Raw genomic sequence first — 60,948 nt, forward strand, 5'->3', positions numbered from 1 at the left:
CTTCTTTTGACGAATGGGGATATTCTTTTGAACGATTTGGCGAAGAACGTGACGATGCTTGCCTAAGCATTTTTTCTGGTGCTTGGACAAAGGATCGTGCCTTTCAAAACGTTCAACAACATTAACACACGGTATCGATGACCTCTTTGGAGGCCGTTTGAATGAGTTTTTTTCGCATGGGTGGAGAAGCTTTGGACAGGACAGATAACATGTCCCCATGTTTGACTAAACGAGGAGGCAGTCCTTTCCTTTTCTTTCCTTGGGGTTTAGAAGAGGGATGTTTTCTGGAGGGTGACATGTTTGCTTGTTGGTTCCGTGACATTCACCAAAAATACACTAACGTCGATGTCTAAGCACACGATCTTTTATCTGTTTTTGGGACTATCGCTTTGTCATAAAGGTAACAATGTGTTTTCCAAAATGGCCAAGGAATCCTCCCCTTTGGTGGCTCCTCTTTTTCTTTGAACGACTGTGTCTTTTCTTAGGGTAACGTCGATGCTTGGCTAAGCGCTTTGTCAGATGACAAGCCTGTCTTTGTCTCTTTCTTTTTTGACGATAGTGACGGTGTGCACTTCTTTGAGGTGACATCTTTTGGGAGTTCACTGATACCCTTACTTTTATCGCAGCCTTTTTTATACTGGAACGCGTCGCCACTGATTGTCTTTGCGTCGTATCAACTTGAGGACAGGAATGACACGTCGTGCAGGGGGTATGTAACGGACTAAATCGAGCCAGTTCTTGCTTGGACAAATCCAGTAAACTCTATAACATGCCCGATCACTCTTGGACTTTGATTTTGGGAGAAGGTACTTTGTGAGCAGCTGCCACTGCCACTAAAGAGGAGGGTCCTGCCACTGCAGAAGTTCTTGGTGTCATCAACGGAGAAGTTCGTGGTGTCATCAACGTCTCCAAGTATTTCTCAGTCCTTGGTGTCATCAACGGAGAAGTGGATGAACCTGAGGCTACCGGAGACGCGGTCACCGCCGTTGCAGGTCGTGGTTTGCGAGTGTAAGGTTGCGTCCTGGCCGAAGTGCCTCTCTTGCGACTAGCTTTATGTGGGCTTTTCTTTTTCGGAGAACATTTCTGTTTCTTTTTCTGGGGGTTTTTCCTTTTTTGGGGTGGTGACCTGGTCTTGCCACCGTTGCTCTTTTTCTTCTTGGAACTTCGTTTGACTTTTTTCTTGGGGAGAACTTTGGGAGCATTAGGATCCCATCTTAAGAGAGAGCGAATGATTACACCACCTAGAGTACCGCTTCCTCCAGGTTTCAAAATGATTTGTTTTTGGTTTGAGTGTCTATGCGGGGATTGGCCAGTTGGGTCAAAGCGACTTTGTTTCGATCAAAAAAGCGTTTGATTTGATGAGGAATCTGAATGATTCCTTGCAGTAATTGACGTGCCGTCACCGTGAACCATCGTAAGACTTCTTTGAGACTGGCTTCTAAGACATTAGCACGTATTTGTGGATTTTTTTCTCGACTGATGCCATACAAGGCACGAATCAATTTGACGGGAAGATGCGACTGAAGGGACGTCATGCTGAGACTGTGTGAGACAGACGAAAAGTGTCTAAGGTTTTAATGGATTTTTTAGAGTTATGTCGAGGACGGAGACGTGTACAGGGCAGGCCCTCCGTCTTGGCACCAGTGGTGAAACAATTGGGTACGAAATCGCTAATAATCGGGGGTAGTGGGTTTCAACACGACTAGTAAATACGCGTGTGGAGTTTGAGTGGCATCGTCGTACGCCTGAGTGAGCCAAGGCGTTCCTAACTGTTTGGCTAAGACTTGCACTTGCGATTTATCTCGAGGGCTTTTAAACAAGACCACGTAATGAGCATTGAGACTAATGGTACGATGGGCTTTACTTTGTTGAAACAAATTTTGAGTGATGTAAATGACACTGGCATTACGATGATGCCCCCTTTGCGCGTAAACCAAAGTTTAATTTCTTCTTCGTCTACTCCTAACATGTCGTCGAAAATGACCAAATGGGTTTGACGAGAGTCAGACACGATTCCGTCGTCTTCGTTAGGAATGCCTTCCACAAACATGATGGAATCGCCTTGACTTTCTCGCAAGAGGCTGTACGCCGATTGCCACTCTTTGTAACACCACACGATGCGTTGAGGTGGACGATCGATCAAATGATGTTTATGTTCGATCAAACGTTTGACAAATTCGGTTTTGCCTGAACCGCTAGGTCCAGCAATGAGCATGTTAAAGGGATGGCGAAGATACAAAGCCTCCCAACTGGCACGCTCTAAGTGTTCGTCGATGACTTTGAAAGTGGAGGAAGAGGGAGCAGAGACAGCAGAGGTAGCCATTGTGTCAGGAATGTCACTTGTGACACGAAAACAGACAAGAGTTTTTTTTTCAGGACACGTTTATTGATGTTTTCAAAATGAACACGAAAGACTAAAATACATAAAAGTCAAAGGCTTAAGTACAACGATAAAATGCACATGAAAACGATCAAAGTGGAATACAAACAAGTTTCTGTACAACATGTTTTGGGTAATGTTCTGACAAGTTCAACAGGGGGTAAGGTCACACAAGTGTCCTCCCGAAAGGGTCTTTCAGGAATGTCCATGACAGTCCTGTCCTGAGTGACGGGTTCATTCTTCTTCTTCTTCTGGTACTGTGACTAACACAGGTTGAAAAGTGACTTTTTTCTTTGGACGTTGAAAGGAAGGATCACAGCTCTCAAGCATACTTGGCCACTTATTGGGTCCAAGCCTCAAAACGCCATTTTTTCCAGGCACGTACATCTGTCCAGTGGGGGTGTAAGTCACAAGCTACACACACGTCGTCAGACACGTCTTCGGTAGCTAAAAGTTGACGAATCTTTCTTTTCCGGTAAAAGACGAGAAGTATCCAGATGAAAACGCAAGGCTTTGAGCAAAATGAGTCACTCATGAACATTTAAGGCCATTCGGGTGGTAAGTACTGTTCGTAAGGAGTCCACAAGGAATCGGCTGATAAATGAAATCCCAGAAAACAAGTCACTAAGACACACACCACTTGGCGACCCAAAATGAACGGAAACAGTTCCTGTACTAATTGCCGGTAATGATCCACGGTTTGAATATGGTCATTGAGTTCCTTCCACGGAATCTATTCAATCACATGTGATAAAAGCTTTGCCATGGCAGCCTGTTTTTATACTCTCTTTTTTCGGAAGCAATAAGTGTACTGCCTGGTCAGAGATGGTTTTACTCCAGTAGCAAATCTAAATGGTTTAGTCACTAACTTGCACTTTACAGTTCGTTCAGAAGTTTCCTCTTCCACTAAGGTGACATTCTGCTAAAGATGTTGGTATTCCTTTAACTCTTCTTCCTCTGAAATTTGTTGCAGTAAGTCTACCTGGTAGCAAATAGAATCATCAATAATAAACCAATTCTTTGAACCAAAAGGTAGTTGATGAAGGTCTGACCAATGAAACACTTTCAAATGAATCAGTCCGCTTATAGCATTCAGGTAACAGTGCCTCAAACACCGGTGACGTAACGGGTGCAATTGTTCTTTACGTTTGATTTGTATTTTGACCAGTTCTCGGTAAATGCGTTCTCTCAACTCCACAGGCAAACCAGGAATGTTCTTTTGTAAAGTATCCATGAATAGGTCATACTAAATCCTCTTTTGTCTGACACAAGAAATGTACTGTTTGCACAGACATGGTTTTACTTCAGTGTCGAATCTAAATCGTTTAGTCACTAATTTGCACATCACAGTTCGTTCAGAAGTTTCCTCTTTCACTAAGTTGACATTGTGTAAAAGATGTCGGTAATTCGTTAACTCTTCCTCTGGAATTCGATGCAGTAAGTTTACATTGTAAGAAATAGAATCATCAATTACAAACCAATCCTTTTTAAAACCATGTGGGTAGTTGATGAAGGTCTGACCAATGAAACACTTTCGCATGAATCAGTCCTTTTATAGCATTCAGTTATCAGTGGTTTAAACACCGGTGACCTAACGAATGCAATTATTCTTTACGTTTCACTTGTATTTTGACCAGTTCTCGGTAAATGCGTTCTCTCAATTCCACAGGAAAACCACGAATGTTTTCTTGTAAAGTATCCATTCAGGGATTACTGATATTGTCCTACTAAAGGTAAATAGTGACAACTGGGAGACCATCGAGCATGTTCTAGGTAGGCCGAATCGTGTGGTTCCCAGTGGTGAAGTGACACACCGCAACTGAAGCACTTGACTTTATCCCCTTCGCCCAAGTAGAAAAATCCGGCTCTGGCTAATTCTTCGGTTGGTTGGTACTCACAGATACCTAGGCCATTTTCCTTTGAACGATTGAAACCGATTTTCAAAGTTGAAGTATTCAGACAAACGCACAGGGAACGAATATTCGTCTTTCACAGGTTCGTTTCGATGAGGGCAGGGTGACATCGACAGGAGTTTGCTCAGGGCTGGATGACATACATTGGGTGGTAGACGTAAGGGTTGACATCCACATTTAAAATGAAACCCAGTAAAGTGTCCAAGAAGACGAGTGGCATCGCTTTCGCATCCATCAGGTTTGACACGTACAGTATCACTTTCCATGATAGGAGTAGTGAGAACAAAGTTCCCATAATGCTTTACGGCATCGCTAAGGTCACAACGTACAGCATCGCTCACATAACAAGGAATAACAATCACATTCTACTTCAGAAGCCCCAAACTTGAACTGTGCCTGTCTGAACTTGTTTTGTGTTTCTCTGAAAGTATTCATCTTGTTCGCTTGGTCTTGGTGGTCACAATGAACTATCGATCTTGCCTATGGTTCCTTTTTATACTAGTCGCAATGAAGTCTCAAGCTTGTACATCGTTCCTTTTTTATGTCTAGTTTTGGAAGCTTTCCTTTTTTTCTTCTTGGACAACGGTACTACCTTCTCTAAGGTACAGTCATAATTGTACCGTAGTGTAATGGGTGGAAAGGCCATAATAAGGTAAGGACAATGCGAAGACCATCAAGTATGTTCCAGAATAGCTGAATCTTTATAGATACATAGATCCATTCGTAACATCAGACCACAACTGAAACACTGTACTTCGTATCCCAATCCAGTCTCAGGTCCCAAGTAAACAAATCCTGTTCTAGCTAAAACATTCGAAGTAGGTAATCCTTCCCTATCCGTGGGCCATTTTTGAAACGTTTCCAATCGACGGGCACAATCACAATAGTCAGGCAAGAAGACCGGAAAATGGTGGGGTTTGAACTTGGAGTTCTTATTGGGTTTCTCACTCGATTCTTGCTGTGGCGAAGTCATCCTTCTGGTGAGTGGCTATCCTCTTACAACCAATGTTTTATACCAACATGTCCATACGGCAAAGTAAAGTGATTGGGAAGTCGCACTCGCTTCCTTTACACGATTTGATAGACTTTTTCCAAGGGTCGACTGACGATTTGGTGAGTGGGTAAACGTACAATCTTGTTTGGCTGATAGGAGATTACTTTAAAGTTTTCATCTTCTCCAGACTGCAAGGCTTCTTTCAATACACCAAAGTTCACCACTCCACTGGTACGATAATTCAGAGTCAGTCCTTTCACTTTACACTCCGTGTGCACTTTTTGTTTGTCCCGGTATTCGTAGCCGTAATTTTTAGGACCACCACTCGCAAAACTTAAAATTTTCTCGTCGGGGTGCTCGTCTGTCCAGATTCCTAAACGGTCTCCTTCGATGTCAGGGTGATGTTGACCCGTGCGCTCGATGTAGATGCAACTATCTGTGTCAAAGTACAGGACACGTTCCCCTAAAAGTTCTAAAGCTTCGTACAATTTTAAGCGAGCATGAGCTGTCACGTAAGCCTCAATGATGACATTTCCAAATTCGTCGGCTTCTACAAAGTCCAGATCTTCTTCGTAATTAACTAAGATCAAATCCTCGCGAACAACGTCCACGTGTTTCATGAATTTGGTTTTGTCGTGAATCATCTGGAAGTAGCGGGAAGGTTCTGTCCTCTTGGCTCCACGTCCTGGCGATGGGGTCTAAGACCCATTGGCCAAAATCGGCCAGCGTGTTCGGTCCTCGAAAGATTTTTTCACGTCCTCCAGGAATCTTGCTGCAGTGAGGGCAATGACTAAAGATAGGTTCTTGAATGCACTTCTCACACGCTCGATGAGCCACGCAGAAATTAGGAATGTGAATGCCGGTCTCTTGCATGCATTCGAAATCGAAAAAGATGAAATTGCCTTTCTTCTTCTTGTGATCATCATCTTCCTCTTGTTGGGGTTGGTATTTTTGCATGTAGCATTGGTGTTCCAAGTCCACGATTTGGTGACAAATGTGACATTTTTTCTTTCCTCGACATACGTGTGCCTTGGCAGTATTGGTACATATGCCTTGTTCACATGTAGGGCACAATCTGAGGAGTTGACAAGTACAATTTCTGCTGTGAACCGTGTGTCTTCAGATGTTGTTGGTAACAGGTAGGGCTGACAAACGTGTGCAGACAAGCAGGACAATGTACTCGTTCTTGCACTTTGTCCAAACAGGGTTGAGAGGCCAAACATCCTGAGCATTTCGATCCGCAATGTTTGTGTTGCTGTCGATTGTTGTAACCATAGTCACATTTCTCACGGTAATAACCGTATCCCAGGAATGAAGTGATACTGGTAATGGTATCGAAATGGTCATCGTGATGATAGAGATGAATGTATTTTACGTCCTTAAAGTCTTGACCTCGAAACAACAGAGGTCCGCGCACTGCTTAAGGGTGCACTTTCAAGGTGTAACGTGGAGGTAGGACATCTTGCAATTTTTGCATCTCAGGAATTCCGCAGGGTGTGTCTTTGGACAGTCCGGCTTGTTGTAACAGGAGTTCTGCTTCATTTCGTTGTTTGGCTCGGTCCGATTTTCGAATGTTCTCCCAGGCTCTTTTCCATTCTGCCGTGTCGTTATTGTTGGCATAGGTTCGTCCCACCACGATAGCCCTGGCTAAATACATATGGTCTTGAGAATTGTGAATTTGGACGAGACTTGTTTTGGTGTTGCGAAGACCGTTCACCAATAAGGCCTTTTTGCGTCCGGTCCCTTGAGGAGGAGAGACATGGGTCATGGACAGTGTCGCTTTTCCATCGGTGATGTCAAACTGGTCATTCGATTGTTGCACGTGTTGAATCTTGTCCATGACTTTGGAAGGGGTCAATTCTGCACGGCTGCTAAACTCGATCCAAACAGGGGATTTCAAACCGTCGTGTTCTATGGAAAGTCGCAAGCGATCGTATTCTTTGGATTGACATTGTCGCTTGAGTGTGGTGAGTAAAGAATCACACATCGCGGTGATGAACCATTCTGCATTCTCCAATGGTACGTTGGCCTTGAAATCTTTAAACTTCACCCTGTAAGTGTAAGCCGTGGTTCTAAATTTTCTAGAGGATCGCTTTTCCGTCTCTTGAATGTGATAGTACTTTTCAGGGTTGACTAAGGGTGGTGAACTTTGACTAGGTGCAGACTATCTGGGTTTGGATTCTGGTTCACTCATGTCCTATTCAAAATCACTGGCATGAATTTGTGCCAAGACTTCAGCAATGGTACGAGGCGATAGATCACGTTTCTGCCTCTTACTTTCTTCTCCTTTCTTCACGAATGAATTGGATCGTTTCATCTTGACTGTAAAAAGTCAAATGACTAAAGTTTAAACACCATGGGTCACTTTATATCCATGACAGACCTGCGTATACAAAGGGTGTGTGTCTTGTCCTTCCACTATTCATTTCACTCTCAAACTGAGCAGAACAATGGACGAGACTACACAGATCGAACTTTTCATCAGAGCTTCGAGAGGGGTCATCAGAAAATTTTCTTCAGACAAACCGACGGACTACTCACCTTCCTTTCGAGATAAAAGTCAAGATACTTGCTATATCTGTAATAAAGGACATTGGTCTTCAGAGTGTCCAGACCGTCAAAAAAAAAAAAACAGTGGATAGAAGAGACAAAAGTCAAGATACCTGTTGTCATTGTCAAGAAAAAGGACATTGTTCTCCAGATTGCCCTAAGAAACAACAGGAGCAAGAAGAAGAAGAGGGGAGTTATGGAGAGGAAGAAGAGGAAGAAAGAAGACAGATGAAGAAACAGAAACAGGAGAAAAAAAGAAGGGAAGAAAGTGAGGATGAAGAGGAGGAAAAAGCTGTGAAAGTGAAGAGATTTTAAAAAGAGAGAGAGAGAGTGAAGACAGACAAAGAAAAGTCATTGAACTATTTAAAGTGATATGATGTGTTGTGAATTGGATTGTAAAATTTGTACCAGAATAGATAGTCTATAAAAAGTAAGTGTCTCTTGGTTCTGATTTTTAGAAAAAGAATCTACACTCACGCACTCAATCATTCACAGGTACTATATGGGTAAAAAAGTTTTTTTTTTAGTTTTAATTGATGTTGGCAATTGAAATACTATCTCTTTTCGAGAGAAATGGGTGGCCCTGAAAAGGGCCTTTGGGTATTTGTTGGTTTAAATTAACTTTAACTGCCTTAAGCCTTTGCCACGGCCAAGGCCTACTTCTGGACTGCGTACTGTCGATGATGATGATTTGGTAGAAATAATTAAGGGTGGTATGGTAGGTGTTGTCAGAGGGTTGGGTTGTTTAGCTCGGAAAGGTCTTTTTCTCTTCGGTCGTAATAAAGAAGTCTGATACATTTGTATCAGACTTCTTAACTCCGCCAAAATGTCTAACAGTATCGTAACCGTTTGACTTTCACCCTCTTGTTTCTTTGTTGCTTCTTCTTGTTGTTTCTTTCTTACCTCTTCTTCTTGCTGTTGTAGGAGAAAAGCTTGTTCCGCTTCCTTTTGCTGTTGTACAAATTTATCCAATTCTTCTTTCTGTCTCTGTTTAAAATTCTCCACGTGTGGTAAAGAAAGAGAAGGTGGCAAAGGTACTGGTTCCGGAACAAATTCTTGCGAAAGAAAATCCACAAAATCCCAATTCACCTCTTCTGGAAGTAAGTCCGGGTTCACTTGGGTAGTCTCGACGATCGGTGCACCCCTAATCATTGTATGCTGAGTTTGCGCCATGTGTATGCTAACTGTGTCGCATGGATTGACTGCGCACAAACGCTAGTGCCTCTATATAGGGAATGTGACGTCACTGACTGTCCTTTTCCGATTGGACGAATGGTGACTGACTTTTGTAACGCGTGTTTGGATTGGTCAATGAACTCAATCCGTTTCGATCCTCCCTTTCCCTATAAATAATCGCAGTTCGCTGCATTCCTTCACCTGTTCTCGTCACCAAGATGTGGACCGACGTGGAATCCCCTACTCTTGTCTCTTCAGTGATGTTTAAAACGGACTTACCCATGTACGTCCGATCCTCCTGGACTATTGTCAATATGACGGATATATGTGTGTGGAAAAGAAGAATCTACGTAGAAAGATAAGGTTGTTCAAAGAGGGTTTTGATTTACGGTCCAGAAGTGAGACAGAGTTTAAGGAAAAGAAGGAGACCTATTCGGTGCCCTTTATGCTAACAGTATGGTATGTTAACATAAAACCCAAAGGACCTTTTCAGGTTCAATCCTATGCCTCGAAAATAAATTAACTTTCATGCCTAATTTCTTTTTTTTAAAAATGTCTATTGTCTGTGTTCTATCCATCTCCCATGTTCAATTTCCATTGTCCCTCTATAGTCCCATCCATGTTAAAATTCCCCATGTTAAACTCCCATTGTCCCTAGGGTACAAACTCTGTGCTCCCATGTTAAATTTACATAGTCCCCAGTGTACAAACCACCTATTTAACATTGAAATTCCCATTGTCCCTAGGGTATCCCTATTCACTACTGATGGGGGTCCATCCAAGCCCCTTCGCTGGATGTTCCAGGCTGAGGTTCGGCGGCCGTTAGTGTTGACAAGGATGCCTTCTTTATGTGCCTCCTCACTGCCTCTTAGATTTTGGATCTTAATGGTCTGGCTCTCTTCACTGCCATTTGAGACGACGACGCAACTTTCCTTGTAAGGGGCATTCTGCCACAGAACGTTAATAATTACATAAATTTCAGTGGATTACTACGTAGCAAGTAGTACCCTTATCGTAATATTATGAACATCACTGTTCAATGTAGTGAGATGAGGCACGAGCTCAGTTGTAGTAAGAAGGAAAATGAAGAAAGGAAAAAAAAATTGATCATTATGAAAATTATGGGTCATTGTTTTGTGGTGCGTAATGCAACATAAAACCAGTACCAACAGAACAATTACAGATCAGTGGGCTTAAACGAACTGGGCAACACATAGCCCATTGACGTGGAGCGAAGTGATGGAAGCAGAAAGCATAAATTACTAATCAAGCGTCAAGTAGTGAGGTGCGGAACCCAAGTACGCTAAGAATAAAACTCGTAGCAAACGTAAAACGTAAGGAGCCATCTGGTAAACACACAGGCCGCTAGTACGGAATCAACTGGTAATCATGCAATCCAGTGGTAGGGAACCAACTGGTAAACACACAGGCCAGTGATACGGAATCAACTGCTAATCATAAATTCCAGTAGAACGGAACCAACTGGGAAACAGAAGGTTAACATAAAATCCAGTGGTACGGAACCAGCTGGTTAACACACAATCTAGTGTTACGGAACCAGCTGGAAAACACAAGCTAGTGGTGCGGAACCAATTGAAAGAAAACAAACATAGATCGTTTGCAAATCATGTTCGAAAGTATTTTAACAGTGTAACAAGGACAAGAGACGGACAAAGCACTCTTAAGCACATATGTTGATGAAATGAATTATGCAAGAGACGACGGGAAGTACAGATTGTTCAAATCTCACCTTTGTCTGTTTGGGTTCTAATCTCGGCTCAGGCAACTTGGGTAAGTGAAAAAGCTTATCAATAGCCATCCGTGGATTGATGATTCTTCCTTGGGTCTTCTCTGGTTATTCATCTACCAGATATACTAGCCGCCACGTATAGCCAATTACGTGCTGAGAAATGTCGTTAAAACCATAAAACTAAACTAATCAGTCCTTCAAAAAACTAAAATGTCCATGCTTTTCGATACTCCTATTTGTGTATTGTGCATTACTTTGTAGTTTGAAATCAGTTAATTTAATGGCATAATGCTTTTACCGGCTCCAACGTTTGAATCGATTCATCATGTCATTTCTATTTGAGGAGTATATACTTGTTTTCATTCCTTCTTTGTAAGTACATTTTCAACTTAGTATATACCATCTTGTTTCGTGTAAAGAAATACATCCCTCCCATAGTCTTTAAATTTTTAATCACAGCATTACCTAAGATTACTGTCCACATTTTAAATATTTATTCAGCAGGTATCTCCTTTCTAAAAATATGTTGCATGTTGAAATTCTGACTGTTTCTCTATTTTAAAGTCTGTATATTCCGATTGTATCAGTTGTCATGTAACTGAAAATAGCCATTCCTTCTTTAGATCCATTTTATTTCATGCTTGCTTAAACTGAAGTCATGTCTAATGGTCTGTGACGAGCATTACTATATTCCGCTATTAGATTTAGTTTCATGCTGAGTAGAATACTTTTTATGTTATAGTCGTAAATTTTGAGTTAAAACTTTCCACTGTAGTTGCATTTATGTCTGAAGTAAGCTAAAACGTGTTAAGTGTCATACTTTTCCAGCAAAATCTGTAATTTTCCTGTTGCAAAACTTTAATTCATCAAACTACATCTTTTCAGTCATTCTTTCTTTGAAGATTCGTCTACAAACATGTTGTACAATGTGTCTATTTTTTATTTTCAAAATGTATTTATATCCACTGTTGTCTTTTTCATTTTTTTGTGTGTGCTATCAACAATGTCTCCCTGACATTGATCATAGAAGTGACCGACATAAACATTTTTGTAAGGAAATATTTTTCTTGCTCACTTATCTAATGTATATGTAGGCTGTTCAGTTAATAGTTATTTCAAATCAGTGTAATTTATTTTCGTTTTTGTCGTTGAATTTGTTCCCTTAAATAACTGAAAAGTGTGTATGCAACTGACCTTTCAGGGTGGTAGTAAGCAACCGACCTTTCAGGGTCGTAGTAAGCAACTGAATTTTCACGGTCGTAGTAAGCAACTGACCTTTCAGGATCGTAGTAAACAACTGACCTTTCAGGGTCGTAATAAGCAAATGACCTTTCAGGGTCGTAGTAAGACGTGATAAATAATTTGTATTACCACTTATTTAAAACTAACCAAAAACTTCCAGGACGTGTTTTATGCTTTTCAATTGGCCTTTAGTTGTTTTCAACACGAGAACAATGTGACCGATTAAAAATAGGGTTTCTGATCAATGCTAAAAACAATTTGTAAGGATGAATGTTGTAATTCAAGTAATTAACTTAAGTATAATTTTCAATAAGAATGAATGTTGTAATTAAGTAATTAACATATAGTTTTCAATAAGGATGAATATTGTAATTAAGTAATTAACATATAGTTTTCAAAAAGAATGAATGTTGTAATTAAGTAATTAACATATAGTTTTCAATAAGAATGAATGTTGTAATTAAGTAATTAACATATAGTTTTCAATAAGAATGAATGTTGTAATTAAGTAATTAACATATAGTTTTCAATAAGGATGAATGTTGTAATTCAAGTAAGTCAACTAAATATTTAATAGTCTTACTCTTGTCTAACTTCAAACGCCTTTTCTGTCTATGTCGATGTACGTTTAACATCATGTCTAACTTTAAAAACTTGTCTTGTCTATGTTGATGTACGTTTTGCATCTTGTCTAACTTTAACACTTTTCTTGTATATGTTGATGTGCATGTTACAACTTGTATAACTTTAAACGCCTTTTCTGTCTATGTCGATGTACGTTTTATGTGTCTAACTTTAAACATTTTTCTTGTCTCTGCTGATGTACGTGTTACAGCTTATATAACTTTCACCGCATTTTCTATCTATGTTGATGTACGTTTTACATCTTGTCTATATTAGTGTACATGTTACATCTTGTTAAACGACTTTTCTCTGTTGATACACATGTTACAGCTTGTCTAACTTTAAACACTTTTTTTCTATCTATATTGATATACTTGTTACATCTTATCTAACTTTAAACACCTTTTCTGTTACAACTTGCATAATTTCAAATGCCGTTACTGTCTATGTTGATATACGTGGTGCATCTTGTCTAACTTCAACCGCCTTTTCTCTCTGTGTTGATGTTCGTGTTACATAGTGTCATAGTGTGCTGTGTTAGGATCATGTAGATATATTGTAAGGTCGAACGGTTATTATTAATACATTTGTCACATAGCTCATATTATCTGGGGCATTGGATCAGAGAGTGCATTTAATACTATCTGGGGCATTCTAGTAGACATTGTCTTTCATGATATCTAGGGGATCCTAGTAGTCATTGTATTTCGTGATATCTGAGACATTCGAGTAGACAGTGCATTTCATAATCTCTGGGGCATTCCAGTAGACAATTCATTTCATGATATCTGGGGCGTTCTAGTATACACTGCCTTTTATGATATCTGGGGGGGGGACCTATTAGTCATTGCCTTTTATCATATCTGGGGCGTTACAAAAGACAGTGTCTTTCGTAATATCTTAGACATCCTTCTAGACATTGCCTTTCATGACATCTGAGGAATTCTACTAGACGGTGCCTTTTATGATATCTGGGGCGTTACAAAAGACAGTGTCTTCCATAATATCTTAGACATTCTACTAGACACTGCCTTTCATGACATCTGAGGAATTCTACTAGACAGTGCATTTTATGATATCCTGGGCGTTACAAAAGACAGTGTCTTCCATAATATCTTAGACATCCTTCTAGACATTGCCTTTCATGACATCTGAGGAATTCTACTAGACGGTGCCTTTTATGATATCCGGGGCGTTACAAAAGACAGTGTCTTCCATAATATCTTAGACATCCTACTAGACATTGCCTTTCATGGTATCTGAGGAATTCTAGTAAACAGTGCCTTTTATGGTATCTGGAACATTTTAATAGACAGTTCCTTCCAGACTTTATTAGTGTAGACAAATGTTACAAATACCACGGAATCACGGAATTTCACGAATTTTGTTGGCCTTGTTGCTCTTAATGGCCAATGTAACAAATTACTGGCTATATCGTGGCTAGGAAATGGAAGCTAAGTGCATTTCCCAAGAGAACGTCGAGGCAGCCGAAAAGGGGTGGCCTGGGATCTAACCCACGACTCTTGAATTACGAGAACGACTCTTTACCAACTGAGCTATCGCGGCTCCCTAGGATGTAATTTTCTTTCTCGTTCAGTATTCAAACAGTAAGAACTCCATCGAAGTTTTGCTACAAATTATAACGTGCGTTTAGTTATATTAAAACCAGGATAAATGGCAATGTCAAAATTCTTATATATTGAGCAAATCAAATTGAGTTTGTTATCATCCTCTTTACTTAGGTTTCAACAATATCTGATAATTGTGTAGCGCGTTTCAATATACCTTTGAAAATATCAGGTGAAATTTCATCAAAGGAACTTAAATCAGCATATTTCCTTGAACATTAATGCGTCATAAGTCAATTTGCCATATTCTTTTTAAAATTTGTTATTAGAATGAAGCGCAGTTGTCTTTTGTGATATACATGCATATACGTATACACGCAGGGCTTAAATTAGGATACTTATTTTGCGAATCGACAGGATCATCATAATTTTACTGGCACTGCCTTAATTTCACTGACCGTGCCAAACTCAGGCAGAAGCCAGTTTGGTTCTAATTCGGCATTTATTTTTAACATCAGCACAAAACAGTAACAACTGTATTTACAAACTCAACTCACTGAAAGTTGAAAGTTCATATTCGTTTTCTGTATCTGATTCATCGTTAGTAATACAATGTACGACGTCGACACAGATGCAGATGGGAACGGTCGACTTCTAACTGTCTGAACTATCGGTGCTGTCTGGCATGTTCCGTCTGCAGTCGACAACAGAACCTGGGGCCAAATGTTCAAGACTATCTCACATAATTGGCAACACACATTGACACTGTTTCACAGATTAGAAACTAATTGCTTTAGTCGTACTATACCTAATATGGTGCCTGTTTTCGTACTGAATTATATCCAGGCACAATCAAAAATCACGTATTTGGGTTTTTGAAAATCTGTTTATTATTGCCATTTCAGTTGCTTGAAGAGCAATGGTAGCCGAGAAATGCCGAAGAAGATTAGCGAAATGAAAATGACCCATGACTTAACCAACTTTGACATTCCTCGCTGCCATAGCCATCAACCATTTTTGTGGCTGCTGTGCACCTCGCAAAACTTCCAGTCTTTCTAAATGTCATCGCACAATGCAATAATGAATGTCAGTCAACAACGATAGAAAAATTAAAACACGTTATTCGAGATTATTGGCGTATATGACTGCCCCTCCTCCTCCCCCCCCCCCCCCGTGCACTCTCCAAGATATAACTTTCGTATCTTTCTGATGGATTTTAAATTAAGAAATATGTGTACTTCACTTTAGGATTCAATCGCTATAAATGCTTGACATTTCTCGATTTTTACGATAATTAGTCTTTACGATTACACAAAGACCGTACGCCTTTGGAAGTTACATCATGGTTATTTCAACGGATTAAACATACCTACCTAGACTGCTCTTTGCAAGCTGTTTGTTACAAAAGCTACATCAATAGGAGGAAATGACTATCATTACTAAATATTCAACTGAAAGGGTGCTTAAATTTACGGCTGTACTTTAATCCCAACTGATCAAAAAGGTTTAACGTTGTTCCAAAGTTATCCAACAATTTACATTTGATATGAAACTTAGAGATTAAAGACATGTAGAGCTTTAAACGTCAGCTCCTTGCACGTAAATCAAATCTGCAGAATTTAGTTGTGACATACGTATCCTGATGGCCGAAGCTTTTCTGTGCATTAAGTCGGTATTTTTACGTTTTTCGGAAAAGTGGCAGTCGGTATACAGGGATCAAGTTATTCGCTTGAGCGTAGTTGATTTTATTCCTTGAAAACATTTGTTTCAAGTCTTTTCATCCCAAGAATGGGAACAACTCGAACACCGTTCCGTTGTGTTTGCTAGTATACATGCCATTTTGAAATAAGAAAATACAGAGGATATTTTTGTTTCAACGTTAATACCGGATATACTTCATGTGGTACAAAAATATGTGATATAACGTAGTGAAGACAAATAGTTAAAATGTAACTTTTTTTAAACAAAAGATGAAATATACCCGGGATTTACACAGGAAAAAGAAAATTTTCTTTTTATCATATTCCAAACTTGCTTCTGAATCAAAGCATTGAAGATGAAATTCACTCTTCAGTACGCTACTTCACCACCGTTTCTAAGTTCACATCAATTTCGATCGCATTTATTGGCTGTACATTAAAAAAAGTTAACACAATATCAGCGATTTGATAAAATGGTAGGTTTTTAGATGACCTAATCTGTTGCGATAAATGTAATGTTTAACATTTTGTAGACTATTGTACCCTATCCAAAGCATGCCTAAATGAGCGATGCAGCTCACAGTGTCGTTTATGCTAAGCTTGTTAAAGGGACATAACTCAGTCAAGCAGCACAAACGATGGGGGAGACAAATACCTTCGGCCAAAAATAGCTTCCATATCCTGAGAGTAATACAGTTTCTACTTATTTCTCAGGCCCCCAAAAACTCGTTTTTCTTACTTCAAGTATAACTTATGTAGGCACACACAATCAAGCATTAAATGGCATAATGAGAAACCTTATATTTTCACATGAAATTTTTCAAATATGAAAACAGCAATTAAAAAATGACAAATATTTCACCAGTAATTTTCCATTTTTCACATTTAAATATATAATAAATTTTGAAATGTATTTTAGTATAGATCGCTAGTCTTTCATAGCGAAAAAGCTTTCTCTGTTCTGACCTCGGAAGTAAGCACCACTGCTATCTGGCGATTTACTATTTTGGATATTATCCCTATGCCAACCAGCTCGGGAGAAACGTTTGGATGTTAAGATGGTAATAAAACAGTTCCAAACACTTAGCTGTTTACTTTGGGTTTTTTGGTGATAGCAAGATAATCTTTGTCTTGACTGCAATTTAAACTAAGTAAAATTCTTCGTCAAACTGTGCTGACTTGTGTTTTTGCACAACGTAAAATTGCCCATGCTCAATGGAACACTTCCGTTGTCAAATCTTCAGTTTCTGATGGTCGACGTGTTTGGATACTGCGGAGCTCTTCAAGTTTGGGGGTAAGTAAATCTTGCATGTTGTCCGCAATTCCATAATGCTTATCGGGGTGCTCCACAGATATTACGTGCTTCTGAGAGAGTGACAGGTGTATGGTAAAGTTGTTTGTATTTGCAAGATGCACAATGGCGAGAATGTTGGCATACATCTGTTACTACCATGTACTCTGGCTTAATTGCTTTGGATATTTTGCTAGTGGAAATTGTACACAATCTAAACATATAGCTAATCAAAATGTCTGCTCCCATGTGCTCGAAAAATAATCCTAAATTAGTCTAAAGTACACTATCCTTAGATGTTATTAAAATAGAAAAAACGAATCTTGCCAGGCTAGACAATACCAGCTTCTGAAAGCACAATGAATAAGTCACATAATATAAAAAAGTAATTTTAAAAAATGTTATCGGGTCGTTTTTGTTACAATTTTCCATTGAAGTCGAGAAAGTGAAAATGACCTAGGGGAGCTAGCAGTTTTTTTATTTTTTATTTGTATAGAAGTACATTTGAAATGAGGCCAAGCTGTATACTTTATAACCCAAATTACACCCATGAATCAGACACTAAACTAATGAGAATTAAACGTTCTTTTAACAATACCTAAGATATACGAGGTCTTTTCTAAATGGCCAGGATAAGCAGTGAGGAAAATCTGGGAAATTCTTTCTTCTAGAAAAATCTAACCTTATGCAAACTTCGAAAAGGCAGAGCGCCACCTTAATGGATGTGATCTGTGTGAAAAAATACCGAAACTTTTGAAGTTTGATCGGAAGGTAGGTGGTCAGTCGACCCAATCGCTCTATTTGGCCATTCGATGTTTTCGAGGAGTTGGGATATTTCATAGGGATAAATACGTGAAAATATTTTAAATTCCGCTGAAATCGATCTAAATATACCTGTAATCAAGCAAACCACTAATATCTTTGTTCTTTCCGCCACCGGAAAAAAAATTGAAAGTCATGCAGGTTCCACTCGGATTTATTTTTGGAGTACCAGTGAAAGTGGGCAAGGCAAAATGCAAAATTGTTTGTTCAATAACTCTTATGATGCTGAAAAAATTAACACACATTTACATGTAGTTTCACCTACGTGGGTTTACACTATGTTTTTATCACTACTGGTAAAACTATGCGCTGTCTGAAGCAGATAGCTGATCAAAAGACTGCTTCTGTATGCTTGGGAAGTGTATTTTGAAATAACACAAAGTACACTAATTGAGCCGGTGTGTTTAAAATCAAGAAATGAATTTGTACAGTTCAGTTATTATTATTTTTCGAAATTTAAATATAATAATGCTGTGAAACCGGAAGACCGATTACGGTTCATATCCCATAAACCCGTTGTATACCTCCCATATTCCCCATGACTTCTACTCCAGTTAGGATTTTGGTACACAGTGCTTCCTGGACTGTAACCCTCGTGCGTCCACAAGCAAACTTTACACGAGGCGCTATAAGCTGGTAGACTGATATATTTACACTGGAAAACATTTATTCAATTTTTAATGAATGAAATATCAGCTGCCTCTTTTTGGTCGCTAGCTTATCTGTTCCGTTTATTTGTTACGCCAAATCGTGTGTTATTTTCCATTTGGACTAGCAGCACTTCAAACTCACTTTTGATGCTATCAACGACCTGCATTGCAACTTATTTAGCGATCCAGGACTTCCAGAACCTTTGATGCGCCTTTGAACAATCCCCGGCCAACATCAACGACACTTGTCACGAAAATGGGTTTTCCCGAGCTGACAACTGGTACGGGAATTTCGTTAATGTATTTCCGCCAATCCTGAACCCTTTTCAGCGACCACTGGATGATGTTAACGTCATACTGTGGAGTTTCAATCAGGATGAGGAGAAGAATGTGGATCTCTTGTTCGCTTATATATATTGTAGAGTCCTTGCCTGACACCAACAAAATCCTCCGTCAGATCTCTATGTTGAATCAATGTCGTATACATCCGTGGAAAGTCCAATATCCTTCCGGTTACCATCTCGACTGCCCTCCGACGAAACGGCAAAACATTTTTATAAAATCTAGGCCTTCATAATGCCGTGATCTGATAATAGGCCACAAGTTCGCAGGATTCCCCTGCGTCAATTGATCTAGGGAAAACATGCATAGTCATGGTTTTGTTAACGAGATTGTGTTCATTGAATCAACGCTCGGGTTGGATACTTTGCATCGCAGAATTTATTTCGTGAAGAATGTGAAGCGTCTCAGACTTATCATGGTTGTTATATAGATGATGGATGTCTTCACCGAGTTCGTGCATGAACAAGCGAAACGGCGCTGAATCCATGACGTTGTTGGCTAGCAACCACCGAAATATCGATGTGGAATCTATGATGACTTCTGGTGCGGCGTGAACCGACCCTACGAGTATTTCTAACCAATACACAAGGGCATGGGGTCAAAATCTTACCAAAGCCTTCTACTATTGTGATGGTCGCTTCTGTTGAATTTGTTCCACAGAGAAATGTCCTGATGCGTCGAGGTTCAGGTTTTTGTTGGCAGCTCCCGAACCTGTGAAAACGTTTCCTCGCGTTCGCTTTACAAGGCCATATGTCTAACAGGTGTGGAAAAACGACATTTACGTTTGGGATATAATTAGGGTCCAGTTTCGTTCGATTGTCCTGATTCATGTTCGCATGATGATCTGATTCGTATTTGCCACCAGATGGCTGGTTACACGAGTGTGTTTAAACGTTTTGATCACAATTCCTTACCTTTTTCAAATGTTCCATTTGCATATTCCTTTATTACGTCTTTAAAGTTATCCCATGCGTCACCTTTGACAATGTTATCTCCAGTAAACTCCTTAATCACCATTTAGGGCATTCACGATTCATTTTGCATCATTGTTTTCGATGGTATTTTCAACATGAAATGTCTCCAGTTGGGGGATATATTAAGATCAGCAGGCATATGATTCTTAATGATTACCATGCCAGTTTCTTCTCCAACGAATTGATTGAGGATATGTTGCATCTCTGACTTGTAGTCGGGTGGTATTTATGGAATCTTTGCAAATGCCTCTTTGACGTTTTTGCCGAGCAGAAGGGTGCCGTTTGCGATTCCACAAACTTTTCCAAATGTCTTCAATACATTTTTTGAATTCCCGTTATCGTCAGTGACAAGTTTCTAATAGCCTGCTTTATTTTTAGTGGCCTTGGCAACTTTCTTTCTTCACATTCTCGGGAAAATATTCTTACGGGTTTTTTACGGTAAAGCATCACAAGATCGTATAATACAAGATTATTATAGTCATGAACTCAATTGTACACGACGACGCAATTCCGCGAAATCCCTCGGTACATATTAGGTATGTACAAACTATGCCACGTTTACCATCAGGTCGCGTCAGGAATTATCTTGGAAAATTTTCGTTAATCTCTATCCCAGACAAGGTCTACACATACTCGTTTTCCAAGACTCCATATGGTTTCCCAGAAAACAGAATTTTCATCAGCTTAACAAAATTGTTTTCAAATTTCTTCGTGGCTGCCGTTTGCAGATCTGTTTTCTCTTGAATGTTTGAGGCTATCGAAGCTCCTGACGATACAGTAACAACATACGAATTCGCGGCACACATAGTCCCAACAGCAGACACAACTGCTGATCTCGTACGTGGACTACATTGTTGAGTTTACATCGCAGATCTGGAACCAGCTTCTTACAATCAACGTAATTAAAACCAAATCGTCCACGTGTACACACTGGTGCTGTGAAATCATCTCACGGGTAACCCAGAACGCATTTGAGCTCTCGGATAATCGTTGTTTGAGTGGTAAATCTCTTTCGGTTATTCCAGATAGACCTAGAATAAGTGTCCGTTGTGCCTATTGCCGTTGTAATCATGTAGGTGTTAATGGACATCCACGTGTGTGCCATCAATTAATGTAAACTCGCTTACACGTATTTATTGCATAATGGCCTATTCATACACGTTTTTGGAGTTAACACACATGATGTAATTGTTTGGGAGGGCAGTATCGTATCCGTTCAAAAGCCGGTTGTTTGCGAGAGCAAAACGGTGTGTTTAGCCATGGAAATCCAGCCGCGAATACCGCTTTTAATAAACAAACGTTGATCAATGTTAGTAACGCGCCGGGTTGAGCTTGTATACACGCATGGTTGTATTTCTAAATACAACTACGAACACTAACAAATCCGAATGCAAAGATAGGTATAATAGTCAAAGAGATTTAGACAAGGAAACACTAACGATAAATTGTTCGCGTGTGCGTTGTCGTTGCCGGAAATGACTTCTCAAGACCATGGTGAATAAAAAGGCCTCAGTTTAAAAAAAAAAAAAAACATATCCCAATTGCGTGTACTCATGGGGATAAATTCCTTTGCGAGTTGCTAACCGAACATTATGAGTTCATCATCAGAACCACTGTATCGACAAAGAATTGTAAAGCAACCTTGGTCTTCGGCTGGAATGTTGTTAAGGAGTTTATCTAGGCTAGAATTGAGAAACAGCAGCTAGTCAATGAACGGCAGCTGTCTCATTCGAAATGTCATGTATTTTCCCATGTTGTTGGGAATGACTCTTATTGCAGTTTCTGATTCCTTGCGTGATTAAGTGAACATCTTAGATGCGCAGCGTTTGAAACACAACTGGAATTGTTGTTTTGTTTTGGTGAATTCGCTACAGTAGTTTGTATGCATTGTGTGCGGCCCCTCCCTACGCCTCAGTGATGTGTCAGTCTTTGCTAACTTTGGCATCATCTGAAAGTATACTGAAAGTTCATTCACTGATCCAACAATGAGTGGCCGTGGAAAACTCACGCATGTCAGAGTGGATGATAATCATGTATGCGGAGGAGGAGAGCTATTGTTGAATCCATCTCACTGTACCTCGTGTGATTTAACAATGACTTCAACTTAATCCTTCCCGCGGTACAATATTGGCGGCTCAATCACTCCGTCACATCTAAAAACAGTAGCAACACCCACATGAGACTTGTTCACCGTGGGGGGACATTTGAGTTGTTGGAATTCACTGAACTTCCAAGCATTCAAAGTCCGTGTTGATGACCTAAGAGGGACCTTTAATTTCAAAATATTCGTACCGAGTTCTGGCTTTTGGATGACTCTATCGCAGTAAAAGTCAAGCTTGCCCATTCCAAATATCGGTTGTTTATGTTGGACACGTTTATCATTCTGGCGTTAACATATAACTGGATTCGCGCAATGCCTGGTATAGTGAAGCAGCAACATGAACTTCTGCGCATGAAGAGTCCATCCCAAAATCTATCGGTGCAATAGTCAGGCTTGTCCGAGTGGGGAGACATATAATATAAACCCGCAACTGGGATTTCCTTGTCTCGGTCCAAACCCCAACGTAGATTATTTTTCCCACCCAATATTTTCCTTTAAAGTAAAAAGAATTCTGCACTAGTGTTCACGTCCAATGTTACATGCGGCGCATTAATATAAATATATTAATGAGGGCTGTGCTGTGACCGTTGCATCCAAAGTACACAGTTTATACGCGTGAGCAAAGAAAAATAACAACATAAAACGTCGTATAATAATGAGGTATTATCACATTTAATATACGACTGTTATATGAAATTGACAATAAATAATTAATATTTATGACAAGAAACTGTTTTATTTTCATCAGTTCCAATTTTGAAAAGTTATATTGTAAATAATAAAACGATATTGGCTACTCAGCTCTACTGTAGTTATACTTAGTACAAGCTGTAACGAAGAGTAACATCTTTCTATTGATTATTCATGGGTAATTAGAGATCTGTGTCACTATCGTATATAACTATTCTTTTCTTTGGAGGAGGTGAAACTGTGTGACATTCTTGTGTTGTCCTTAATATTGATTGTAAAATTACCCCCGTGTATAATAGACCCCCCATAAACGGACTCTAGCGGATAACTATATGCTAAACTTTCATGTTCGCGGATTCTTTGAACATTCATTTTTCTGTCCTGGAAATAATGGCAAGTGCTACAGTGAAATTTGCTTATGGATTAATGTGCTGACGGATAAATGATTCCTTCTGGGTGGTAAGTGTATTATTTGTCATTAAATATTGTAGGTATATTTTTTTCATTCAACCGGGATGCTTAACAAAATTTGAAAAAAGCATGTTTTATATAACACTTTTCTGGTTGTTACTAAGTTTTCCGTAGTTGTTAAGAGAGTAGGGAGGCTATGAAGTGTATAGGTCTATAGTATATATGCATGGATAAGTGTTTTCTGTTATATTGTTCATATCACACAGCATTGAGAATTATATCCTATCTGTAGCAGTTATTTTCAGGTCAGCGTCAGTAAATTTTGCTAACAGTATATAATTTGTTTCACACGAAGTATTTAAAACTAGTTAGGTAGCTTTAGCTACATTTAATGACACTGATTTAAAAATGTATTGAGCTAGGCCTGCATATAGGATAAAAATGACCATGCTGTGTCGAACGAACAAGCATAATACCAAAATGCTCGACATCATATGTGTTTGTCTTTGTCTCTCTCGAATTGTTTTTGAATGGTGTGTTCTCAAAGATGGATTTAACTTAAGTTACTATGTTTTTGTTACATATTTGTTGATGTTGTTGTTTTTGTTTGATTTTAGTACAGCTACGTCAGGCACAGCAGAAGACAACAAGGGGTTCTTTTTTTTTTTAAAGTAGCTCTGAGCGCGTGGACACCTTGACTGAGACGACTGGTCTGAGATGACTAGACTGAGACAAGAAAAGTAAAGTTAACAAAACAAGTAGATTTCTCTGTCGCATGGGTGAGAAAAGCACATCATTGGCCGGATAATTGTATTCACTCATTAGTTACGCTCATGAAACATTTCACTCAAAAAAATGCGTATCAATCGGTGAATCTTTCGACATTGTATACAGTGGCGTCACTAGGGTTGATATCACCCAGTGCGGTAACTCATGGTGTCACCCCCATGGACCCCCTTCCTGCACAAAAATTCAAATTTTGTTTTAGACAGTCATGTGCGGTTACTTGTGGTGTCACCCCCATATGGACCTCCTTCCTGCACAAAAATCCAAAATTTTACAGACAGTCATTTTGGTGTCACCCCCTCTGATGATGTCAACCGGTGCATTCCGCCCCCACCCCACCCCCCTCCGCCACCCCAGCATCCCCCTTAGTGACGCCACTGATTGTACATATCTGTATATCTGTAATTCTCTAATCTAAGCAACCGTCTCCGCTCTGGTTTTGCTTGGCGATCAGTTTTCTTTGAGTTTTATTCGCACTCTGCTGTCATAAGTAGTTGAATACTAAATTTGTAACAGTCAGCAGATTTCAATGTCAGTTTGCGGTGGTGCGCATTTACAACCTTGAATGAGCCCCTCGTGTGTCAAACGACTAGTATCAAAGAATTACGAGTTCCTATTATTCATAACTGACACCTACTGTACATGTCAGATATGACTTTCATTTCTGAGTGTAACCAACCTAACCTGGACGTTTCCGCAATTCTGAAACCAAACATCGGTTTTCGCGAGTGTGGTTGGAACCTGAAATGTCTCGATCAAGAGTATGGCGTGCTAATTGACTCGGCCATCGAAAACTGTTATTATCTAAACAAAACGAAATCTAATAAACACTATATCGCTGGCAAAAAACAATGTGATGCACCTTCCCCAATGAGACATTTATAGAATTATGTTACCATCGTCTATGATTCTCTATCGTATATACATATGTTAATAAACTCTGCTGATATGTTAACAGATGTAACGTAACTTGGAATTAGAAGGATTAAATGATCATGGTTATGTATTTATCGATGTGTAAATTTTACCTAATCATTCGCAAAGTTAACAGAGTCCATTGTGAGCGATTAGGTAAAATTAAAGTTAACATAAAGTCCTCCGGTCTGTATGTTATGTTACGTCACAAAAATATAAATTACGTCACAAAATATAAATTACGTCACAAAAATATAAATTACGTCACAAAATATAAAGTCTTACTAAAGTTGAACATCTTTGAGTTTTGGAAATACAGAATTATAATAATAATAAAATCATTCAATAACCTGACGCTGTTCTGAAATCACACTTTTTACATTTGTTGTAATACAGTGATTAAACTGTATTTGTGTTTCAAATTTTTTTTATCTTTCACTATCTTACTGGTCTACATATGCTTCAAAGACATCTAGACCTATTAACAGGCTTTTCCATTTAGAGTCATAAAACAATATTCGACTAAGCTTGATTGGATACTTGAAAAAATACATAGACCAAACTATTAAATATATAGAATATTTATATCTGGTTTTCTGTCTACAAATTTGCAGCAGGTCATATTTGTCTTGATATTTTAGTTCTATCATTTACGAAGTGCAGATTGTGTACAATTGACTGATAGAATTCTAGCGCACTGAAGTTTTTGTTTGAAAATATCGAGGTAAAAAATGAGTTCTAAAGGAAGAAATAGTTATGCAATGGTAGAGTTGCTAACATTTGCAAGTGGGCTAAAAATTTGTACAGTCCTTTTTACACACATATATGCTTCTGATTTCAATATAACATACGTACATGCAAAATTGATAGTAAAATTGTCAAAAAAGGTTGTATTAGGTAACCTGTCAAGCACCAGTCTTTTTTTTTTTCTTTCTGAGAGAGATTTCGCAACAATGTCATTTAATTTCGATAAATGCCCTAATTCATTATAAGAGCAAGTGTGCCGATATAGAGTGGGAATTTTTGTTTGTGTTTTTCTGGCACATATTCCCCACCAATGTTTTGGTGATTATGATAAACGCCGTTTACCATCGCCTATTATCGCCGTGCTCTAACTTATGATTGTTATCGTAATAGACTTCACAACATGCACCCAACAAGACCACTGGTAATGAATGCCAGAGCGATGATTGGAGCTGTGCTCAGCATCAGCACTGTACCTGACATGAAAGATAATTACAATTGCAATTACTTTCCTGTATTCATAATTTTAGGAATAATTGTCATAACACTCAAGCAGCGAAACAACGAATATGAGAACATAAGCATAACAGTATAGGCATTGATCTTAGCAATTGTCAGAGAAACTAACAAAAAGGCAATATAATAAAAATAGATGCCGTGTTTAGAGCTGTGATCCAGTACAGCAAAGTCTTCCTTTGTAATTATATTTGAGAATAAAACAAGGATATATGCATACAAAAAAATCGAACAAGATATTGTTAAATGGACAAAAATGAAATAATGGAATTCAGACTAATTTCAAAAATATTCTAGCCAAAGTGTTACAATAAGGTAAGTTTTTTAAAATCTCAACATTTAAGGAAATAAGTCGGAAAGTAAAATGATTTCATTATCAAATATAGTTGGCTTAAATTTGCATATTCCTTACCTGAGCTTGTAGCTTCGCACTCTGAAAGAAAGGCAAAATACCTGTTGTGAACTATCTGAAGCATTTTTGTTTGCTTTATGTGAAAGAACATTTGTCATAATAATAATAGATTTCTGTACGTTGAAAAACTCATTTATTTGTATTTTATCACATGAGTAGTATAATGCTGATGACCAAATATTACCATTTTTAGACTTTATAAATCTGCGGACTTCACACGCTCTTTAGATATAACTAATGCTAGAGTGCGGTATATCTCGGTATTTCTGAATATACCACGAATTTACCACGGTGTACAGCAACTGCATTAAGGACCAACAATTTGATGTACTGTGACAGGGGCTATATTATTTAAAAAAAGCGAGAAATTGTTTTTATTATCTTCAGATAAAATTAAATATCTCAGCCTAAACATAAACACACCACTCTCCAAATATTGACTGGCCAGTACCTATAATAGATGATTTTGCTGCTATTGTATAAATTGTAACCTGAAAACTTTCAGTGGGATGATTAAAGTCACATTAAAGGTGACACCCTGTGAAAGACATTGTGGTGACATTGGAGAGCTTGTTCATAAAAATAGGAAGTGTTGAAGCTGAAATCTATAATTTCTACAATTGATATGACAGTCAGAGGAAAACGATATTAATCTAATTAAATTCGCAACAAGATTACTCTGGAATTTCCGTACATTCCTTACATACAGAAACTAAAGAAGTATCGGTGCAGTAAGAAATTGTCATGACACATACCACCGTAAAAAAAACTACGTAAACCTGTATACCGGTAATACCGCGTGCCAAATATATGATCAATGATCATAAACATAATTATACTGGTAATATTCAAAATTAATATGAGATAAATAAAACTGATTTGTAGAAACAAATAATAATTGTTTTGAATTATTTTGTCATAAAGCATGAAATTGTACAGTTAATGTCATGAAATTTTCTCGGTAATTTCCGTATATTACTTACTGACAGAAACTACAGACCTACCAGCACAGTTAAAGAGTAACATTATCACGTACCACCGGAAAGTAAGTTTCGCGATAACCGGTTTACCAGTAATACCGTGCACCTCTAACAACATATGACAAAGATTGTCCAACAAATTCTTCGTATTCATTTAATAAAGCTGCAGCAAGGAACGTCATTTGGTGGGGTCATGGGATTTGCATGTGCTGTAAAGTGTAAAATTGATGTTGCCTATATACGAAAATTAACAAGCCCGTCAAGTTTTGCCCCCCCCCCACTTCAAGTTTGTCCCCCCCCCCCGAAAAAAATTGAAATGATGTCCCTGGCTGCAACTATTGGCTTTCAAAAGCATTCTGTTGATTGGTTAGCTGTACTAAATATCGCTATTCTTTTCAAATGATTGAATATCTTCGATTGTGTAATATACATGGATTTTAGAATCTTTAAATGGCTTACCACCTTCTGCCATTTTTGCACTATTTAAATTTTAAATATACAACTTGAAAAAGGATAAGAAAAGAAGTCGTTAATGATACAACACCAGCAGCGAGGCAAAGATGCATCAATAAATACAATCGTTATAGGTCACTGCATTTATACGGGAAAACATGAACGAGTTTTTTTCTAAGTAATACTGCACGACCTTGGAATTGCAGTATCAGTTGTAAAAAGTTCATATTTTCCCATACAAATCCATTAAATTTTTACTAAATACTAATTGAGTACCTAAGGCTTAAAAATAAAAAGAATACACTACAAGAAATAAAGCAATTACATTTTTGACGTATTCCAAAATAAATACACAACCGTAGATTCATAATGACATAGTAACAATATCAATGTACACATAGCACCGTCCAGCGACCTTTGAACTTTGTCGAGTGCTCGAAATTTGTTTTAAAAATCTTGTTCCGGTCTACTTAAATTTGAAATTTAAATTCATATTGTGAGTGAATGCGCATTGAAACATATTTTTCCTGTTATTCTGGAACGGACACATTTTGTTTTTCTGTTGATCCAACTCAATTTTACTATTCTGCTTGTGACGAACTGGACTTTTTATAACTGAGTCAATTCCGTACGACGTATTTGTAATTTGAGCAGTGGACTGACATTGAATCAACCGTATCTCTGTTTCTGTTCTGTCATTGATTGTTTGGAATCATAATGTGCGAAACATATTAATCCCTTTATTTGAAATTATCAAAAGGATGCTATGGAATATCATATTCATTTCCTTTTGAATGCAATTAAGATTGTGATTTGAGATGGAAATGCAGTCGATATTACAGGACGGTGAGTATCAAGTTTTGGAACGAATGGCGTGAGTCATAGCAATCGGATCTGTAAAACTAAGAAAGTACATATTGAGGAAATTCAAGGTACATAAATGTAAGATTATATTTTGCCATTCTTATCACCAGCTAAAGAAGACATGTGTTTGTGCCCTGTAACTTGCATGCTCGCTGTTGGAGGGTATCCCAGCTATGACCTTGTAAGGCTTCTATCGCTAGCCTAACATTGTATCAAAATAGTTAAACTGGGAAAATTACAAAGCAGCTGGTGTATGAAAGTCAATTTAACCAGCGGAAATACTACTTTTCGTCGTCTTGGCTTATTGGCCCTGATGCTCTAAGTTTCCTACCAAATAGTTCAGTTGTATTTTTCTGTCTCGAATTTAATGTTTTCATTGGCTTGTAAAATGGTACTCTCTGATAGATATGCAATAGCCATTGGCCTCAGTATATTTGTCTATGCTATTTTTAAACACCGTAGAGAGCACTGGTAATAATATGAGCGATTCTATTTGCAACAAGTTAAGAATATTTCTCCTAAATAACTGTTAATGATCAGAATGGTGCTTTCAATCACTGCGTCTCTTGCGTTTTTCTTGATATTGCGAATTACCTAATTTTAAAGTTTGTGATTCAGTGAACTCTCCCTCATCGTTATCTTTGTTTAGTTCACTCATAAACAAATATAATTAACCAAAAGCTAAAGCGTCTAATATATGAGTATGCTTAGTTACATACTTAGGTTGTTTACAAAGTAGTTTCTAATACACGATACTATTGTAGACACACCTTTTGTGAAATATAAAGCCGTGTATTATGGAGAAACACTGTACGATTCTGACAATGTAAAATTAACGGTGAGAAAATGGGTATATAATAATTTATTTTGTACTAATATTATTTTCAATTGGATAAGTATGATGAAATTTATTTTTTGTGAGCAAAAAATTTACTTTAATAGTCTTTCCACATTTGCACATAGTTTTCTTTCGCGTGTTGTATCTTGTTTTGATATTTCATCCACTATAAAAAAAACAGCTTATTGCCATCATGTTGGCACATCCTATGTATCGATGGTACTTTGTGTTTCGCTTCCATCGTATCAAAAGGTTTTTTTTCCACGCTATGCTTATCATATTTAATTGTACTCATTCATGTTGCCAGTATGCTTTTTATACAAATGAATTAAACGTTGGAATTACCGTTAAAAATGTTTGTACCTAGGTTTAGTTAAGCAGTCATATATTTATCTTATTATGTTGCGTTAGGATTAGTTAAAACCAAGCAACAAGTCAAATTATTATCTATTTGTTCTATAATAGTATGACATTTTTCTTTATCTGCTTGCAAATTTGTCTGTTACTGATGATGACATTTCATACTTAAATATGACTTAAATACCAACTCACATTTATAGATTTATTTCAGAAAATTGTTTCCTCGAACAAAATACTAAATTACTTATATTTGGTGATGATTGGTATTATTATTTCGCGCTCTTTATAAGTTTTAGTGACGAATTTTATGTCTTCTATTTATTTTATCAACACTATCTTCTCAGCTGACTCCTAGCATATCCCTTCCATTAGACAAGGATATACATTTACCGTTCGTCTTGTTAGTTTTCAAACTTTCTTCAATCCTGTGTGCTGCTTCCCTGTTCTATATAGAATAATGTTATCTTTATTTAGGTTGTCAATTTTTTTTTGTAGAACCTAGGTCTCCTTATATAATATATTACACTTTTAAAAATTCTGCAAAATTGGGTAAAGATGCAATTATAATTTAAATTGTGTATTTTTAATTTGTTACCAAATTAATGCTTCTGTTATTTCTAATTTAGATGGTGTCAAAATATGGTCTAATTTAGTTGTCTTAAATAAACATTGCAAGGGAATAAAAACACCAGTGTGCTCATTTTGGACATGTAAAAGTATATTCTTCAGTGTTTTAAAAAGATCCGAGAATTGTAGAGAATAAGTTAATCATTTTGTACTCTCTACACTACATAATGAACAAGAAACGGAGGTGGACGTTAAAGACTGCAAGGTTAGATTTAAAACTGCCTGTAATAATTCAAAGTTAGAAGGAGAGAAAGTTGGTATTAACATGAAATTACTTATATTAACATTTTAAATAAAACGCTGAAAAATGTTCAATGTTGAAGTCATTGTTATAAGCGACCTCCTTGTTGGTCTATTGTTATCGCTTCAACAATGAAAACTTTTGGTCTATTATTACCACTTCAATACACCGCTCCGGTGGCCTAGTCGTTAGAGCGTCCGCCTCGGATGCGGGAGGTCGTGGGTTAGATCCCGGCCGAGTCATACCAAAGACGTATAAAAATGGTACTAACAGTTGCCTCGCTTGGCGTAAAGCACTAAGAGGTTAGTCTTAGGACTGGTCGGCCTGGTATCAGGATAATGTGACTGGGTGAGATATCATGCTGCATGTCTGCAGCATGATGCCCCAGCGCTAGACATCACTATAAACAGCCACACTGTAATCATTGCGACATAACTGAAAATTTGATAAAGCTACGTTAAAAATCCAAATCACACATCACTTCAACATGTGTCAAATGTGACATTAACACTTAATGCTTTAATTCCATTTATTTAAACAAATTAGGAGAAACTTCAACATAGTTACTGGATTTCTGCTAGTTCTTCCTCAGTGCAAAAAAGATACCTGATTGCAACCACCGATTTCGCACCTGCTATTGGTGTCGACAGATCGATCAGCATGATCGTTCGACCTTTCAACTCCCTGTGACCACTGAGGCAATGACGACAACGGAGGTCTTATATTCTATTTGTAAATCTCGAGATTTTGTATCATCCATAAAAGCATGTGGCCGACCTATTAATAGGTAAATGGTCTCTTAACAACTAGGTATCTTTGATTTATATAAAGCATATCCAAGAGTAGGTCGTGTTAGGCGTATGGACTATTTTCCTATTCTTACTAATGTTGATGGTTGGTAAATATAAAGCCATTTGACCAGAATTTGTTGTATAAACAACGTTCTTTTTAAAATTTAAAGATTCTCGATGGTGGTACACTTTTATAATGATTTTGTATTTCATGGACACAAAACAGTCTGTTTCATAATCTAGCATGTACGTTATAATAACGTATTTATTCAACTAAATGCATGGATACTTAAATTAACCATCCTGTAGATCACTGATCGCCAGGTGTGTTTAAAAAAAAAAACATATACCACAGAATAATGTGCAATTTTTGTTAAATGATTAAGCTATAAATAATCTTTAATGTGCACAACAGCTACATAATTATCAAATCATTTCGGATATTCTCTAACATGTATATTATATATCAAGTGTATGTAAATTTCTTTAAACGAATAAAGTAAATTGTCTATATTTGCCAAAATTCTGTCTCTACATTAGAAGCCACTTTTATATTCTATGTGTGTTGAAATTTAAAAACAAAAACAACAAAAAACATAACTCAACTGAAGGTGATATTTTGTCGGGCACTGTTAGGGTTTAGAAACTCTTGCATATAATTATGATCATGTTTGATTTTAGAATGAAAAATCCAGTGATGGCGGCCTGGAAAATAAATATTACTTTCATGGGTTTCTTTTGTATAACGAGCATTTGGTGCTTCATCTTTTACAGTGTAATAGATCATCATATTGTATCAGACAAACATTTTATGCTTTAACAACGTATAAAAACATTATACATTTATAGCGTATCGACACACACAAATTGGTCAATATTTAAAGCTAAAATATGACGATTTATGAAGCTCTATAACTAGCTATAATTGGTAATCAACATATGCTTGTTATGCTTCTCACAAGGTCTTGAAAAACATTTCCATTTGATTTACACACATTTATCAAATCAATGTTTCTGATGTTTGCACCTGTTGTATTGTTTTGAGTGATACAATGACATTATATGGTCAAATTTTCTTTACGTCTTAAATTTAATTATAATTAATTAATAAACTTTAAATCTTTTTTGTTCCTTGTTTTTTTATGTATGTCCCTAAGCAGCCTGCGTGCATATCTCTGCATCTTTATTGATTGTTCTCTTAAATTACATTTTTCGTCATCTCAGACAAGATGAATGCTTGGACATTTATTATATCACTGTATGAATAATATATTTACCGTTGTTCTGCTGTGTGGCTACAAACTTGGCTTCGGGCAAGCATAAATTCTTTATAGTTGCATTAACAATTGCCCATTCATCAACGTTGAGCTGTGGCGTCCGGCTCCAGACCCACGAGTCCTGTACTGTACATTGTCCCCAAGCATTTATTTGCCGGCAACCATACACAACGGCGTACCTGGCATAGTCAGTTTTCATCACCCAGTAATCAGATATCATGGACGCTATTTTATGGGAAAATATGAAAATAAGAAAATATGATTTAAAGAGACCAACTCATTAATGAACGCTCAATATTCTGATAAATCAAAGGTCAAGGAATAACTTTTTATGATAAAGATTAAACAAATATTCATTTATAAAAACAGAACTGTTATAGAAAAGACTGAAGAGTCCATGAATGCTAAAATGTCTCATTGAATCAAGAACAGGGATTAAATTGATTAAACGGATCAAAAGAATGAAACTGATTGATAGGAATACTTAAAGTATACCCATTAAGATGAGCGTACGTAATTATATCCAGTGACACAGTACTCAGACAAATGAATAAATGCAAAGCACACGAGATTCGATTATTGAGAGATTTCATTGGTCATATTTACTTGTAGAATTGACATAAGTGGTCCTCCTTAATTTACCAGGTGTGTCTGTCATCTCCAACAGAGTCGTAAAACTGAAGCATTGCTTCAGATCAATGGGATTCCTGTCAAAATTAAGAAATAAACAAGTATAATTGAATACAATTTACAGGATAAGGCCAATATTTGACCCTATTTTCTTCTTGTGGGTACTTTTGGGAAAACTTAGGGTAAAGCTCCCGACAGATATGAGGTAATAATATAATATATTTAATAGATAATGCTAACTTTACTATCTTCAACACGTTTAAGGAGACTTGGAACCGGAAGACGTAACCCGAGGGTTTAAAATATTTAAATTGCTCCGGCAAATGTTTTTGAATACGTCGAACTGGTATAGTCATTACTTTGCACTATCGCTATCCAAATATGGTAATTTTCAGTAAGAACTACTCCAAAAGTCAACTCCAGAATTTAAGGCTTCTTGCACTTACCGCACTGTTCGCATACGATTTAGGCAAGTCTAAGATATTCGCTGCTAAATACCCAAATTACTGAACACGACTGACTTGATCATGTATCTTTGCAGCAATATACCTGCTGTTAATAACAAATACATAGAAGGGTATTCTTGTGGCATTTCAGTTATCATATACATTTGTCAACTTTCGTCCAAAACGTCAAAGCCACGTTTATGGTATAACGGTACCAATTGCGCAAGTCCAGGTGGGCGGAGCTTAAGGTGTATGGAACATTGTATTCAGAATTAAAGAACAACACTAGCTGTGATTGGTGCATTATGTAAGAGTTGTACTTTCTGTTTGGCTTAAAAAAATGTTGAGCCTCTTGGCAACATGTGAGTTTGTGTTAATTTCTATCTAGATCATATTTTGTATTTTTTATGATTTTTTTAAAATATGGTACACATGGCTGAAAATGTGCTTGTTGTGACTAGATAACTCTTACCCCTGTCTAGTTCCAGTAGAGTTATCTCTCTTAAATGCAATGGAGTACCTGGTTATGTCATTGTCAAATTGACAATCTAGCATTGTTCTATATGGCAGTGTGTGACATGCATGCCCAAGTAGGACAGAAAGTATATTTATTTCACAGAACATTAGCATTGAGGTATATGGAAAAACAATTGGTACCGTGATACCTTATCAGCTGGTACTGCCTTCTGCAATGCGTATGACTCTTCCCCGGGGTCGGCAAAAGTAAAACAAGAACGGTAATTATGCTGCAAGCAAAGCATCTGTTTTTAGTATCGTTCACGTCACAAAAATGCACTCGTCAAACCCGCCAAAACCTGTAGAATTTTAGGGGGAAAAATCCACTCGCCCGATGCTTTATGCAAATATTATTACTAATAATGTTCTTGGTTTTTATTCTGACTAGCTAAAACAAAACCTGCTTCATTGTTCTTTTTTACTTGTTACCTTCCACTAATGTAGGCTGTAACAGATCCATTATTGTTGAGGACATAGTTGTGTGTGTAATCCTGAAAAAGTTCTTCCGGACCGATGTAGGACTGCGGCAACCATTTTTGTTCATACCATTTGCCGAGGTACTGCATAATAAATACAATATTTAATAAAAGTATAGCGAAAGTCTAATTGCAATGTACGAGATGAGAACACAACATGGGTTTCTGAAGTGCAAACAAGTCCTATTTTTGATCCAATCATTCGCGAAAAGACTGGATCCGTTCCCACTTAGATAAGTGCTATTAAACAGAAAGGGGTCTATTAGGGTTGACCATTAAGGAAAAATATATAGGAAATGGACAGATTAAAGCAGGGCGAACATCACATTTTTTCGATCCAATTATTGGCGAAAAGAGCGAGTCAGTTCCACTGAGGAAAGTACTATTACACAGAAAGGCTTCTATGCGCATTACAAATTAAAATAAAGGAGGGTCTGACTAAAAATATTAGTTCATAATAAATTTAAAAATAAATAGATTTATGCAATATATTTTAATAACAAGACTTTTCACATAATGTAATACCTCCAATTTGTATAGAAAAGCATTTCTCGTTTCTTGTAAGAGTGACAGACTAGTTCTCATATCTAACAATGTGGTTTAGGCCATAACTTTTCTTCTTTAATTTTAAGATTTGAAACTAAGAATAAAGCAGAATAGTCGCACACTCAAAACTGTTATAATTATAATGTATTTCCATTTTTATTTACCTTTTAAGACTTTTGGATAGTAGATATAAAAGGCCTGTTTTGCTGCATGCGACTTAGCCTTTAGCCCCGACTCCAGCCACCACTTCCAAGATGATGGGGCCATCTGTGACCTTTAAAGTACTGTCTTGCTCAAGCTAGCCAACCATTATTATGCCACTTTCTTTACTCAGTTAAGGTGCATACTATATTTACCTTATATTGATAGTCCGAATAGAAATCAATGTTGCTACATATACAGAGCTATCAATTAATAATGATGTAGTTTCAACAGGCAATTGTCATTTAGCGAGAGAAAAAACGGTAATTTGGGAGAGGACATTGGAAAATAAATGATACAAAATACAAAATAAGATACCAAATCTACATTATTCATTTCAGTTATTTTACAAATGATCAAATCCTGTAAACAAAGCTGGAAATCACTTGCACGATTTTGCCTCTTCGTCTTATCATTCTTTGAAACTTGTTAGGTTTGAAAATACTGCCCAAAATAGTTCTTCCTCCTCCCAATTTAAGGGTACTAACTTTGATTTAGCAATGTCAAATGTTCCGTCCTTTCCGAAATACTAAGTTGTATCGGCAAGAAGCCGCACGATGTATATAAGTTCTTCCAGTAAATTATTTTAATGTCACTGTTACGACTCTATGGTCACAATTTAAAGAAACGGAAAAGAAGCAAAACCAAAAAGTTTTGTAAAACTTAACAGACAATTCAGTTATCAAAGTTATACATGAAACTGTGAGAGGAACTTACAGTATTATGAAGTGAATCAAAACAAGTGCCTATAAAGGTCTTTGAAAGTCCTCAATTAATGGAAAGTTCCTTATAAATTTCAATACCGGAAATGTACTGGTCCTCTACGAACCGTGACGTTGTCAAGATTGTGTTGTCCAGAATTCTTCCGAATAATTTATAACAGTTCCAGAATAATATTATTGTCCAAAATAAAGAGCTATATTTATTTCCACTGAAAAGTCCAAACAACATTCTTCCTCTCGAGAAATATATAAGTACAACATAAAAATACGTCTGCAGACTTACCACAGGAAGACAATAAGTGTGAATGACTCCAAAAATCGAAATGACTCTGACCAACTATATTTCTCCTTATATGCACCGTGTATTGCGACTGTATTTCACAACAGATCGAACGTGAGATCATGCGCTATTGATTTTGCGTCAATTAAGAATATTCAAGTAACCTGGCACAACCAATGGGAAACCACACAATTATTCTGGAAACATCCATATACCATCAGTCACTGAGAAACTACACCATAGGCTCCCTTTCTAGTCTGTTTATTCAGATTATTATTAATAACTGTCAATCTATATGTAAACATCTATTTATAACTCCTATGTAACTTTCGTTCTTAATAGACGTGGGACATGTAGGCAAAATCGAACTAAAGACACTCTGTACTATTTACAGTCATGAATAAAAAAATTACAAAACTAAGATAAAACCAGGAGCTACAGAAACATATAGATGTACGTAACATATACATGTAGCGTGATTGGTTTCCCTCGCATAAAAGAAATGTCCATGATATGAAATACTACATCAGGTATTAAAGATACAATGGGCTGGTACTTTTTCAAAAATATTAGGTCGGGTGACTTTCCTTACATGGGCGACTTAAACCTCGTGTGACCCAATACCATCCAAACTAATTTTTCAATTCGGTCGACCCACCAGATATTAGCGAGATAACGGATGATAAACCAAAAGCTAATTCTTGAGGAACTTCATGAAGCGCAAAACAACTTTCAGCTGGACAAAGAAGGACTGCGTGCTTACAAAAGCTGGCCGAACGACTACTAGCGTGGCTTAGTGAGTGAAGTGGAGGATACGTTTAATGAGTGCACAAAGCTAGTCTCAAGCCTACGGACAAAAATAGCGCTATGTAGTCCATTACCGGAATCTCATGCTCTATACTAGTCTTGAGATACGCGTCAATAAGACCCAATGCTCGTGGATGGCGTCGTACAAGCGAAGAATGACTTTAAAACAGAACTTTTCATTCTCATGAGCAATTATCATTTAGCAATTATGCCTTCGGAAAAACTATACAATCTGCGATGGCGGATCAAGGTGTACCTCATGCGGCCCGACGGTGTGGAGAAAAAGCTGCGCCGCCTGATTGCCAATCCAGCTTTATGGCTTTGCTTCCGTACACTAAACAGAGACAAGTTATAATTTCAACCACCCGATCTACAGTGGAATGTCGATCCGGGATTCCAGCAATTTCTTAATGTATAACTTTTATTACAACCATATGAAAGTCAAGTATGACGACATGGCGAGCCTCTTATACACGGACACAAACAGTCAGCTGCTAATAACTGGTACTGAAGATCAATACCATAGCATAATCAAGAAGTTCTCCCTGTATGATATCAGCGACCACTACCCGACGGCTATCCTTTAGTGGAACGTTTAAGATCAATGAATGGGAAGAAGATGAACAATATTAAATTGCGATCTAGAATGAGACCGGCTCCCACAGAGTGCTCGGATTATATTAGAACCCACAGCAAAAAGACTCGTCGAGGAGAGGCAGGATATAAGAAAGATGCCCGAAAGGCAAGGATAGAGCAAGCTAAGCCAAACCGTGTTCAGCTAATGGATCCTTCAATATCGTAATTAAAACAAAAGTACTGTCCTCAGGAGTCGTAGGCGCCTTTGAAACCACAATGACAATGTCAATTTTCCATTCGGCGAAACGGCCTGGGCGGTAGCGTTTCTTTCGGGGTATATAAGGCCCTCTGTCATTCACCTTACTATACTGAGACCATGTGATCTTCGAAAAAAGATATTTTCTGTCGCATTATATTAAACTTAAAAACAGACGGCACGCTGAAAGTAACTCTTGGCGAGAGTGTTCACGGGATTAAATATTTTATGAAAACGTTGTTTTTGCTCACATTATCGCAGCCTAACAATACACAAACATATTAGAATCGAGTGCCTGAGGAGGACTTAACCTTTCCACCTTCCACCACTCCTGAGCAATTAAACTTTTTTATCATGCTCCCCACAGAGAAATTATAATGTTAGTATACACACAGCTGACCGATCCACAAGATGTTTGCTTTAGAAATGTCTGTGAGGATGAAACTTTCTAATGTGCAGAGGCTGAACAGCAGTGCATGCTTTGCAAAGTATAATCCTGAATTAAACGAGGTGGATGGCGTTGACACTAAACTGACAACTGTGTCTCTGGAAAGTGGTGAGATGGGGATTGGGATAGTGTCAACCATTATCGTTGCCAACCCAACTCCTCCATTGCAGATGTCCTTGAGATCATTGCGTTAACCTATGACCTCTCATTTGTTGCAAGTAATTTTAATATCCGACAAACCAACACGAATGTCAAAGCCAAAAAAGCACGACAAAACTCAACACAATTTCGGTCCATATATCAAGGGCACTCGCCGACCACACCATCTCTGAGGAAGGATTTTAGATGATCCATCATAAAGTCGACAAGTGAACGGCGATGAAAAACGACAAGTGCTGATGAAATGGGACAAACAACCCGAGTCGATAATCCGTATAAGAGTTTGGACGAGTATTATGTATTTTTGGTATTCAAAATAAGCCACATCATTCCTTGCGTCGGTACCTGCTATGCCTCTAGCAACTGATTGGCTCTTTTCGTGAAGCAGCAGCAACAGGCGGCATTTTCAATGCACACATCAACAGTTGATTTCGGGAAAATCTAGCACACTACTACCATATGATTAATGTGCTCACCTTAAGGCGTCTGCTGTATATGCAGCCATGGAGATACCAGAGTAGTTACGGCCTCATATTAACTCAGTAAGTGCGGCGGTGTGCATTGAAAATGCCGCCTGTTGCTGCTGCTTCACGAAAAGAGCCAATCAGTTGCTAGAGGCAAAGCACGTACCGACGAAAGGAATGATGTGGCTTATTTCGAATACCAAAAATACCGCCCTCCTCCTCACATTGACTGATATACGCCCGATAAAAGGCATTTGGTATCCGCTAACAGCCTGCTGATTAAAATGTTTATATAACTCTCTGGAGTATGGTAGGTTGCTATGATATTGTGGGTTCTACTGTATCGCGGTATTAGGGCTTTTCGCCATTTTTTCTGCATAGCTCTACCTGTGGTGTGCTTAACTTATATATACTACATGACCATAAGTTGCTAGTTTTACATCAACAGTTGATTTAAGGAAAATCTCGGGATTGCTGATGAGTACACTATTTTAAAAATACACCCATGAATATCACCATTTCCAAATAATGGTCGTACCCCATGTTCTCAAATGAAATCTATAGCTTCTTAAAATCGCTATCACTGTAACAAATCGGTTAAAAATTTTGTCGTCTGACAATGGTCAATGATGTTATGCGAGAGCCAGATAACATAATTACCGTATTTATCAAAAACCAAGAGATTGAATCCATGATAGCCAATAAGAGTCAAAATGTGAAGTATGGACGGTTGTTGTTTTCTGGTGGCTTTTGCAATTGAAAGGTGTTGTCTTTAAAGCTTTGTTGTACATGATTTATTACTTTTCATTGGAACATCAAGAGTTGTTTAAACAGTCTGAGGTCGACATGTCCTTTCATGCTCATATTGGTGGTCCATTTTCGTCGACCATCCGGGCGCTACAATGTCCTGTAAGACCCAGCATTCAGTTCGAAAAATGGTCCATTAAAAAGCATTAATCACTCAAATATTCATTCATCGCTGAACCTAAAAACTGCTCGGCTTTCTATTAAGTGAGCGACCAATAAACAAGCATTAATAACATAGGATTGCAGATAAACGCTTAATAAATGACTTAGTAAATGATCGCTACCTGTTGAAATTCATAGTCTGTGTAAACAAGACTTGCATGTAGATAACTACATATTTAAATAATATCAGTTTATCAATATCATAGCCAAAGGAGGGTAGGGGTTTTGGTGTCAAACTACTAGGTGAGATAGGGTGAATTCATCTTTATATATCTACTCTAGAAACAAGAATGAACTGATCAAAAAACATATAGCACTGAGGCATTAATATGCAGTAATATTGTACAGGGTGCTAAATTTCAAGAAAAAATAATTTTACTTAAATCTGTTTAATATATCATATATCACTACTTACTGCATAATAATAATAATAATAATAATAATAATAATAATAATCATAATCCATAAGATGAGTAAAATGGATATAAATAATAAATAAATTAATCAAATAAAGAAACAATAAAGTTAAGCAGGAACGATTTTTATTTCTAACCTTGCTGTTTAGCCCATCTACTTACCTTGCTCATGTCAAAATTTGATTGGACTTGGAAAGACTGAACAAAACAATCTGTAAAGGATTTATATGTTAAATTGAAAGTAAGAAGCAAAGTCTCAATGGAACGTATAAATTGTATATTTAAATTGAAAACGATAGTATAAAATCGTTCGTTCCTGCTCCACTGTAATTAGCATCTTACTCGACAAAGAGTTCATATCAATCTAAGAGCAAAAAAGAGATGAAAATAAAATTAAGTGAATATAATTTATTTATAATTCAGCTTGTTTAGCATTTCTTTAAACTGCTTAAATATGAAGTTTCCGATGTTGTGAATAAAATAATGCACATTTTGAATCAGATTCATGTAAAACAACATTTCAAATACATGAAATCGATAGTTTGATTTCTGAATGAGAGATGGCAGAAACGTGTCAAACCTCATCTTATTTCAATTGTATAACGAATAATGGTTCTAAGAATGTCAAAGTTATGAAGATCACTTACCCACTGTGCACTCTGAAACGAATAAATATAAAGTAAAATATTTGGCCCCTCTTATGTTCATTTCCTCACCTGCCATGCTTTTGTTTATAAAAAAGGACACCCCGTTACTATTTTCATAATTTTTATAATTTCTCAGTCGAGTGAATAAAGAGAAAACGGTTTGGTAGTTATTTATTATTATTATTATTATTATTATCAATAGTAGCAAAAGTGGTACTAGTACCACTACTACTACTATTTTTGACATTTTGGAGTACAAGAGGAAACCAACATTAGGTTACTATCTTTTTGTGGGGGGTATGGTGATATGGGCAAACACTATGTTAGAAATGCTTATAGGTTTCATGACTTATATTCTGTATAAATTTGAAGGGGGTGCTGCAAATTTTAGCGATTCTAAATTCATTCACTGAAAATTACTGCATATATTAATTGCAGCATTTTACAAAACAAACTTAAAATAACAAAAGAACATTCAATGGCATACTCGCCAGATCGGTCGTTTTACTAATGAGGTGACAAATTGGCCCGACTTTCTGGTAGCAAGTAGTATGTTTGCATAAAGCTGGCCACTGTTAAATCAACAGTGTCTGAGGACCCAGTTTATACTGCTACTTAGACTCATGAACACAGAAGTTTTGGTATGTGTCAAATAGGCTTTTTAAAGTAGTTAATATTCTGTCAGTCTACTTGGAAAGAAAGAAAATACGATGGGATGATATGGCTGGAATATTATAGAACAGCTAATGGTTTTACTTTATTTCTAAGTGGACCATATTGTTGTAGAGTAGTGGGGAAAGGTTATTTGTTTATCAGGATTTAAATTTTATTTTTTCCATGCCCCTTCTTTCATACCCTACTTTGTGCGGTCACCAGAAAAATTAAACGAATTATCAGGAAAATAAGGGAATGGTAGTTTTGATTGAAGAAAAAAGGGTAGGGGTGGGTAGGCACATTATAGATGGTCTTGATGTTTTGCTTTATTTACAGTGGGATCTAATAGTTGTAGCGGGGGTTTCAAAAAACCCAATCTTGCTAGTTTGACATAGGAATTTTTCTTCCAGACTTATTTCCAATAATATACATAACAATGATTTAGTGAGAATCTGATATTTCCGGTTTGAATTTTTTAAAAACCCACATAATAAACCTACGATAGAATAATTATTTTATTTAGAGGGCAGACAAACTTACCAAATAAACCCAGCATGTTACACTATTACATTTCTAACCAAAACGACGCATCATGTGAAACTGCACATTTCATCATGACAACCTAGTGTTAATTTCCCCGTAGATGCTATAATCTTTTTATCCTTTCTAACACACGAGTTACCATTTGTGGCTATAACGTGGCTCGATATTACTTGTGATCCATCAAGAAGTATGACAAGATGGCGGATGTTTGCACCGCTACGTTGTCATGTAGTAGATTGATACTTCGAAAACCTTTGCCCTGTCGGTGGTTCGGTAGTGTTTCATAATTTTCGATACCTTTTTTGAGGCATATAATGGCTATTGACACCAGTACTGTCAGACACAGGTACCTTGGTGGCCGGACCTTATGCATTAAAAATACTAGGTGTAAAACTCTCTTGACAGTCCGACTATGTCGAGTGATTTGTGGTTTCTGCCTACTTTCTCCGATCCAAGCTGTATTATTTTCTCTTAACTCTTAAACAGGGTTCCCAAAATTAAATCCATGTTTGATTACCAGTAACAATATAATCTAAGCGCCCATATTCACGCTCTTCGTACCTGGCGAGCTGCATTTCAATGCAACCTTCGCGTGTGTTCCATCAGTCGACAACAACTGCAGAACCCATCTTGCAAAACATTTCTGAGCATCAAATGATTCATCAAAATATCAAAAACAGCTGACGAATTAGTTTCCATGATAAAAGAAATATCTACCACTGTTTATCGATGATCGTCATGAATCGACTCGTTCGCAGCAGACACTTCCAGCTCACCAAGTTTTCTCCATCATTTTTACCTTACTGTCATTTCCTTATGTAACCTGACACGAATGTATCTGCAAGGTGTCAGGCGTACTGCACATGCAGCTGCAAGGAATTTTAAAGAATTTTTTTGTGTGTCTATCGATCGAAATTGAATTTGCTGACAGGTTCACACAAGCATTAAAGACGTACAAAAATATTCAGAACTTTTTAAATACTCCTCCAACTCCCACCCCCCAACACTGCTTCAGACGCTAGGTCTATTACTTCTGATATAGTTAAGAAATTATTTCTGAATGAAAACTGTTAATAATTCAGTCTAGAATACGTTTAAACACTAGATTTGAAAAAAATTCGGATGCGCATGTGTAAGCCATGTCAATCATTCATACAAGATTATGCGTTTTGTGTAACCCATAGTTATAAGCGGATAGCAATAAACAAATCTTACCATCTGTCTATTTGTTAATGGTAGTCAAATCCAGAAACCTTTAAATCATACAACAGAGATCAGTTTACATTATTTAGTTTGCATTAACAATGTGATAATAAGTGTCAAGTCTTGTACAAATTTATTGAAATTAATTATACACATGTACTTACCGTTGTTTTGTTTGGTATCGAGGTATCTAGAATAGTTAACACAGACGGCCTGCATGGAATTATTGACCAGTGTCCAGTAGCTGGCAGGGAGAGTGGGTGTCCTACTCCACACCCAGGAGTCCTGGTAGGTGCACTGCCCCTGGGCATTCTGCTTCTCACAGCCGTATATAAAGGCATAATGATCGTAGTCTGTACTCACCACCCAATAGTCGATAAGGTCTGAGTCTGGAATAATAATAATAATAATAATAATAATAATTATTATTATTATTATTATTATTATTATTATTATTATTATTATGACTCTATGGTTTTAGATTAAGAAATAGAAAAGAACGAAAACTAAAAAGCTTTATAATATAAAATTCAACAAATAATTTAGTTCCCTAGAATACAAGTTATCATTTTAAAAGAACTCACAGTAATGCGAATTAAATCCCAAATACATGTAGTCGAAAAAGTGTTATCCCCAGTCCTATTGAATAAAGTTCAATTAAAGTTCAGTGGTATTCTAAATAATATAAAATGCTGAAGATGTTAATATACCTCTGGTATCGAATGTATTAATGTAGCAATGACCTGAAGTGTCCAAATTAATGTTTCTGTCAGAGTATATTTTCTATGAGCACGTTGTATTTCCAGTGAATAAATAATTTGAATAAATAAATTCCAAGCCCAAGTAAAATACTGAACACAAAACATGATTCTGTTTCAAGATCTTACAGAACAAATGAGTATTTTATATGTAAACAATATTATAAAGCCCTCTATTTGACCTAGATCAGAATTAGCATTTTCTATTAAAAAAACTATTACTTAATGGAAAGTTCCATTCTAGAAGATTCTATTACTAAAATTATAATATAGATCGTGATAAACATCAGGCACGCTATGTATTTTTAGGAATTCCAATAAACATGACCCAGACCTAATATATATTTTTACTTCCATTGATAAATATCCTACTTTTTAGCCCACACTTATAGAGGAAAAATATTAGCTATGTATTATTTGTTAACAAAAATAGATGGTATTAATCAGGTACAACATAATATGATGCTGGACATGGTCAAGTACAAAATACAATTATAACTTATAAACATGGATAAAAACTAGCAAATACAAATTAAATATACATAACATTATGAGTTGGAGAAGAATAGTGACTGCAAAACGTTTATAGATTGAACTGGTCCTGACTGAAAACTAGTTTAAAATCTATAGAATTAAAACAAAATTTGGTATATATACATTAATGCAATACTGGGCTATATTTTAATTTCCGATGATTTATTATGGTTTGCAAGCATTCCTTCTATTTAAAAACAATTATCAAAATTCTATCCAACAATGATTATTAATACTCGTAGTGATTTCCCACATTATAATCCTGCAAAACTTCATTGACGACTGGGGACACGAAAAACTCCTTCACATTTTCATAGTTCTTAAATATAGTTTATGTCGTTGATACAGTAGAGCTTTCCTTCAAGAATCAAACCAAAACAAAAACAAAACGCTCCTAACTTTGTTCCATTCTTCCATTGCTTGTGTGGTTGTTTAGTATTAAAAGCATTTATTGCATAGAAACTTGCATGATTGGTTGAAATATCGGGTGAATCTGAGCTTTCCAGGAACTGTCGTCTGCTCCAGCAGGGCCACATAATGAAAACATACACTGACGTTTTCTGGGGATCTGCAAGTGTGTAAATGAAAGAAAACAGATAATTAACAAGACATTTTTGAGTTGTATCATTCATTCATCGAACGTTCTTTGTCTGTGCATATTAGAAAGACTTTTCAAAGTCGAAAAATGTGATTTAAAAGATTAAGAAGTTGATGAATACGCGTTATAGGATTTGCGAAAGAGTGATATTTTTTTATTAAAACATCTAACTTGTGCCACCAAAACTTAATAATTCATTTATTTAGAACGACTATCATTAAATAAGAAACCAAGGGATAATTATGATCAAGAGCGAAGGATATTGACTAAGACAGTCAGCTATCAATCGTAACTTTTACGTTTTAAGTTCTTATATGAATATGATCGTTCCGATACCAGCAAGTTTGATGAGTGTGATTTTTTGGCATCAGGTGTACTTACAGTTCAAAATTACACGAGAACATTTTTTTCTTATAGATTCCATTTTATCAAATTCACGACTAACTCATTGACTAATGTTTCAAATGATATAGTATGTACAGTCTTCTTCTTTCCCTTTTTGTTAAATAAAATCTTGTTTCAATTTGTAATTAATCGTTTAAGAATAATGATGATACATGCTGCAAATGACTACCGGAGCACTCAGGAGAGATTTTTGACCATACGTCTCAAACTATTTACTTGTGCTCAGGCAAATATTTGCAGTTAACAAACCATACACGGTCTATATGCAATCAAACGGAAAAATTATATATATATATATATATATATATATATATATATATATATATATATATATATATATATATATATATATATATATATATATATATATATATATATATATATATATATATATATATATATATATATATATATATATATTTATGTGTGTGTGTGTGTGTGTGTGTGTGTGTGTGTGTGTCTATAAATTAAAGATGTAACGAATTTTCTATACCTTCCGCTTATAAATATAGTGACTGAGCTGTTTGGGTTGAGTACATAGTAGTGAGTATAATCTTGAAACAATTCGCTTGGAGGTATATAACTCTGAGCAAGCCACTTCTGTTCGTACCACTTCCCAACGTACTGCAATTAAAAAATATTGAGACTTATAATAATGTGCATTCACACAGTTTGCCAATATGAACATACCCCGTCTTTCCCGTCGAGAAAGAAACCTCAGATTCCCGCCATTGGGTATATATTCGGAACCATGTTTGATTTTATAGGACAGTATAGGCGGTAGGAGACAAAGTTTCAATCAGAACACGATCAGCCTAATGTGTATTTGTATAACAACTTTCAAGGTTAATACTCAATATTGATGGAAATGGCCGAGCGATGATCCGATAGACAGTTCGCCTATCTTTTCACGTTCATGTATAGCTGAAAATATGACAACGTACAAAAATATACATTCAACATTTTAAAGTAAACAGAAATACAACATTTTGGACAGCATCATAATTTGATTCTTGTAAAGATTGCAGCAAGTATTCCCTTTGCACCACTGAGATCCTTGCCTCAATTTTTATTGTTAACATTTCTAGTGTTAGCAATCGACCATCATTTTATAGCATTATTTCTTTGTAAGGGAAAGCGTCTTGTTTCTTTATACAAGACCAATTTATGCAGAGTCAAAAATAGGTACGTGAAGCATTTTTAACAAAAATATGTAGCATCTAGAAAAATAAAAGAAACGAATTAAAAAAGCAACTATATTGGAACCTAAAACAAGCAGGAAAGTAAGAGACGAACCTTCAAAATTAAAATTCAGGAATTTCAATGGAAGCATTGATTATTCATCAACTGAAAATTAAACTTTGTTCAAACACACCCATATTTGTATTAAAAAGTGAAAACTTATTTTCTCCTCCGGAGGTGTTACAATTTTGGTGTTTTCTCTGTTTCTCTAACCTCTCTCTATTTATCTCGAGTTTTAGTTTTGTTGTAATTATTTATTTTCATCCATGTCAACTTCTTTCTAAAAATTTTCCGTTGTCATGTTGTCCATATATATCATGACTCACTGGTCTGATTAAATATTTTAATCACTTTCAGAAAATTCACTTGTTCTACCTATATTTTTAAAAGTCACATAATTTCAGATTCTTGCCTAGAACATTTTTAATGCATAGAAGAAAGCAAAAGAATTAACGTATAAAATATGTATCTCTTTAAAGGTCTTAATTTGTTGTTTTATATTTTAACTGTATCTTACATACATTGCTTCTTATACCGATACAGTACTTTCATCATGTAAAATGGACGAAATTTACCGAAGTTCAGACTTTCTGTAACTTCTTCTCTCAAAGACTTGATAAATTTACACAACAAAGTCAATTGTCCAGAGTCTGTTCTTATAAATAGCACTAAGTACAACAATGTTCTTCTTCTAGAGGGGACCCCGAGTGGCCGAGTGGTCTAAAGCGCTCTCCGTTACGGATCACTGCCATTTTACCTCTGTCTGCGTGGGTTCGAGTCTCGGATCCGGCTAATGTGGGTATGTGAGAAACCTTGCCAGTAGTTTATCGTGGGTCGGTGGTTCTTTCCGGGGAGTTTCTTGGGTTCTTCCTCCACCAATAATACTGGCCGCTATGTATAGCCTATCGTGATCTGAAAAATGGCTTTAAACCCTACAACAACAACAACAACAACAACTTCTTCTAGAGCACATACAGCATTTCCATATCCTTTCCATATCTATCTCGAAAACGATTTCCATATTGGGCGATAGTGCAGTCCGTCTTTAAGAGGGCTCTAGTTTTATTTTGTTTCATTTCATTCTCATTTGGTTTTGAAATGGCCTTTCCTGGTGGAATATTAGCAACTCTCTCAGGAATGTTCTGCACTTGCTGGCTAGTATCATGCATATATGGTGCAGCACAGGCTTTATTAGGTCCAAATCTGTTTTGAGACTAGCTTGATTCAATCCTGATTGGTTTGTTTTGTTGTTTTGTTTGTTTCATTTTAGCTGCTTCACTGGTTGCTTTTCCAACACTTGCCAGTCTAAGATATTGTTTGAAATGTAGGGCCTTTAAATTACATTAATTTTTTTACCTTTTAATGATCTTTTCAAGCAAGGGCCATTCGAGGGCATGAAATAAGTTTTAATATCATCATACTCGATACAAATTATAAAACTTAACCTAGTAGACATCATTTTGCATCAGACGCGCAACACACCCACACACACACATACACACGAAATATTTGCGTGTCTTTGCATCTCATATTTCAATTCTGCATTTTACATTTTAAGAAATGCTCTCTGTAAGTGCTGAATTATCTTTTGTTTGTGTTTCAAAATATGTTAAAGAATACGATTTCATGTAGTTTCTCTGTCTAGCGTTGTCTGTGCGTAGCAACATGCGGATAGCTTTAGTCAGCAAAATTCAGCCTTTCCAGTAGTTTCCATACAATTTTACAACCAACTGATAAATGGTAGTTACCTGCACATACCTTAAACAGATGATTTTTAGATATAATTGCATAGGAAAATGTCTGATTTATTATCGATTAATGATCGTTTTAGCAGCAGAACAGTCAACCTAGAAGATGTCCCACCGCTGTTGTATCACTAAGTTCACTTGTTACTAGCTTCAAGTATTGGTTCCCACCACATTCTAGAGGAACCAGTATAATCAAAAGAAGAACCAGTCCGCATACAATTGCAAAGGAGGAAATAACAAAGTCACCTGGTACGTTGGATTTTCATAAGCTTATTTAAACCATTATTAAAGCAGAAAGTTTTATTTGGGAATATACTTTAAATGTCATTTCTTCAAGAAACTGACTGATAATTTCAATTTTTTAGTCAATACTAGAAATGCTGAATTATAGTGTAATGACCAAATTTTGGGCACGGATGCCTTTACTCAAAACCAACACACTCGAATATTATTCTTCGTAATCAATTGTGTAAATTGACCTATATCTCATATTTCGTGGACAGAAATACCACGAAAACTACACACAAATTACCCAGTTCTGCATAGAATCAGAAACATCTAAAGCACATTTCAAATTGTTCAGGGCAGCTTGTACCTTAACTCCCTAGCGTTTCCACTGCTGATAGTATTAGGCTAAGTGCTTGCACTTGAATAATTTGCTTTTAATGTCCTAAAGTGTTTCCTAATTTTAGCGGTAATTTTTCTAAGAACTGAACTTACAATCGGCACTATATCGCCATGATTCGGCTGTTGTGCATTAAATTCATATACATACGTACATGTACATTAGCCTCTGCCTTGAATTATAGTTTAACCAAAATGTTTAAGTACCTTTTCATAACTCACCCTCGTAAAATCCTAAGTTTTCTGAACTTGAAAAGAAACAAGTTCGCATTTGGTCTTAACTTGTTACTTACACAAAATAAAATGATGAATGAGAAGAGGGACCATGTGGGTTACTACCGGTCCATCTCAGCAGAACAATGTATTTACAGTTCCATTTTAATACCTTCGTTTACCAAATCAAACGAAGAACAAGCTCAGAATGTAACAATTTTGAATCTCTGTTCATTTGTTAACCTGGAAGAGTATTGTGTAAATGATCTCTATGTAAATACCAGTAAATAAGTTTCTGTGGCTACCTTACTTGGCTTCATGTTTAGTTTTCTAGTTTATTGTCTTGTATATTGCTTATTATTTGTATTATGAACATGTTTGCTTATGTTTCTTGTACAAAGTTTTAGATGGAATTTTCTTTACAGATTTATTTGCTTGTTTAATTTTTAATATCTTTGCTGGATATCATGTCTTTGTTTAGAGCTTTTGCGTTTGGCTTTCAATTACTTTTTATTCATGCGTTCTGTTTTTATATGTATTTCAGTATATATATTGTGCGTTGCTCGTCTTGGGATAGATATCCTTCCATTGGCTTCATTGAAATCGTATTTGTGTGTATTCTAAATGTTTTGCTTAGTCTTTTCCGATGCCACTAATTGCTGAATCAGTGAAGGAAATTTCAGAGAGATAGCTTTCCGTCCAACGATGTCAAAGTTCGTGATCACTGCCACATCACTGACGTGTGCAGAGGAACTGCACACTGCGCATGTAATCTACAGTTGGAAACAACACGGAAGCTGGCAGTCTACGGGTTATAAGTCCCACCCGATTGGCGTAGGGAAGGAGCGTCACGGGTCAGCTTTGATGGTGCGAGGGGTCATCGCGTCCCACTGGTCGACTACCGCCCGCCTCAAGCCGTGCAGCTCCCGGTCAGTAAGGTGTTGGCCCGTCAACAACTGACTGCTCCAGTGGGTGCCTGGACCTCAGTGTGTTGCTCAGTGTGACAAACAGACGGAAATTCCGCACCAAACAAAGGAAACAAGAAACCAAGAAAGAAGACTTCAGCTCTTCGATTCGCAAGCTGGAACGTACGTACCATGTGTAAAGGCATCTCTGACTACCTCAGAGAGGTGGATGACACCAGGAAGACGGCCATCATCGACAGTGAGCTCACCAGACTAAATGTCAGCATAGCTGCCCTCCAAGGAACCAGGCTCTCCTCCAGCGGCTTCCTAAGAGAAGAAAACTACACCTTCTTCGCCATCATAAACACCCTCCTGGCCTCAGTTGAGCCTTCCCCAGGGGGATCTGAGCGTCTCTTGTCCATCCACCTTGCCACTACTGCAGGTTCTGTCAACATCTTCAGTGTCTACGCCCCCATCCTCACGTCTTCAGAAGACACAAAGAATCCGTTCTGTGGGTATCTGGACGAACATATCAAAAGATGCCCTAAAGACGAGCCACTATTCCTCCTCTGCGACTTTAATGCCAGAGTAGGTGTGGACCACGAGTCATGGTTTGACTGCCTCTGACATCGTGGCACTGGAAAGACCAATGAAAACGGTCAGAGACTGCCGGAGCTGTGCACCTACCATTACCTGTACGTTATAAACACCTTCTTCAAGTGTAATCCACAACACAAATTGTCATGGAAACACCCCAGGTCTCACCGCTAGAACCAACTCGACTTTGTCATCACCAGGCGCTCTGCCCTGAACAGCGTCCTCTCCACCAGAAGCTACCACAGTGCTGACTGCGACTCCGACCACGCCCTCGTGATTAACAGGGTGCGCTTACAGCCAACACACTACACCACTCAAAACCAAAAGGTCCTCCTCGCATCAACACTACTCAGATGTCGGTCCCCTCCAAATTGGAGGAGTATGTGTCCGCCCTGGACCAGGCTCTCCCAGGACCTGCCAGAGCACGATGTCACAGCCAAGTGGAAAGCCATGAAGGGTGCCATCTATAGCACAGCCTTGTCCACGTTTGGCAAGAGGGAACGGCCTAGTCAGGACTGGCTCAAGGCACACCTTTTAAGGATGGAACCAATAATTAAGGACAAACGAAAAGCCTTCATAGCCTACAAAAATGCCCCAAAAACGGACGATTTCTTCCCTCAGAAGTGCCCAAAGCATCACTAAATGCATCAGTTGACAATGTGCGAACGAGTACTAGCAGCAACTGTGTGAAGGAATCCACCGCAGTGCCGAGTCTGGAAACATCCAATGTACGTAGTGTCATCAAGAAGGCTCTAATTCCTACAGTTAAGGGGCTCGCCTCCCACCCCCCGAAATCTCTGACAGGATAAAAGATCACAGACCGCGAGCAACAGTTGGCCAGTTGGGTGGAGCACTACTCGGAGCTATACTCCCGAAAAACTTGTCACCGTTACGGCCCTTAGCAGGATACAGAAACTGCCCACCATGGTGGAACTCGACAACGTGCCCACCTTAGAGGAACTCAGCAAAGCCATCGACTCCCTTCCAAACGACAAAGCACCAGGTAGCGAAAACATATCGCCTAAAGCTATCAAAACGTGGGAAACCGACATTGCTTCAGCAGCTGCATGAGCTACTCTGCCTCTGCTGAGAGGAAGGAGAAGTCCACCAAGATATGCGCTACCCCACCATTGTGACCATTTACAAAAGCAAGGGCGACCGCAGTGGCTGTAACAATTACAGAGGGATCTCGCTCAAGCTCATCGTTGGCAAAGTGCACGGTGTCACCCTGGAAGCAGTCAACAATTTTACTTACCTGGGGTTACCCATCAGCAACACTCTCTCGCTCGATGTGGAGCTGGACAGAAGGCTTGGAAAGGCAAACACCAGCATGGCATGACTAATGAAGAGAATGTGGGAAAACAGAGCACACCAAGATCCAAGTCTACCATGCTTGCGTTCTCAGCACCCTCCTATATGGAAGTGAGACCTGGAGCACATAGATGTGGTAAGAGCTTCGGCTCAACTCCTTCTATATACGGTGCCTAAAACGCATCCTGAAAAGCAGCGTGCAAGTATCCCCAGCATGTACTCCCTGCTGAGAAAACTCCGCCTTCAATGGTTGGGACACGTCCAACGCATGGAGGATGGGAGGCTGCCAAAGGACATCCTATATGGACAGCTGGCCACTGGCACCAGAAGACTCGGCCTCTCCTCACTCGGTTTGAAGGATAAGTCCAAGAGGGACATGAAAGCATTCGACATTTCACCTGACGCTGGGAAGAGCAGGCTGAGGACAGAGGCACCTGGAGACAGACGGTCCGTAAGGGCATAGCAGTCGCTGATGTGAGGAAAGGCCAGCTGGCGGCAGAGAAACGTGAGAGAAAGAAGAGCGGTCAGCAAACACAGCTACTCAGACTTCCCAGTACCTCTGCACCAACTGTAATAGGGACTGTCACTCGCACATAGGCCTGCACATCCACAGCAGACGTTGCCAAAACCCCAGAGACAGACGACACTCCAAGGGTGCTACTTACATGGTCTCTTGAGAATGAGCCGTCAGTGATGATGATGATAGTGATTTACTGGATTTATTTAATGTCTGCTTTATACGTATCTAATTTCTCTACATCTTGCCTCAATCGTTCTTTCATAACCATACTTTTACAGATATATTGAAAGTTTGCTCGATTTTTTGAAGACATAAGTAAAACACATTAACATAATAGAGAATAAGGTAACCAGATAATAACGCATTGCATATTAACTTGTATTAATTTATCCAGACAGTCAACAACATACATACATACATACATACATACATACATACATACAACATCCATACATACATACATACATGCATACATACATACATACATGCATACATACATACATACATACATACATACATATCATACATATTTTATCAACCCAAACCAAGTTTTCCTGTGAGTTCAAACTTCTCCCTCTTGGCCTTTGTAGGTAGAAGTGACATCTATCTAAACTCTGACCTAGCTTGAGCCATTCATTTAGTGGAAGACACATATGTTTAATTGTCGCGCAAAAATGCAGACAACGGTGTTGACACATCAGAACGGGGCCATTGACCCATATACAAACAAACATTGTTTGAAATAGACTTGGATTTTGCACAATCACGTTTGGTCTTGTTTGTATATACTTAATCTATTTCGTTGAGAGGACTCGGTGCATAAACTCTTGTTCACCTTTTAGAAATCGATTGACTCCAAGCCAAACAACGTAGCAGGAAAATGGAATAACCTTGTTACTGCTAGATATTGGGTGTTTGTTATGGAGGGATACACATTTAGACATTTTGTATGTGAATAGCTTCGTTACTTGTAATAACAAGTAGTTGTGCGCATTATATGCAGTGATAAATAAGTCTAATATCAATAGCTTTGTTACTTGGTATATTCCATTTAAAGGGATAAATAGGGTTAACATCGTGAACAGCTTTGTTACTTGGTACATTCCATATAAAGGGATAAATAGGGTTAACATCGTGAATAGCTTTGTTACTTGTTAAATCCCGTAGTAGAACACAATATATACAGGAATAAACAGGGTTAACATCGCGACTTGCTTTGTTGCTTCTTATATCCCGTAGTAGAATACATTCCATACAGGGATACATAGGGTTAACATCGCGACTAGCTTTGTTACTTGTTACATCCCATAGTTTGTGCATTTGATACAGGGACAACATAGTACATAGCTTTGTTACTTGTTGCATACAGTAGATGTGTACATTCTATACAGGGATAAATAGGGTTAACATCATAAATAGCTTTGTTACTTGTTGCATACCGTAGATGAGTACATTCTATACAGGGATAAATAGGGTTTACATCGTAAATAGCGTTTTTACTTGTTGCATACCGTAGATGAGTACAATCTATACAGGAATAAATAAGGCTAAGTCGTCGCATGAGTATCCTGTAGTTTTTGCCGACAATTTGTATCCCCTACCGATTTTAAAAATGAAAAACATCAAGGATATAAAAATATCCCCAAACCTTAGTCATCTCGTTCATCTATTTATAGTTTCTAACCTGATTATGGTCTAGGGATTTTCTAACACTGTCATCTTGTTCACGTTTCAAAAGGGTGTTTCTATACTAACACGGACGGTATATTTATATAGGCGAGTCGTTTTTTGTTGTTGTTGTTTCATTTGGGTGTTGAATTTGTTCATCAGCTGCGATATGTGCAGGGTAATTCCGTAAATGTCCTCAACTTTGAGTGTTACAAACTTCTGAAACAATGCACACAAGAGCTTCAAATCTTGCTATTTTTATTTTGTACTGTTTTCAAGATATAAAAATATATGGACATTGCAAATATTGGACGTAGTCGACAGAGTGTTTACACTCTTTGTATCACTGAAAATGGACTTTTCCAGAACCTAAATTGTGCAGAAAGTAAGCTCGTAATTTACCCTAAAAACTTACGTTTGGTTTGAAACACGGGCAAGATGACACCGTTAGAGACCCCTAGACTACCATCATGTTAGAAATACAATAAACATAAAACATTAATGGTCAATTTTTAAGACGACCTACCCTGGCTTAAATAATACATTACACACAAAAAAAACAAATTATAACTTCGAGAAACATTTTTGAAAACCAATAAGCGACTCGGTATTAGAAAATATATAGAAAATTTGAGAAAAAATAACGAACGCAACAATATATATGCGCAAACAAGATAATATTTTTCAAATGCCAGAAAGAAAACTTATGTTTGGTTTCAAAGACGAGCAAGATGACACTATTTGGGACCCCCAGACAACAATCATGTTAGAGCTTCAATGAAAATAGCTTAAATCATACGTCAAGCAACAGCAAGATTAAATATCAATTGCAAGGCTACTCTTTTACGTGGCATGAAGGGATCAAAGGGCACATATAACGTTCAAATACGCTCAATTGAACCAGCTTTATTTGCCATACTATTTATCTGTAGGTGCATGGGTGAAATGTATGCTCCTCTGTTCGAATAAAATATATATGTTTCATAAATTATATGTATTTCAGATTTCCACGAGTTCTGAAAAAAGCTACGATATTTTTTTTTTTAAGTGCTATGCCATATACAAATATCATACAGAAGGAGAGTCACAGTTATTTATGTCCATAGACTTACCCAGGCCCTGACTACTTACACTGGCAAGATTACAAATGGATCCTTAATGTACGGTATTTCTTTCTCAGATATATAGGTTACGTATCTGGGATGTCAAGCAAAACAAAATAAATACGGATCACTGTCGCGTTGTTTGGAACGTGGCAAATGTGTCAACCTAGGATTGACAAAACTACATGAATCGGGATACAATTACTCATTTCATTTTATTTTATTGAATCAGCTTAGAGCCTTTGTAATGGTACAAACTAAATCTAAATCGGAATGAATTGCTGTTTATTATACATCATAGCCTACAAAACAGTCCAGAAGACCAGTCTCCGTATTTTCGAATTAAGTTAGAAGTTCAAGAATAATCTCAAAACACGAAGCTCAGATATTATGCTTGGAGAAAATCAACACAATTTAAGTTTAGCAGGATAATAGAGGAACCGACATTTAAAAGTTAATGAAAGCTCTTTGACTCTAATTTAATTTTAATCAAAGTTGTAATAATCTATGTTTTCTGATTTTAAACTTGATGTTCCTTCAAACCGTTTAAAGAATATGGGGCCAGAAATTTACGTATTCAATATTTGCAATCATCTTTAAGTAGATATAGCAATACCACAACGACAGTGGGGATGCAATCAATGCAATGACGTATTCCTTTAAAAAAAATTTAATTCAGACGCAAAACATGCTTTTATGAATATTGTAAATCAAATTTACTCGCGTTACGTATTGGCCATGGTTCTCGACCAAGTCTTAAATGTGGCATCGGTGTAAGGTCGCATATACAGCTTTGCCGACCACTTGGATACGTTTTGCGACTATAATCGCCAGCACCCGCAAAGTCTTGCCAACGACAAAAATACAGCACCCGCAAAGTCTTGCCAACGACAAAAATACAGCACCCGCAAAGTCTTGCCAACGACAAAATACAGTAATTAATGAACTAATAGCCAGGATTGAAGCGATTGTGGTTTCTGATCACGGGAAAGTGACAATTCTACACAAAATTATTGATGGAATAAGCAATTAAACAATGGAGTCCCTTTATATACGGGCGTGCTGACTATAAATCAAATTAAGCAATCCAGGCGAGAGCGTGGAATAAGGATTCCAAGCGGTATGAGAAAGGCAGATATACCTACACTATATGGACTCGAAGGTGAGCCGCTTCCAACCGTGAAGCAACTTCCTGAAACAGCATCGTAGTTGCATATCAATATTCCTTTACGTGCTAGAAGAAACGATATTGCACGTGTGCTAGCTGATAAAGAAGAGCGTCGTCTTTACGTATGGATATAAATTTTTCCTCGAATGGTGTACCTGTATAGGAAGTACGATGGGATGAAATTTCCATGTAGATATTGCATGCATTTATTCACCACGCAACAGATGCTTGACGACCATGATTTTAACTGCCAAAAATGAAGTTTCCATCTGTGATTTACGCGGACTTCGGATGCTTAAAGTTCCCGTGGAAGTTCCACTTTCCGATGTTCAATCAATTGCGACGCAAGTTACTGAACAAGTCAATTGTGGATTTCGATACAATGTGTTAGATGCAGTGGAGTAACTGAACCGCGAATGTTGTATCGCAGCAAGTATGGTGTTGAGGTGTTTATTAAATCGCTCGAGATTACAGCTAAATGTATTCAGCTACATCTTTCATAGCGTGCCGACCTGATCATGACCCATGATGACAACAGCGAGTTTCCACGGCCGCTCATTATTGGATCAGTGAAGGAACTTTCAGAGAGATGGCTTTGCCGTCCGACGACGCAACTTTCTGCAGCAACATCAACAAGCAGAATCCATCTGCACGTTAACATTGTCTTGGCACTTGTATAGTTACCCACAGTGATGTATTGACAAATGTAAAGTTATCCACGGTGAAATATAGGCAAATAATAAGATTTACTCGAATATCAAAGGTGGAAATTTCTCTATGGGGGTCACCTTGATTACCGTCGTTTTATTACACCCGTTTATGTATGTTTCATTTGTGGATAAGTCTTCATGTCCTTAGGAGAATAAGGTGACTCGCTATGCAGACACAGTCAGCAAATGTTTCTTCTCGCAAATTATTATTTTTACAAGAAAAAAGAATGCAAAGAACGCTAAATCAGACTCGGCAAAGTAAAAAATATCCTTAACTTTTCACATGTTCCCAGAAATATGTAATAAAATATCTAAAAATTAAACAACTTACAACAACAAATACGCTGACAGATGATGAAATTAGACAAATATATATGGGGCTCTATGTAGCACAAGTGCATCTTTATTATCGCTTTCTATTAATTTTAAACGATTTCTTAAACCGATTTTCGTCCAAGGTCTTTCAAAAAATGGATTTTTAGAATATTCATGCTTAATATCAAATAAATCAAAGTTAAATAGATAGAACTGACTAGATTGTACACGCACGCATAAACACGCACAATACTCTCTTCTCTGTTTTTCCCATGCCTCAATTCTGCATTTTACACCTTAAAGCATTCTGTGGAAGTAGACAATACTTTTTTTTTTTAATAAAATGTTTGTGTTTTAATATATTTCTTTAAATTATTTCAATTCAGTCCTTCTAGCAGCTTCTAGAATGGGAGATAGTCGTTACCGACATATACTTTAAAAAGATGACGTTTTGAATATCTTTACCAACGAACAACTTTTAGTAATAGAATTGTGACCAAAAGTTATAGACGCAACGGATACCTTTACGCAAAAGCATTAGCTCGCACATCATTCTATGTAAATTACAATTTTGTAAATTGAACTTTTCTTACTTTTGTGGACAAAAATGCTACCAAAATACACAAAATAATAGCAATTTATGTATAGAATCAGATAAAGCACATTTCAAATTACTCGCAGAGTCTCTCGACTTCCTAAACCTTTTGCCTCTTATGGTATTGAGCTGAGCGCTTGCATTTTAATATATATCTTCTGCCGTCCTAAAGTTTTTCGCATTTTCCCTGTATATTTTTAGTACTAGACTTTCTATCGACACAATATAGCCATGATATGCTGATCTGCCATTAAACCCTACACATACCTATATGTACCTAAACCGCTGATATGTATTATACTTTCCTATTGAATAGATGCATATGGTTTTAACTAAATTGTTTAGGTACCTTTTCATAACTTACCTTCGAAAGATCAAAATTTTCCTGAACTCGAAAAGAAGCAATCTCACATTCGGCCTTTACCTGGTATTTCCACAACAGAAATTGAGGAAGCAGAAGACAGACTATGCAACATACCATTAGGTCCATTTTAGCAGAACAATGTAGATAAACTGTTACTTTTACGGTTCTTATTTACCCTGAAAATTGAAAATGTGTTGGGCTTTATAGCACACCTGAATTAGGCTCACATGACCGGGCACAATGAAGTGAAGTCGTTCTATTACCTGTAGACACTTGGAACTATAGTCTGCCTATACATCCCCGTTTGTCTGTACCCCACTGCCGATTTCCATAATGAAAACGTTTAATATGATAAAAAGTGCACATAACTAAGTCAATTTAATCATTGATTTATAATTTCTAACTGACTGAGACCAGAATGGCACTTAATACTGGCATCCCCTGTACCTTTCATGCTGAACGAACTTTCCATACTAACACGGCGTATATTGCGTACACTATCTGCTAGTTTATTTCCATCAGACAACAATGACGTAGTTCATCCTATTCGGTAACTGTCGGATAATTCCGTAAATTACCATTAGGTTGAGAGTTTGGAATTATATCCCTTTTCACACATGAACATAGAAATTAAACCGCTTGTTAAATCCACGTCAAAGGCAAATTTGTTGTGTCGTTCTTTTCCTTTGCTTGATTCGACATTGTAATTATCGGAAGCAGGCGACATATGTATGTACATTTCTAGTCGTGCACACACCCCTTTGCTAGAAATGGGCTTGTCCAGGAACTGGAAATGGCTCTCGAACATGTCCGTCAATTATATTGAAAACTTCCGTTAAGCGTGAAACGCGCAGACGGTGACGGTGTTAGGGACATTCTACTCAGAGTCAGGCTAGAAACTGTAAATCAATGAATGAATTGCCTAAGTTCCTTGCACTTTTTGTCACATTAAAGTTTCCATTATTGAAATTGATGGGGGGAGGGTGCAAACAAACGGTGATATATAGTCAGACAATACATGTATCAAGAGAACAAAGTTGGGTTGTACTCGCTGAGCGATAACGCGAGATTAATACTCTTTGTCCATTTCAGCAGGTGGATAACGGCTATGTGAGACCGGCAGACAGATTACGGTTCCCAGTTCCTTGACCCGTTTCATATTTTTCCCAACTCAGGCCTCTTGGACACGCGTTCATCCGCGATTGTAAGCTCCCGAAATAATTCTGACAACTCCGGTGGCCGAGTTGTCCGAGCGTCCGCCTCGGATACGTGAGGTCGTGGGTTCGAACCCTGGCCGAGTATGATTACTTTATAACAATAATAATGCATGCTTTTTAGAAATTTTGCTCAGTGTTATAAAGGAAATACAATTGCGTATAGGTAATTATTTTTCAGGCCATATTTTTCTGTTATGTTCAATGCATCATCCTCTTGGCTCTTTCTTACCCATTTTGTATTTTTGTTGGACAAATTCTTGGTATGTCATCATAATTTTTTATATTAATTAGCTAGTTTCAGGACTTTTAATTCAGTTTCCTCGATATTCGTTTGATTATTTAAACATCGGGGTCGTCTATTAATTATGTCAACAAAATGGGGGGGGGGAAGGGGTTTGAAGAAGTTTGACAA

At 37.4% G+C, this 60,948-nt stretch overlaps 2 protein-coding genes across 2 annotated transcripts; both read right to left on the reverse strand.

Moving 5' to 3' along the window:
* Positions 1-24,369: 24,369 nt before the first annotated feature.
* Positions 24,370-41,101, reverse strand: LOC149804644 (retinol-binding protein 4-like). Its single transcript, XM_089932940.1, has 6 exons — positions 41,057-41,101; positions 35,004-35,134; positions 33,589-33,689; positions 32,983-33,207; positions 26,552-26,572; positions 24,370-26,099 (listed from the first exon to the last, which is right to left on the reverse strand). Exons 1-6 carry the CDS (start codon positions 41,063-41,065, stop codon positions 26,020-26,022), a joined length of 567 nt encoding a protein of 188 aa, XP_089789066.1. The 5' UTR covers positions 41,066-41,101; the 3' UTR covers positions 24,370-26,019.
* A 152-nt stretch (positions 41,102-41,253) lies between these two features.
* Positions 41,254-59,819, reverse strand: LOC149804645 (retinol-binding protein 4-like). The gene is made up of 5 exons (XM_089933161.1): positions 59,320-59,819; positions 46,730-46,860; positions 45,701-45,801; positions 44,106-44,330; positions 41,254-41,258 (listed from the first exon to the last, which is right to left on the reverse strand). The coding sequence occupies exons 1-5, from the start codon at positions 59,443-59,445 to the stop codon at positions 41,254-41,256; spliced, it is 588 nt and encodes a 195-aa protein (XP_089789287.1). The 5' UTR covers positions 59,446-59,819.
* Between the last annotated feature and the right edge of the window lie 1,129 nt (positions 59,820-60,948).

The sequence above is a fragment of the Sinohyriopsis cumingii genome, chromosome 2 (genome assembly GCF_028554795.1).
Source record: "Sinohyriopsis cumingii isolate HCF-2022 chromosome 2, ASM2855479v2, whole genome shotgun sequence".
NCBI classification, from domain to species: domain Eukaryota; kingdom Metazoa; phylum Mollusca; class Bivalvia; order Unionida; family Unionidae; genus Sinohyriopsis; species Sinohyriopsis cumingii.

Excerpts from the sequence above, each read along its gene's own strand:
- LOC149804644 (XM_089932940.1), bottom strand. Across the intron at positions 33,690-35,003 it reads ACAGCCTACATTAGTGGAAG|GAATCCCATTGATCTGAAGC; the intron begins GTAACAAGTAAA and ends TAATTTTGACAG. Across the intron at positions 33,208-33,588 it reads CACTTATGTCAATTCTACAA|CGTCCATGATATCTGATTAC; the intron begins GTAAATATGACC and ends CCCATAAAATAG.
- LOC149804645 (XM_089933161.1), bottom strand. The coding sequence starts at position 59,445 with ATGGACCTAATGGTATGTTGCATAGTCTGTCTTCTGCTTCCTCAATTT. Across the intron at positions 45,802-46,729 it reads ACTATATTTATAAGCGGAAG|ATCCCCAGAAAACGTCAGTG; the intron begins GTATAGAAAATT and ends ACACACTTGCAG. Across the intron at positions 44,331-45,700 it reads CCGATATTTCAACCAATCAT|ACTCAGACCTTATCGACTAT; the intron begins GCAAGTTTCTAT and ends TTATTATTCCAG.